This window comes from Oncorhynchus gorbuscha, linkage group LG02, assembly GCF_021184085.1.
Source record: "Oncorhynchus gorbuscha isolate QuinsamMale2020 ecotype Even-year linkage group LG02, OgorEven_v1.0, whole genome shotgun sequence".
In the NCBI taxonomy this organism is placed as follows: domain Eukaryota; kingdom Metazoa; phylum Chordata; class Actinopteri; order Salmoniformes; family Salmonidae; genus Oncorhynchus; species Oncorhynchus gorbuscha.
Window position 1 is genome coordinate 20,421,935 of NC_060174.1, and position 62,787 is coordinate 20,484,721.

Here is a 62,787-nt window from a genome sequence, read left to right on the forward strand (position 1 = left end):
ATTACAGTTCTTTAGATCACATTGATAGTATAGTCTCGAACGGAGCTCATCAAATTTATTCTCCAGTGATTGCACAGTCGCCAATAGAACTGAGGTTTGAGGCGGTTTATCCACTCGCTGCAGAACACATGTTATGGTTTTAGAAGACACCAAAACTGGCTTTATATCATCTACAGACACATCATTGTAGTGAACTGGGTAAGGCCAAAATGTAACACATTTCACAACTTTAATTAGTTATTTCTCAATAATTATTTGGAGTCAGATGTCAAATGCATGCCAAACATCCATTCCCCAAAGGACCTTTTTATGGGTTTCATTTCAGGAAGATCCAAAACATCATAAAAATATTTTGGCCATCCTGGCATAGAACCGCCCAATGCTACCCCATTTCAAATACTTAAATATTCCAGTGCGCGTGCGTGTGTGGTTACAATATTCCAGTGCACGTGCGTGTGTGCAGGCATGTTATGTGTTTACTACCCACTGGGCACAGACATCAGTTCAATGTTTAGTTTGATTTACATTGTGTCCCCAAAAAATGTCACTTAGTCATTGGATTAGGTTAAAAGTTAGGTGAAAAAAAATACGAATTGCCCTTGTGTTGATTCTTTTTTGTTTCAACCACTTTTTGACCAGTGGGTACATGTTTGCGTTTGTGAGTACACTGTACACTCTTAGGAAAAAGGGTTCCAAAAGGGTTTATACCTTGATTTATTTTTATTGAACCTTTATCTGACTAGGTATGTCAGTTAAGAACAAATTCTTATTTACAATGATGGCCTAGTTTTTCGGCTTTCCCCATAGGATAACCCTTTCTGGTTCCATGGGTAAAATCATTTTGGGTTCCATGGAGAACCCTCTGTGACAAGAGTTCTACATGGAACCCAAAAGGGTTCTGCTTGGAACCATAAGGGTTCTACCTGGAACCAAAAAGGGTTCTTCAAAGGGTTCGCCTATGGGGACAGCCGAAGAACCGTTTTAGGTTATCTTTTAAAGAGAGTACATATGTATGTGAATGTATATGTACGTGTTTGTTGGGGCTTCTTTTATTGTTCTTGGCGATCAGCCTTGTTGATCAATTCCATCACCACTCTTTCATTCCCCTTCCTCTTGTTGTACCACAGAGACAGTCTCCTTTATGGTCCTGAATGCTGCCTCCCCGGAGCTCCAGTTATGTAGCTGAGCTTGAATTACATGAAGTGATAATAAAGATGTTGTCACAGCTTTACTTTCTTTCTTCTGTCAAGGGAGGGTCCTGACCTATCTACAGAGCGAGGCCTTTGGTTGGCCCCTCTCCTCTTCAACTCCTTCACCTCTTGCTTCTCATCCTCTGGCTTGTGGATGCTGTTCATGTGCCCCGTAACCGCGCCAATACAGATGTGTCTCGCACCTCAGTTTGGACCAATCATAATTAAGGCTAGGACTTGTTCATGACTTGACCAGGAATAAATCTGGGTCTCAATTGTAGTATAACACTATGGTTTCCACTAGTTACCACAGCCACAAAGGCTAATTTTACATTTTACATTTAAGTCATTTAGCAGACGCTCTTATCCAGAGCGACTTAAAAAATTGCCTATAATGGCCTATATTGTAAAAATGTAAGGTTACGGTTAAGCACAACGTTAGCACTGTGGTTAATGTTAGGTTTAAGTTGAAAATCTAATTTTAAGAAGAGAAATTGTAGAAATAGTTGGCTTAACACTACATCATACGGAAAACACATGGATACTGTTACAAACAAACACGTCACAACTCCACTTTCTGTTTTCCAGAACCCCCCATGTTTTGCTGTTGTATCCGTGAATCTGACACACTACTGTAATCAGGTGGGGCTCAGGTACCTGTGGCATCATAATATTATGAACTATGTAAAATGTCAATGAACCACCAAGATTAGTATTATGAATTATGAATTAGTATTATGAACAAGAAAGATGTAAATAGTATCAATAATAAATGGATGGCAAAAAATATGATTATGATTATGAACGCTATCGTGGATGTTGTCCTACTTTCTTTTATACCTTAGAGAGGGGGGTGGAGGGAGGATAGTTCTGGGAAGAGCCTTGTGACTCAGACATATGGTGTGGTGGTTGTTTTGGACAGATGGAGCTAGACGAAGCATGTCAGGAGAGCAGTGCATCTCAGAGTGCAGCGTCCTCAGACTGCCTACATGTGCAGGTCCTGATGTTGGCCTAGTTAGACCTGCGTGTGTATAAGCTCAGGTCCAAAACACTCATCAACAGAAACAACAAGCAAAGCCATTTCCAAAGCCATTTAATGTGGATGAGTGATGTGATGTTGCTGTGTGGGTGGGTGACACAGAACTGCATTATGTGTACAGACTGGAGCCTCTGACTTGGGCTGGTTGTCTGTCACCAGGTCTACATGCGTGCTTCCACTCTGTACCATTAGGTTGTATTGGAGTGGTTGTGTTGACTTTAGACCAGATGCCCTCCATCTGGAGAGCCTTTTGGGATGATAGTTGCTCAGGGATGAGGTAAAGGAACCATACAATAGCTATAGTCTTACTGCACACATGGATGTAGAGGGTCCAAGATGCTGGTCATGGCTGGTGTTTTAGCAGGATACAGACATGGAAAGGGAGGAGATGGGTAGAGGATAGATGCAAATGGAAAACGGCTGACAGGTACATGTGTTATGTTTGAGGGGCTTTACAGCTGCTGTTTGACCACGGTGTGTGTGCAGGGGATGGCTACAGGAATTTGTATTGAATACTGTACTTTGCTAATGGTTTTGCACACAGGGAGCCATCAGAGCTCAGACGAGTTAATGACTCAGTAAAAGAAAAATCCACATATGTTAAAGGTTCTGAGGCAACTGAAGTAATGAGTTCCAAGGAAAGTGCATCTTATTGGGTCATTTTGTTTGTGAGTGAGTCTGTTTTGAGTTTAGTTTCTGACCCTTAACCACAGTAAAGAGAGACAAATGTGAAAGTTCACTCATGGAACTGAAGAGATAAGCTAAAGGTTTTGATATCCTGCCTAGATTTACATTTAGTCATTTAGCAGATACTCTTATTCAGAGTCACATTCCTTAGTTGAATGGTTCCTGCTGTGTAGTAAGCCTATCATACCAAGGCTAACAGGTCATTTTGAATAGTTCTAAACTCTTGGAGAAGTGAGAAATGTACCATTTAATCTCTTATGAGCAGTACTATTTCACTCTCTGCTGGTTTAGGTAGGTGGTTGGACTATCCACAAGATCAGGGGGTGTATTAATTAGTGAACACTTAGCAAACCTTAGCAAAATGTTTTGCACAGACAAGTTTGGGTAGTCCTTCTCTATTTCAGCCCATTTGCTTCCTTTTTGTGTCTAGTGAATAAGACTTAATTGCTTTCCAATAGCCTTTCACCAAAATTGTTTTTGCTGTCTCAATGTAGTTTAGTTTTCAAGATGGGTCTTCTGTTCAGAAATTATCATTAGTAATAAACTTACATAGGTAGCCATAATTTGTCACCATTTTTTGTCACCAGTTTAAACACATTGGGAATGGGACACTAATGCTGAGATGCATGGTCCTGTGTAGCTCAGTTTAGAGCAACATGCCAGGGTAGTGGGTTGATCCCGGGACCACCCATACGTAGAATGTATGCAGACATGACTGTAAGTTGCTTTGGATAAAAGCGTCTGCTAAATGGCATATATTATTATTATATTAGATGTGAAGTGTTTGGAATTTAAGACACTGTTCATCTGAATATAAACCACTAGAGGGTAGCACAGTATTATAAATCACAAGATATACTTGTACTCTTAACATTGAGTTCCTGTCTAAGTCAGTGTAACAAACTCCAAAGATGTCCCCAGCAGAGAGAGGTACTAACACTCACAACCCATTGTGGCTACAGACTATGGTGAATTAGGACGACGTTGCTGCTAGAAACTGATATTCATTTTTAATCGTTTTTAAATCAATGGTTCAGGTTTGGATTTGTGACGGGTAAGCTGATCCTAGATCTGTACGTAAGGGCAAGGTCTGGTTAAAGTAATAGACTTGGCCATAGGGGCCAGAGAGGAAAGCACTCTGAGACACCGATGGATTACAGAATTACAATAAGTATTGCTGTTCATGGATTTTAAAATCCAAATGATGACAAAAGAGAATGTGACTAATGTTGATTGAGGACTTGGTTGTCAATTCTGTACAATACCAAAGCCAGGAAATGGCTTATGAGTGCTGAGGCTCAGATGACTGTGGGGTGTGCATGTGCTCTATGTTATGTATCCCTCTGAGACTCCCCACATTACCATAACATACTGACCCTTATCCTACTGTAGCACACTGAGTAATTAGCCCTATATCCTCTCACTCCTGGACCTATGTGTTTTCTCTTCCAGATATTTTATTTATATAGACATATATGGAACTAATCATGAAAAGACTAGTCTACGTGTGTCTTCAGTAAGGTGTCAGTTTTGACTGTCAAGAGTAAAACAGGGGTCTGGGTTGTGCTGTTTTGGAGAGTAATCCAGGACTTCACCGTGCTTCCACACCTGCATTGCTTGCTGTTTGGGGTTTTAGGCTGGGTTTCTGTACAGCACTTTGAGATATCAGCTGATGTAAGAAGGGCAATATAAATACATTTGATTTGATTGTGATTCAGTGGACACACTGACATCTTATTCAGCTCTGGAGATGCTGGCTGGGGCAGGACAGAGAAAAAAGACAGGGCGGATAAACTCATCTGAATATCAAAGCTATGTTGTGCTGAACTGGCTTCTAAGAGAATGGAAATGAGGCGGGGAGAAAAATGTGTTCCAATGGAAAAGCAGACAACAAGTTCTTTCTACTGCTTTGGTCTCCCGGAATGCCTATGATGATCTCAGAGCTGAATACAATGAAAGCTGCAGTGTATTGTCATTTCATCTTTGCAAACTCTAAATCTGTCATTTCTTTACCTTAAACATGCCTTCTTACTATGAATCAAGCAACATTATTTTCCTTCAGTTTTATGTTGCTACATTGTGAGTTTGATTGAATTACAATGATTTGGACAGTGATTCATTCTGATGACCTCCTCTCTTAACTGCTCTCTGCACACTTCAGTCGAAGTGTTGATTACTCACGCAGTGACCTGTGTCCATGTACCCAATCGACCTATGTTTCAACAGCTCACGGTGCACTTAGCATGGCAATATTGTCATGCATTGTTCCTGGGCTCTTAAGTGTTACCCAGATAACTTCAGCAATACAACTCACTGTGTGTGTCAGAGCCCAACTTTGTCGGGATCAGTGTCCTGTCCATGGGACAGTTGAGCTAATGTGGGCTAATGCGATAAGCATGAGGTTGTAAGTAACAAGAACATTTCCTACGACATAGACACATCTGATATTGGAAAAAATATTAAATTCTTGTTATTCTAACTGCACTGTCCAATTTACAGTAGCCATTACAGTGAAAGAATGCCATGCTATTGTTTGAGAGTGCACAATTTTGAACAAGTTATTAATAAACATTAGGCACATTTGGGCAGTCTAAAATGTTTAACGGAATTGCAATGGTTCATTGGATCAGTCTAAAACTTTGCACATACACTGCTGCCATCTAGTGGCCAAAATCCAGGTGAAAATTAAAAAAAAGGGGTGTATCCTTAAGAGGTATTAAAACCTCTTTGGGATAGGCATGCCGCTAGTGACCCACCTTGACGACATCCGGTGAAATTGCAGAGAGCGAAATTCAAAATACAAAATTCGTAATATTAAACATTCCTGAAAATACAAGTGTCTTACATCATTTCAAAGCTTAACTTCTTGTTAATCCAGCCGCTTTGTCAGATTTCTAAATCAAATCAAATCTAATTTTATTTGTCACATACACGTGGTTAGCAGATGTTAATGCGAGTATAGCGAAATGCTTGTGCTTCTAGTTCCGACAATGCAGTAATAACCAACAAGTAATCGAACTAACAATTCCAAAACTACTGTCTTATACTATATAATAATAATATATGCCATTCAGCAGACACTTTTATCCAAAGCGACTTACAGTCATGTGTGCATACATTCTACGTATGGGTGGTCCCGGGGATCGAACCTACTACCTAGGCGTTACAAGCGCCATGCTCTACCAACTGAGCTACAGAAGGACCACCAGTGTAAGGGGATAAAGAATATGTACATAAAGATATATGAATGAGTGATGGTACAGAGCAGCATAGGCAAGATACAGTAGATGGTATCGAGTACAGTATATACATATGAGATGAGTATGTAAACAAAGTGGCATAACCCTAACCCTAACCCTAACCCTAACCCTAACCCTACATGTATTACATAAGGATGCAGTAGATGATATAGAGTACAGTATATATGTATACATATGAGATGAATAATGTAGGGTATGTAAACATTATATTAGGTAGCATTGTTTAAAGTGGCCAGTGATATATTTTACATCATTTCCCATCAATTCCCATTATTAAAGTGGCTGGAGTTGAGTCAGTGTGTTGGCAGCAGCCACTCAATGTTAGTGGTGGCTGTTTAACAGTCTGATGGCCTTGAGATAGAAGCTGTTTTTCAGTCTCTCGGTCCCAGCTTTGATGCACCTGTACTGACCGCGCCTTCTGGATGATAGCGGGGTGAACAGGCAGTGACTCAGGTGGTTGTTGTCCTTGATGATCTTTATGGCCATCCTGTAACATCGGGTGGTGTAGGTTTCCTGGAGGGCATGTAGTTTGCCCCCGGTGATGCGTTGTGCAGACCTCACTACCCTCTGGAGAGCCTTATGGTTGTAGGCGGAGCAGTTGCCGTACCAGGCGGTGATACAGCCTGCCAGGATGCTCTCGATTGTGCAGCTGTAGAAGTTTGTGAGTGCTTTTAGTGACAAGCCAAATTTCTTCAGCCTCCTGAGGTTGAAGAGGCGCTGCTGTGCCTTCTTCACGATGCTGTCTGTGTGAGTGGACCAATTCAGTTTGTCTGTGATGTGTATGCCGAGGAACTTAAAACTTACTACCCTCTCCACTACTGTTCCATCGATGTGGATAGGGGGGTGTTCCCTCTGCTGTTTCCTGAAGTCCACAATCATCTCCTTAGTTTTGTTGACGTTGAGTGTGAGGTTATTTTCCTGCCACCACACTCCGAGGGCCCTCACCTCCTCCCTCTAGGCCGTCTCGTCGTTGTTGGTAATCAAACCTACCACTGTTGTGTCGTCCGCAAACTTGATGAGTGAGTTGGAGGTGTGCGTGGCCACGCAGTCGTGGGTGAACAGGGAGTACAGGAGAGGGCTCAGAACGCACCCTTGTGGGGCCCCAGTGTTGAGGATCAGTGGGGTGGAGATGTTGTTGCCTACCCTCACCACCTGGGGGCGGCCCGTCAGGAAGTCCAGTACCCAGTTGCACAGGGTGGGGTCGAGACCCAGGGTCTCGAGCTTGATGACGAGTTGGGTACTATGGTGTTGAATGTCGAGCTGTAGTCGATGAACAGCATTCTCACATAGGTATTCCTCTTGTCCAGATGGGTTAGGGCAGTGTGCAGTGTGGTTGAGATTGCATCGTCTGTGGACCTTGGAGTGGGTCTAGGGTGTCAGGTAGAGTGGAGGTGATATGGTCCTTGACTAGTCTCTCAAAGCACTTCATGATAACGGAAGTGAGTGCTACGGGGCGGTAGTCGTTTAGCTCAGTTACCTTAGCTTTCTTGGGAACAGGAACGATGGTGGCCCTCTTGAAGCATGTGGGAACAGCTGACTGGTATAGGGATTGATTGAATATGTCCGTAAACACACCGGCCAGCTGGTCTGCGCATGCTCTGAGGGCGCGGCTGGGGATTCCGTCTGGGCCTGCAGCCTTGCGAGGGTTAACATGTTTAAATGTTTTACTCACCTCGGCTGCAGTGAAGGAGAGTCCGCATGTTTTCGTTGCAGGCCGTGTCAGTGGCACTGTATTGTCCTCAAAGCGGGCAAAAAAGTTATTTAGTCTGCCTGGGAGCAAGACATCCTGGTCCGTGACTGGGCTGGTTTTCTTCTTGTAGTCCGTGATTGCCTGTAGACCCTGCCACATACCTCTTGTGTCTGAGCCGTTGAATTGAGATTCTACTTTGTCTCTATACTGACGCTTAGCTTGTTTGATAGCCTTGCGGAGGGAATAGCTGCACTGTTTGTATTTGGTCATGTTACCAGTCACCTTGCCCTGATTAAAAGCAGTGGTTCGCGCTTTCAGTTTCACGCGAATCCTGCCATCAATTCACGGTTTCTGGTTACGGAATGTTTTAATCGTTGCTATGGGAACGACATCTTCAACGCACGTTCTAATGAACTCGCACACCGAATCAGCGTATTCGTCAATGTTGTTATCTGACGCAATACGAAACATATCCCAGTCCACGTGATGGAAGCAGTCTTGGAGTGTGGAATCAGCTTGGTCGGACCAGCGTTGGACAGACCTCAGCGTGGGAGCTACTTGTTTTAGTTTCTGTCTGTAGCCAGGGATCAGCAAAATTGAGTCATGGTCAGCTTTTCCGAAAGGAGGGCGGGGCAGGGCCTTATATGCATCGCGGAATTTAGAATAACAATGATCCAAGGTTTTCCCCACCCTGGTTGCGCAGTCGATATGCTGATACAATTTAGGGAGTCTTGTTTTCAGATTAAAAGGCTTTACGGCGAAAGCACACTATGCGATTATCTGAGGACAGCACCCCGCATACAAAGCATTACAAACATTTTCCAACCAAGCAGAGGCGTCACGAACGTCAGAAATAGCGATAAAATAAATAACTTACCTTTGAAGATCTTCCTCTAGTTGTAATCACAAGGGTCCCAGCTACATAACAAATGGTCCTTTTGTTTGATAAAGTCCTTCTTTATATCCCAAAAAAGTCAGTTTAGTTGGCGCGCTTACTCAGTAATCCACCGTTTTCCCTCGTTCAAAACGCATACAAATGAATCCCGAAAGTTACCAATAAACTTACCCTAATATGTAAATAAATGATTCAAATTTAAGACTGAGAATAGTATGTTCATTACCAAAGATAAATAACGAAGTTAACACTACAGCCAAAATGGGAGCCACTTAGAAAAACTACAAATTCTAGCTCATTTAAAAAAAAAACAAGCCTGAAACTCTTTCTAAAGACTGTTGACATCTACTGGAAGCCATATGAACTGCAATCTGGGAGGAATTCCATTCATATTCCCATAGACAGCCATTATAAAGAGTGGTGAGTTCAACAACAACAAAAATTCCCGGGTGGATTCTCCTCGGTTCTTTGCCTGCTATATCAGTTCTGTTATACTCACAGACATTATTTTAACAGTTTTGGAAACTTTGAGCGTTATCTATCCAATACTACCAATTATATGCATATCCTAGCTTCTGGGCTTTGGGCACCTCATTCATCCAAACCTCCAAATACTGCCCCCTATCCATAAGAATGACTCCAACCAAGTGTATGTAAACTTCTGCTAATAAGGATTAATTTAACACTGAAATGTGTGGAACACTGTTTAAAAAAAAGTTTTATTTAACTAGGCAAGCCAATTAAGAACAAATTCTTATTTACAATGACGGCCTTACAATGACGGCCTACCGGGGAACAGTGGGTTAACTGCCTTGTTCAGGGGCAGAACGACAGATTTTTAGAGCGTCAGGGATTCGATCCAGCAACCTTTCAGTTATTGGGCAAACGCTCTGCAGGCTCAACGCTCTAACCACTAGGCTACCTGCCGCCCCTGTTGATTTAACACTGGAGAATTTGCTGTGCACAAACATTCTGTTGGCCTGGTCTCACTCATGTCTCATCCATGTTACTACTCTAATGTATTATCCTTCCTTTTCAACACCAAGCCTTTGTGCCACTTGTGGCAGCCATTTATGAATGAATGTAATAAATTGATAAACATTGTAAATAGGTGTCAGGATTTGGCCAGGGTTGTTCCGGTTTTTGGTCACTAGATGCCCCCATTGTGCCTTTTCACCTTTTGTTTTCCCTTGATCCCCATTATTATTTGCACCTGTGCCTCGTTTCCCCTGATTGTATTTAAACCCTTTGTTTTCCTCAGTTCTGTGCTCTGTGTTTGTATGTTAGCACCCAGCCCTAGTACTCTGTGTACTCTTGTTGATCCCGGTGGACTCTCTTGAGGAATTCTGTTTTTTGTCCTTGTTTTTTTTTTAGTATCTTTTGAGGCTTTTTGTGCTATACCTTCCACCTTGTGGATTTACCTTTTTGTCTTGGAGGATTACCTTTGTTCTTATGGAATTCCTTTTGAGGTTGTGGAGTTACATGTTTTCCTGAAGAACTTCACTTTTTACTTCATTAAATACACCGTATCAAGTACTGCTGTGTCTGCCTCATCTTCTGGGTTCTGCCGACTATTCGTGGCTCAGTTGGTTAAGTGACTGTTTCTCACTCCGGAGACCCGGGTTCGTAACCGGGTCCTGACAATAGGCTGAGCAATTTATTTATACCCTGTCTCGTTGAACAGCCAGAGGCAAATGTAAGGGCAGATAACAGTACAGGGCATGACAGGATATGAGGATTCAGCAGTAAAATATAGACTGATACAGCTAACTCTCTTTATGGAGAAAGACTGCCTTCTTCCCAAACCTTTTACTGCCCTGTAGGGTGCCTACATGATGACGTGCTCTAATGATGGCGAGAGCAATACAGAGGGAGTCAGAGTTGAGTTATCCGTGTTATTGTAACCTCATGCAGTACCATGAACAAAGCTCTCACAGTATAATTCAAGTCAGAATAGAGAGGGCATGGAGGGTAAATGTTATTGATGAAAAGAGTGCTGGAGGCAAATCACTGGTCACGAGAGGCCAAACGGGGAACATGGAGGCGAAACAGACACAAGGGTCCTATTTTATGTTTTTTTCAGTGATCAACTGTGTTTTATGGACATGTTCCATGTTTACTCTTAATTTGAAATTATGACACATTTCCCATGGTCAAGAGCTGGGGTCCCTGACCTGCCTGTGCCTGGTCTCTTTCCCACATTGCTGCCTGTGAGTCAGACAGTACTGTAAACGTCTGGAGAGGACAACACAGAGAGGAATGTTTAGAATACGTCCTCAGTACCAAGACTCATTAGCTTATATTACAAAATAAAGGATACAGAAATGTCTGAGCTTCATGTATGTCCTGCACATAAATGCTTCGATAGTGAAAGGTTATGAAAATGTGACATGTGTGAGAGCCCACATGAAAAAATACTATAGTTTACTATAGTATAAATAGGGTAGTATTACCATAGTTAAAAAATTGTAGTGTTTTTGCAGACGTTATTATACTGTAGTATTTACTATAGTGTTTTGCTTATATTACTGTAGTATACTATACTGCCTTACCAAGCAAAAAGGCAGTAACTGCTCACTGCTCCTGCCTCTATTGTATTGTGTTTTTGAGAAAATGGGGGTCATGTTAGCAGTAACTGCATAAAGTTACTGTGAAACCAAGGTAAATAAAAGCCATTTTCTCAGTTCCACACTATGAGCAGTTACTGCCTTTTTGCTTGGTAGGGCAGTATAGTATTTACAGTTTACTATAGTATAAATACTGTAGTATTACTATAGTTAAACAGTAGTGTTTTTGCAGACTGTAGTATACTGTACTATTTACTATGGTGTTTTTGCAGATATTACTGTCAGAGACCGTGACGTGAACCAACTCAAACAACTGTAAACTAGGTGCAGTATCTTCACGAAGGATAGCAAGAGAAAGTAAGCAAATGCTATTGGTGTTCTAAAACAAATTGTACTTACAGTGAAATGCTTACTTACAAGCCCTTAACCAACAATGCAGTTTTAAGAAAAATGTGTGAAGAAAGTATTTACTAAAATAAACCGAAGTAAAAAAAGCAAAAAAGAAATAGAAAATAACAAATAATTAAAGAGCAACAATAAAATAACAGTAACGAGGCCATATACACGGGGTACCAGTACAGAGCCAATGTGCAGGGGAACAGGTTAGTCAAGGTAATCAAGGTAATATGTACATGCAGGTAAAGTGACTATGCTTAGATAATAAAAAGAGAGTAGCAGCATGGTAAAAATGGCGGAGGGGGTCAATGCAAATAGTCCGGATAGTCATTTGATTAGCTGGTCAGGAGTCTTATGGTTTCACATTGGCTACACTCACGCCCCTTTTGACCTCCTGCTTTTCCGCAGAAACCAGTGATCCGGGTCAACAGCATCAATGTAACAGCGTAGCTTCTGTCCCTCTCCTCACATGGACTCGAACGAGGGACCCTCTGCACACATCAACAACTGCCTCCCACGAAGCATCGTTACCCATCGCTCCACAATAGCCGCGGCCCTTGCAAAGCAAGGGGAACAACTACTTCAAGGTCTCAGAGTGAGTGATGGCACCTATAGAAACGCTATTAACGCACACCCCGCTAACTAGCTAGCCATTTCACATCGGTTACATGACAAATCTTTTCAGTCACCTAAGGGGGAATAGGCGTTGTCATGCCCTCTTCATGACTGTCTTGGTGTGTTTGGACCATGATAGTTTGTTGGTGATGTGGACACCGAGGAACTTGAAGCTCTCAATTTGCTCCAATACAGCCCCTCGAAGAGAATGGGGGAGTGCTTGGCCCTCCATTTCCTGTAGTCCATGATCATCTCCTTGTCTTGATCACGTTGAAGGAGAGGTTGTTATCCTGGCACCACACTGCCAGGCCTCTGACCTCTTCCCTATAGGCTGTCTCGTCGTTGTCGGTGTTCAGGCCTACCACTGTTGTGTCGTCGACAAACTTAATGATTGTGTTGGAGTTGTGCTTGGCCATGCAATGATGGGTGAACAGGGAGTACAGGAGTGTACTGAGCACGCACCCCTTAGGGGTCCCCGTGTTGAGGATCAGTGTGGCAAATGTGTTGTTACCTACCCTTACTACCTGGGGGCGGTCCGCCAGGAAGTCCAGGATGCAGTTTCAGAGGGAGGTGTTTAGTCCCAGGGTCCTTAGCTTAGTGATGAACTTTGAGGGCACTATGGTGTTGAATGCTGAGCTGTAGTTAATTAACAGAGTTCTCACATGGGTGTTCCTTTTGTCCAGGTGGGAAAGGGCAGTGTGGAGTGTGGAGTGCAATAGAGATTGCGTGATCTGTTGGGTGGTATGCAAATTGGAGTGGGTCTCGGGTTTATAGGATAACGGTGTTGATGTGAGCCATGACCAGCCTTTCAAACCACTTCATGGCTACAGACGTGAGTGCTAAGGGTTGGTAGTCATTTAGACAGGTTACCTTGGTGTTCTTGGGCACAGGGACTATGGCGGTCTGCTTGAAACATGTTGGTATTACAGACTCGGTCAGGGAGAGGTTGAAAATGTCAGTGAAGACACTTGCCAGTTGGTCAGCGCATGCTCGGAGTACACATCCTGGTAATCCTTCAGGCCCTGTGGCCTTGTGAATGTTGACCTGTTTAAAGGTCTTGCTCACAATGGCTACAGAGAGCGAGATCCCACAGTCGTCCGGAACAGCTCGTGCTCTCATGCATGCTACAGTATTGCTTGCCTCAAAGCACTCACAGAAGTAGTTTTGCTCATCTGATAGGCTCATGTCACTGGGCAGCTCGTGGCTGTGCTTCCCTTTGTAGTCCGTAATAGTTTGCAGAGCTTATCGGAGCTGTTGTAGTAGGATTCAATCTTAGACCTGTATTGATGCTTTGACTATTTGATGGTTCGTCGGAGGGCATAGAGGGATCTTTTATAAGTGTCCGAGTTAGAGTCCCACACCTTGAAAGTGTCAGCTGTACCGTTTAGCTCAGTGCGGATGTTGCCTGTAATCCATGGCTTCTGGTTGGGGTATGTCCACACGGTCACTGGAGGGACAACGTCACAGATGCACATCGATGCACTTATGAAGCCAGTGACTACTTGGGTATCGTCTGCTCCTTAACATTTACATTTTTGGTCTTTAAGAGCATCTTATCTACGCTAAAAATACTTTGAGACTACAATGTTCATTGTAGCAGTGTTACAGTCCAAGCCCTGTTTTCTCCCTCAGTAATACACTCTGCCCTCACTTTACTGTGACTCTGTAGCTTTAAATCCAGCTATATCTTACCTCTATTCCCCAGTTGACCAGCGTTTTGGGTAGCTTTTTACCTTAAAAGGACATGCCTAGTTGAGCTGTGGTTTCCTGTGGGAGGCCTTTCCTCTCTCCGCCTGTGGAACTGAGAGCCTGGACCTGCCCATCCTCCCCTGTCCCTCTCTCTCTCGTTCTCCCTTTCCCAAGGAAAGTCCTGGCTACTCCACTCTGCTCCTCCCTCATACACCCCCCCCCCACACACACACACACACTCCTCCCACACACACACCCCACACACACACACACACACACTCCCCACACACACACACTCCCCCCCCACAGACACACACACACATTCTGGTCTGTTTCCTGTTCTACGCAGAGTAGAGCACAGTCCCCACAGAGCCAGATGTACTGTACACAGCGGGTGTGTGGCCCTACGTGCCGGCTCTCTTTCTGTCTTCACTGTCCCTTCCTGTCCAGGCTGACCTGGCCCCTTACTTAGAGGTTAAATATACTTTAAGGCGTTCCTCATCTCTCTCATGATGCTTTACATGTTTCACTAAAGAACCCAAAAGTCAGAGCCCAATGATTCAAATGCCTTAAGAAGGATACTGTAGATATTTCCAAACCCTTTGACTGCCCATTGCAACTACACAATAATGAGAGGCTGGGTGGGGATGGGTGGAAGAGACAGTGAGAAATGAAGAGACATATAGCGCTGAAGGTACTGAAGAACCTCAGGATAAATCAACATTTAAAGATTATTTTGTCATTTTTGTAAGGAAAAAATGTTGTGAACTAAACCTTTATAAAATCAAGCGGACAGCACTGTATGGGTGAAGAGGGGGGGGGGGTTGCACTTCAAGGACTAGGTGCTCATTGAAACATTAAATCATCCTTAGTCCATAACATCCTCTGTGAAGGGCATCCTCCTGATTCCTCCTCAGACCAGACAATAGTCAATTACTCAGTCATCTCATGTCCATATAAATTATACTGTCACATGTTGAGGAAAGCTCCTGATCTACTGACTACTGTGGAGAATTGCCACGGGTCTTGGTGTGTCATCAGTCACTCGTCCTTAGGTTGGATATGAGCACTTAATCATCCCTGTTAAGGAAATAGGTCTTGCAGCATCACAAGCGTATCGTGACAGAAACACAGCCTACTGAACACAGTAATCAGAACTCATACAATAACTACTGTATTCATCTGGGTAATATTAATAATTGGCAGAGATTCTCTCTCTCTCTCTCTCTCTCTCTCTCTCTCTCTCTCTCTCTCTCTCTCTCTCTCTCTCTCTCTCTCTCTCTCTCTCTCTCTCTCTCTCTCTCTCTCTCTCTCTCTCTCTCTCTCTCTCTCTCTCTCTCTCTCTCTCTCTCTCTCTCTCTCTCTCTCTCTCTCTCTCTCTCTCTCTCTCTCTCTCTCTCTCTCTCTCTCTCTCTCTCTCTCTCTCTCTCTCTCTCTCTCTCTCTCTGCTTTTTTGGCATGGGAAACATGTTTATACTGCCAAAGCAAGTAAAATGGATAAACAAAAGTGAAATAAACATTCTCTCTCTCTCCAGTGATATCAATGCTTCACGGGTGAGTGATCAGATTACTGTTTGTGTGCCTCCTGGTCATTATAGGCCCATCTAAACTTGTGCAATAGGTTTCTGTCACCAACATGCCTCAGGACAATTCTCAATGAACTATCTGGATTATTGTCTGCTGATCAGAACAAATCAAGAATTGTGGACATGATGTGGGGTTCTGTAGCTCAGTTGGTAGAGCATGGCGCTTGTAACGCCAGGGTAGTGGGTTCGATCCCCGGGACCACCCATACGTAGAATGTATGCACACATGACTGTAAGTCGCTTTGGATAAAAGCGTCTGCTAAATGGCATATATTATTATTATTATATATTATGTGAACATTGGAGACCGTGGGGGGGGGCGCCAACCCAGACAGGAAGGTCACGTCAGTGACTCAACCCACTCAGGTGACGCACCCCTCCCAGGGACGGCATGGAGCGGCACCAGTAAGCCAGTGACTCAGCCCCTGTAATAGGGTTAGAGGCAGAGAATCCCAGTGGAGAGAGGGAAACCGGCCAGGCAGAGACAGTAAGGACGGATCGTTTCTCCAGAGCCTTTCCGTTCACCTTCACACTCCTGGGCCAGACTAAACTTAATCCTAGGACCTACTGAAGAGATGAGCTTTCAATAAAGACTTAAAGGTTGAGACATAGTCTGCGTCTCTCACATGCATAGGCAGACCATTCAATAAAAATTGAGCTCTATAGGAGAAAGCCATGCCTCCAGCTGTTTGCTTAGAAATTCTAGGGAGAGTAAGGAGGTGATGGTGAGATGTTGATTTGGGATCCTATAGTTGTCACACGATGACATGCACAGGAACAGGCTTTGTCCTCGAAAGAGAGGTGAACAAAGGTTGAGTCACACAGGTGTGTGTGTATGCTGGTGAACATTTGTGTCAGTGTATGCGTATATGTGTTTGTGTTATTCTGCAAGTGTACCATGGTACATGACATGGTACATCCTCTTGCTCTAGTGCTCAAGGGGAAATTCATCGGTGAGCTCATGTCTGATTGGCTGAAAGGGATCCAAACATAAGTGCATTGACAGGTGGAGGGGGGGGGGGTGCATGACATAATTCCAGCAGGTGTGTGTGTGTGTTATAGAGGAGGACAACATCATGGCTAGTAACAGAGACCAGGTGGTTTACTGTCCAGGATGAGTCATAGTCAGAGAGTCAGGGAGAGGAGGGTTTACAAGGAGATGAATGGAAGGTGTAGTTCAGGCCTACTTTAATTTCTATGCCTGGGAGAGAATGAGAGCCATGACTCCATGGTTTTGTGTTCAACATTATGATACGGAAGAAGACCGAAAAAGCATGACTGTTTTAAAAATTGAGAGAAGTGTAACTACATTGTCATTAATTGTTTAAATAGTGGAAATGAACATGTTCATATAGGTTTATCAGTCATAAAATCGTATGGTTATGGTAGGAGTAGGATTCCTTTCCTCGAGAGAGAGAAAAAGATCAGCAGATAAAATGATGAAAACAAATGTACGTCTAAGAGTTGTTTAGAGCCGTGCAGATTCCTAATCAATGTCAGAATGAATATCCATCAATTCCATCACAACTCTCCCCCCTTTCCTGCACACGCACCCAATTACTTACGTCAGACCAGTAGAATTCATGGTTATGAATCAAAACCATACACTAGTACCAGCTTTTCAAACTCAGTTGGCATAATATTTCATATTGGTCTAACATCTTTTGAATCATTTCTGTGGTTTCTCTTCTGAAACAGAAGGCGGGCCTGGAACTGTGGGACAGCATATTAAAAGCACTAAATTATGCTCCAGAGTTTCTGCCACAGAGGCTGAGAGAGGGAACATGGTGAAATATTCATAAGTATTTCTGATCTCTGGATCCAGAGTGTTCTGAGGCCCCATCAACCTACATTGCCTTCAGAAAGTATTCACACCCTATGACTTTTTCCACATTTTGTTGTGTTACAGCCCGAATTCAAAATGGATTGCATTTGTCATTACACAATACCCCATTGGATTACACAATAGCCCATAATGTCAAAGTGGAATTATGTTTCTCGAAATGTTTACAAATCAAGAAAAAAATGTAAGCTGAAATGTCTTGAGTCAATAAGTATTCAAACCCTTTTTTATGGCAAGCCTAAATAAGTTCAGGAAAAAGATGTGCTTAACAAGTCACATAATAAGCACGGACACACTGTGTGCAACAATAAGTTTGTTCTGAAGTGTCTGTTCTATATTTGAGAGATATAAGAACGATCAGGAAACACTTATTATATATTTAACTCCTTATTTTTGGCACTAAATAGTCTCCATATGTGCTTCCATAACTTGTTCAACTGGTACGGGGGACCTTCAAACGAGTCTTGTGAGGCCTGTGGGCGTCCTAGAGCAAAACAATCAGTTACATGTTCGTGAGAGTCTCACCTTTCCACAGAGGGGTCATAATAGTTCGGAAGCTACAGGCGATTTTGTGAGCAGACCGTTTTTCGGGATGTTCCATGGTCTAACAAACACCTTTATAGCTCTGTCATCTTTCACCGCATATGTGGAAGAGCGACATGGGCATATGAGGTGGATTGAGATGCATCCAATGCACAAAAAAAAACAGATCTCTAGATTAAACTGACAGATTTTTATGGGGATTTTTGTATTATGCTAATTAATCGACCAGACGTTCAATTATCTGTAAAGTCCCTCAGTTGAGCAGTGAATTTCAAACACAGATTCAACCACAAAGGTTTTCTAATGCCTCGCAAATAAGGGCACCAATTGGTGGATGGCAACAACAAACAAAAAACAGACATTGAATATGCCTTTGAGCATGGTGAAGTCATTAATTACACTTTGAATGGTGTATTAATACACCCAGTCACCACAAAGATACAGGCATCCTTTCTAACTCAGTTGCCGGAGAGGAAGCGAACCGCTCAGGGATTTCACCATGAGGCCAATGGTGACTTTAATAAACATTTACAGAGCTTAATGACTGTGAAAGGAGAAAACTGAGGATGGATCAATAACATTGTAGTTACCCCACAACCCTAACCTAATTGACAGAGTGAAAAAGGAAGCCTGTACAGAATAAAAGTATTCCAAAACATTCATCCTTTTTGCAAAACGGCACTAAAGTTATACAGAAAAAATGTGGCAAAGCAATTAACTTTTTGTCATGAACACAAAGTGTTATGTTTGGGGCAAATCCAATACAACACATTACCGAGTACCACTCCCCATATTATCAAGCATAGCGGTGGTGGCATCATGTTATGGGTATGCTTGTAATCTTTGGGGAGCTTTTCAGGATAAAAAGAAAAGGAATGGAGCTTGGAATGGAGGAGTGGAGCACAAACAAAATCCTAGAGGAGGCCCTGGTTCAGTCTTCTTTCCACCAGACACTGGGAGATGAATACACCTTTCAGCAGGACAATAACCTAAAACAAGGCCAAATCTACAATGGAGTTGCTTACCAAGAAGACAGTGAATGTTCTTGAGTGGCTGAGTTACAGTTTTGACTTAAATATATGGCAAGACCTGTGAATGGTTGAATAGCATTGATCAACAACCAGAATAATAGGATAATGTTTCACAATCCAGGTGTGGAAATCTCTTAGAGACTTACCCAGAGAGACTCACAGCTGTAAATGCTGCCAAACGTGCTTCTACAAAGTATTGACTAAGTGGTCTAAAAACTTATGTAAATGAGATATTTCTCTATTTAATTTTCACTAAATTTGCCAAAATTTCTAAAAACATGTTTTCACTTTCTCATTATTGGGTAGACGGGTGAGAGAGAAAAAAATAGATTTAATTCATTTTGAATTCAACCTGTAACACAGCAAAATATGGAATAAGTCAAGGGGTATGAATAATTTCAGAAGGCACTGTATTTGGTACCAGCTCCATACAGTCCATCCAATTGCCTGTCTGAATTCAGGCCTATTCCTACAGAGACAGACAGGGAAGGTACAGAGGAAGCCAGTTGTAACACATATTTGAATAGCTATGATATGTGATCCTTCTAGTTCTCAATCCACATTCAGAAATGGGCTCCGTAGTCAGGAAATTCCAGTGGCATCCATCCATGCAGAAATGCAATGTGAGCTAAACAGCAGTGCATTGTCTTATTCTCAAGAGGAGAAAAGGCCAAAACAAAGAAGCATTAAAACACTAAATGTCAGGAATTGTGAAAAACCGAGTTTAAATGGCTAAGGTGTAAACTTCCAACTTCAACTGTAAATATTCCCTTGGATAAATTCTGAATTCCTTATGGATTTGGAATCCTCACGTCTCATTCCTTATTGGATGAGATTCGTTATGACAAGACCCTCTGAGTATAAGTACTTGTTTACTTAGTGGGGAGGTACCTTAAAAGTGCTTACATGAAACGACTCGTTCCCTATAAATCAATTGTATTATCATATCAGCCTATCATCAAATGCTCTTTGCCAGATATCAAACGATGATTTTTTATGGATTTGAACTACTTATTCCTCTATGATAAAGCCGTTAGCCTGGGTTGACAGGCAGGCTGGACGGCACATGCTGTGACATTTTTCACTTCATCCCCAGTGAGCTTTTCTGGGCCAACTCCCTTCACACAGCCCAGAGGAAATATGAACGATTGATATTTGGCACCTTTTCACCTCAGTGTCAGCCATGTCAAAGCAGCTGATGTGTCTGTAAACAATACCGCTCCATGAATGAGGTGAGTTGGGGCAAGTAGGATGCCTTTGGCACACCTGAAAGTGAAAACACTTTCTTGTAAATCAGATCAGGTTCCTCACTGGAATCTGGTTGGCATGTGTCAAGATGCAAAGTCAATCGATAAAAGGCTGTTGTTGTAGTGGTTTACCACAGCTAGTCAGCGGGCAATGTCCTTTATTGAGACAGTTTTAGTGCAGCTGGTATGCTACTAAACTGTGAAGACAGACAGGCTGTGGGTCCAGGTTTAGGGAGGGGGGCACTCCTACCTCCTGCACATCTTTCCACTCCCTATAAGACAAAACCTCTCCACAGTTCTCTGCGACTCAAACTCAAATGTCAGGTGTTCAGAAATCAAAGCAAAACGGTATCTTTCAGAGGTTGGTGTTTGGTAGCAGAATGCTGAATTATTCAATATGTTTAATACTCCAGTACAGTAGATGTATGTCAATCAATAATAAGAATCATATTTATTTGTGTATATCTTCCTATTTCAATGGCAGACATTATTCTCCATTCTCTCCCATCAACAGGACATCTGATCCCCTCATCCAAACCTCAAAACCTTGGCATTCCAACTAATATCAGCTGGTGAGGGGAAACTTCATCAATGTAAACTCATTACCTGTCCTCTGTTGTATGTGGAGCTGCTAAGCATCCTTTATTAGTGACTTGGGCGGACTGTCCAACAACAGACCACAGACGTCTTCACCAAGCAATCACAACTTGTTCTCTCTCTATGGCTCACCCATAACAGAGCCAACCCTATTCTTGAGCAGGACAAGAGGTGTGTTAAGCGTCACATGCCAACTCTTCCATCCACAGGGTTAAATGTTGAATTAGGCCCTGTGTTTCTCTCTCCTGTCTGATCTGTCTTTTTTTCTGTGAAAACATAGCAACCCAAATAAGGAGATTGGCTGAGAGCTGCTGTGTAAGTGAGTGTTTACAGCGGTCCAAGCCATTCCTTAGAAAGGCCTCGTATGAGTGGTTTGATTGGGTGGTGGGGTGGGTGGATGTCTGGTGAGGGGGGCAGAGTGGTGCGTGGAGGGATGGAGGGAGGAAGGGAGAGGGAAGCATCAGAGACTACACTCAGGTTTGGTTGGGAGTTTAAAGCATTGACAGCAGCCCTAGGCTCAAGTCTGCATCCCTCTGTGCTGCGCTTGCAGCCTCTTGTCTCGCACTCCATTGCGCTCCCTCTTTCTCTACCTCTGTCTGTTTCTCTAGCCCTTTGACTTGTGGACTCAGGATCTAGTAGTCACTCCATTACTGCATAGGACAGGCTCTATCTCAAACTACAGGGGTAACAACTTTCTCAGCTACATTTCTCTTCTCAGTGAGCACACTAACCAGGCACTATGGAGGCCATCAAGAAGAAGATGCAGATGCTGAAGCTGGACAAGGAGAACGCCATTGACCGTGCAGAGGAGGCTGAGACCGACAAGAAGGCAGCAGAGGACAAGTGCAAGCAGGTGAGTTGAGAAAGAGACATGCAGATGAATCTATGAAACATCACTCAGTTGACACAGTAAAATGGCACTTAGCTACAGAAGGATAAAATGCAGGATTTAATCAAAAGCTATGTTCATAAAGGGATATCACAAGAGATAAATTCAAACCATGTACGGGCTCTGAAGTCTCATACTGCTCTACACTCTGTAAGCCAATCTAAACATTTGTTCCATACCAGATGTATTTCGGGGAAAATTGTGTGTAATTAATCCAATGCAAATAGGTTTGATTAAAGTGTAGACCCAAATCAAAGATTGACAGTGTTAGCAAATGTATTGTTAGGGAATTGTAATAAAAGATGTGAGACCAAGTCAATCAAAGTTAATGAAAGAATCAAAGTGGACCCAGTGTGCATATGCCTGTAATGTCTGCAGCTGACCAGAGCACAGCTCAGTGGAAGTGTTTAGGTTAAATCAACAAATGAAAGATGATGTTGACCTATGAGGAAAGATTCCTTACCAACAGCCCACAGCAGCCTTGGGAGGGAAAGAGGACCGGGTGACAACTCCTTCAATGGACAACACACAGTACCACTGGGTCTTGACAAGAGCAATAAAACACAGCTAAAACGGAGTATAACCTCCGAATATGGCTTTAGTTACATAGTCCAAAGATGAATGATGATCCGAGTACTTTATCCCCCAGGCTTGGACTAAACTGATGCCAACTGAAAAAAATATTTAAAAAAGGACAAATAGGTGCTGGATGCAGCATCGTCTTGATGGTCTGTTGGCAAGGCTCACCCCAAATCAGGATAAGCCCAGTGGTGGTCGGGGTCCTACAATTCCACAGAGATGGACCCAGGCCCCAGATCCTATTCACCCCGAGTTTGGAGGTTCGTGACGGGGCTCTGGAGAGGTATAGCTGTAGCAGAGTACCACTGGTAGACCAAGGGCATCTGTACGGGAGTCCATCCAAGTGCCTGACATGCGTCTCCATTGCCTGAGAGAACACAGTCAACCAAGGATATCAGCTGTATTTTTAGACAATAGGAGATGGCCGTGTGGAATTATCAGGGATTATCAGCACTTCAGAGCCCCAAAGGCACAGGGGGAACTCTGATTACTACTTAGCCCCCAGTGTGTGCAGGCTCTGCATGCTAGCTAGCGCTTTATTGTTCTGACAAAAACTGAAATCCACTGTCAACACCCTGAGGGAAGTTACCATGCACATTGTAGATTTCTCTCATCCCTGTTGCTTTGAGCAGATGATCAATCCAGCTGCAGAGTTATAACTTTATAGGCATTCATTTATTTAATGTTTTACCATCAAATCATAGAGGTGTAACATTGGGGCTGCTAAATAGGTCCCCTGAATATCAAGATGGATTCTGGGTAGACACATCGGTCCTATAAATCCATAGGCTAAAGTACAGGTAGGGAATAGGCAAAAGGCATTGTTAGTGAGGCAGGCAAAAACTCATACACGGGAGGAGTAAATCGCAGGAAAAACAATACCTCCGTGATGGGGTGCAAAGAACTGAACTAAATAGTGTGTTAATGAAATACAAGTGTGCGAACGTGAATAGAATTGAGGTGATTGGAATCTGGAAAGTGAGCTGCATTCAGGGGATCTGTTTCTTTGGTGCAGGTAAAGGCTCGAACTTACCGGTAGGTAGTTGGCGAGGGCTCCTTGTCCAAGCACAGACGGGATAGGAAAGAACGTAATCTCGGACGTCAGCTGTTAAGGATGACCACCAGAACTTGCGTGTCAGTAGCTCCGTGGGCCGGGTGATTTTGGGATGGCCAGAACTCAGCGAGGTATGGCACCACTGCATTAGTTGGGGTCTGACGGATGCAGGAACATAGGTCTTTGCCTGCAGGAGTGTCGGGAGGTGCTGGTTCATGGCATAGGGCCTCCTGGACGGCTGCTTGGATTTCCCACTGTATGGGTCCCACAACACAAGATGGAGGCAGGATGGGCTCAGGAGCTGGGTTAGAGGAAGGGGTGTCAAGTAGACGGGATAAGGAATCAGCCTTCACATTTTTCTTGCTTGGCAGATACAGTAGGTGAAGTTGAAGATGAGTGCCCAGCGAGCCTGTCTGGGGTTGAGCCTCTTAGCACTTAAGTACTCCAAATTGCAGTGGGCGGTGAGGACAAGGAATGGGTGATGAGCTCCCTCTAACAAGTGGCACCACTCTTCAATGGCCAGCTTAATGGCGAGGAGCTCTCGGTTCCCAATATCATAGTTCCTCTCCGCGGGTGACAGTTTCTTGGAAAAGAAGCCACATGGGAGTAATTTGGGAGGTGTCCCGACCCGCTGAGAGAGAACCGTTCCCACGCCGACCTCCGATGCATCCACCTCCAGAACAAAAGGAAGGGTAGGATCTGGCTGCCGAAGGATGGGTGCACAGGTGAAGAGGCATTTCAAGGTCTCAAATGCAGTAAGGGGAGTGTCGGTCCATTGGAGGGTATGGCTTTTGACTGGTGAGAGCTGAGAGAGGAGTGGTTGTGCTGCTGCAGTTCCAGAATGAACCGGCAGTAGTAGTTGGAGAATCCTAGGAGACATTGTAGTTCCTTTACGGTGGTAGGTTTGGGCCAGTTAAGCACAGCCGTACCTTTGCCTTCGTCCATGTTGACCCCTCCTGGTGTCAGCACGAACCCTAGGAAGGTTACTGTGGTAATGTGAAAGGCACTCTTCTCAGCCTTACCGTAGCAATGGTGGTCCTGTAGCCGTTGGCTAAAGTACAGGCAGGGAATGGGCAAAAAGCGTCGTTAGTGATGCGATGGGCTGCAAAGAACTGACCTAAATAGTGTGTGATAATGACATACAGGTATGTGAACAGGTGATCAGAATTCAGGTGATTGGAATCTGGAGAGTGAGCTGCATTCAGGGGATCTAGGTGTTTGAGAGTGTGAGCTGGAAAATGGACTGGAAAGTGAGCTGCATTTGGGGGATTTACAGCTAGATGTGTAACTGAAGGACAGAACTGAACAAAGCATAAACATTCCTACCCATACCAACATATTTTCTTGTAGAAATTTGAAAACACAATCTCACATTTTATTAATTCATTAAAGAAGATAAACAAGAACGGCAACATATGATGGAAACTTGATACTAAAAACCTTACGTTGACTTTGATAAAACGGTGATATAATAAGAGTTATCATAATAGAAATATAAGAAAGCAAGATAAGTAGGCTAATATACTGAACGAAGAAACGACACCAATTTAGCGCTCAAGTTTGTGAGTGTGTGCATGCAGGAGAGCTTGTGTGTGTGTGTGTGTGTGTGTGTGTGTGTGTGTGTGTGTGTGTGTGTGTGTGTGTGTGTGTGTGTGTGTGTGTGTGTGTGTGTGTGTGTGTGTGTGTGTGTGTGTGTGTGTGTGTGTGTGTGTGTGTGTGTGTGTGTGTGTGTGTGTGTGTGTGTGTGTGTGTGTGTGAGTGAGAGAGAGAGAGAGAGAGAGCTAACTGTGTGAACTATTAACTAACAAACATCTGCCCTGCTCTAGCTGGAAGATGAGCTGCTGGGCCTGCAGAAGAACCTGAAGGGGACTGAAGACGAGCTGGACAAATACTCTGAGGCCCTCAAAGACGCCCAGGAGAAACTGGAACAGTCTGAGAAGACCGCCACAGACGTGAGTGGGCAGCAAAGCACCCTGGGTAGAGCCCCTATTACACACCCACTGGGTGGTGTTAGGAGGAAGGGGACTAGGAGGAGGTTGGGCGCGTGGGTTAAGTACACTACCAGTCAAAAGTTTTAGAACACCTACTCATTCAAGGGTTTTTCTTTATTTTTACTATTTTCTACATTGTAGAATAATAGTGAAGACATCAAAACTTTGAAATAACACATATGGAATCATGTATTAACCAAAAAAGTATTTGAGATTCTTAGCCACCCTTTACCTTGATGACAACTTTGTACACTCTTGGCATTCTCTCAACCAGCTTCACCTGGAATGCTTTTCCAACAGTCTTGAAGGAGTTCCTACACATGCTGAGCACTTTCTGGCTGCTTTTCCTTCACCCTGCGGTCCGACTCATCCCAAACCATCTCAATTTGTTTGAGGTCGGGGGATTGTGGTGGCCAGGTCATCTGACGCAGCACTCCATCACTCTCCGTCTTGGTAAAATAGCCCTTACACAGCCTGGAGGTGTGTTGGGTCATTGTCCTGTTGAAAAACAAATGATAGTCCCACTAAGCCCAAACCAGATGGGATGGCATATCGCTGCAGAATACTGTGGTAGCCATGCTGGTTAAGTGTTCCTTGAATACTAAATAAATCACAGACAGTGTCACCAGCAAATCACCCCCACACCATCACACATCCTCCTCCATGCTTTACGGTGGGAAATATACATGCAGAGATCATCTGTTCATCCACACCACATCTCATAAAGACATGACGGTTGGAACCAAAAATATCTCATTTGGACTCCAGCCCAAAGGACACATTTCCACCGGTCTAATGCCCATTGCCCGTGTTTCTTGGCCCAAGCAAGTCTCCTCTTCTTATTGGTGTCCCTTAGTAGTTGTTTCTTTGCAGCAATTCGACCATAGATGCCTGATTTGTAAACATTTCTAAAAACCTGTTTTCGCTTCGGCATTATGAGATATTGTGTGTAGATTGAGGATTAACAATATTTATGTAATCCATTTTAGAATAAGGCTGTAACGTAACAAAATGTGGAGAAAGTAAAGGGGTCTGAATACTTCCCAGATGCACTGTATATCATAGAAATCAAAAGATAATTCCACATAAAAATGTTATGGGATTTGCTGCATTGGTTTTGTTGGTAGGCCTACATTATGATCAAATAGCCAGAATAGTCAATTGGCTACTGTCTAAAACTGCAAGGGTACATCCTCAGTGTTCACCGTAAACACTCCCGGAAGTTTAAAAACACATTTAGCTCACAAGACATAAAATTTGCTCAGTGTTTAGCAGTCTTATGGCTTGGGGGTAGAAGCTGTTCAGGCTCCTGTTGGTTCCAGACTTTGCAGTACTGGTGCCACTTGACGTGCGGTAGCAGAGAACAGCCTGTCTTGGGTGGCTGGATTCTGACTATTTTTGGGGCCTTTCTCTGACACCATCAGGTATAGAGGTCCTGATGGCAGGGAGATCAGCCCCCCATTATGTATTGGGCCATACTCACCACCCTCTGTATGGCCTTACAGTTGCCGTACCAAGAGGTGATGCAGCCAGTCAAGATGCTCTCAATGGTGCAGCTGTAGAACTTGAGGGCTCATGCCAAATCCTTTCAGCCTCCTGAAGGTGAAGAGGTGCTATTGTGCCGTCTACACAACTGTGTTGGTGTGTGTGGACAATGTTAATTTGTTAGTGATGTGGACACCGAGGAACTCAATGCTATCGACCCGCTCCACTACAGCCCGATCGATGTGGATGGGGGCGTGCTCGCCCCTCCGTTTCCATTAGTCCGCGATCAGCTCCTTTACAATATTAAGCATTATTGGAATGGTTCCCACCTGTTGGGATGATTTATATATACATTAGATGACTGATAGGGGGCGATGTGTTGAAACCACCATGTTTCCATCTTGGCACTCTTCCACCGTTTAAAAAAATATTTTGGAAGTTATAGAAATTAATGTATTAATGTCTACATTTGTTTATGCATGTATTATATTACACACACCATTTTGTATACTTTTAAATAATATTATGTGAGCAAAAATGTTCTTAAAAGTAAAACATTTTTAGATTACTAATGCTACTGTCTCCAATACAACAACAACAATACTTAAATAGATGTAATTTTGTCCTTGAAACATTTGATTGAAATACTGCACAATTTTATTCATTCCCATAGAGTACCACAGTATGTGTTATAATAACCATAAAACTTAGAAGTCAAACAGAGAAATGGCTCCAATTGTTTTTTCCACCCATCATTTTGCCTTTAAGGGATTTTAGAAACACTTAAAATTAGGTCTTTGTTTTGTGTAGGCTTACCATGGTGTGACATTTTGATTTGGGCTCCCGAGTGGCGCAGCGGTCTAAGGCACTGCATCTCAGTGCTAGAGGCATCACTACAGACCCTGGTTTGATTCCAGGCTGTATCACAACCGGCTGTGATTGGGAGTCAATTGGCCCAGCGGTGCCCGGGATTGGGTAGGCTGTCATTGTAAATAAGAATTTGTTCTTAACTGACTTGCCTAGTTAAATTTAAAAAATGCAAATAGCTGTGTAAATCTCTCGGACAAGGTGACTTTTATCAATATATTTGCCTGTATTTACACCTCAAAAATGAAAAGCCAAATAGCTGCTAATGTGGCTATCATAAAGAAGTACAAACGCTATGATGATCTGGATGAGACTGATGAATTGAGGCAAAGGTAAGAATCTCTGGATTAACTATCTAATGTTAGCTAAATGTAGTAATGAATAAATTGGCAACATTTCTCTAAATGTACAATTCTGCGCAAGTTTTAAATTGACACAATACCTGTTAGCAAAGGTGTCAGCTAGAGATGACGTGCAGGAGCTTGCAGGGATTTGTAGTTTTACATGACGTCTACTTTGATGCTAATTAGCATTTTCGAATCTGAGAGTAAATAAGAGCCGAATATATTGATAAAAGTTATCTTGTCTGAGAGAGATTTACATAGTTATCAAAATGTCACGCCATAATAAGCCTACACAAAACATAGCCCTTATTTTTGTGTTCCTAAAATCCTCTATGGGTCAAATGTATGGTGGAAAACAATTGGAACCCTTTCCCTGTTTAATACCCATAAAACCACTAGGATTTAAGACACCTCCACTGTGGGGCTCTATAGAGGACTGCTCCTACTGGAGAGTGCCAATATGGCCAACCGGTGGCTTCAAAGCCTCTTAATGGCCAATGCATAGCATCAGCAATCAATGGTTTATATACATCATTGGTTGGGACCTGGGCCTTTGTGTTAAGAGGCCTACACCAAATTTGGTCAGCAATGTTCTTGGCTGCCCACCACATGCCATTGTTTTGAATGGTGATATCCATTCTACTTGTTCTAGTTATATGGCTGGTCCGTTGCCCCAGCGCCAGCTGTGAGTGTGCTTTGATCAGGCCTGTCTGTGTGGAGATCATAATGTGTATATCATTCTGGGCGCCTAGTCTTGAAAGATGAGCTCACCAACTCCCCATACACACTCAGCCACTATGTTCCGCCTAAACACAACCGCACTGGTTAACATACAGGAATGCTGGTAAACCCTGGATAGTAGATACTGTATGTATGGCTGGGTGGCTGCTTTGACTGTACTTACAAGCAGGTAGCCTAGTGGTTAGAGTGTTGGGCCAGTAACTGAAAGGTTGCTGGATCAAATCACTGAGCTGACAATGTAAAAAGCTGTTGTTCTGCCCTTGAACAAGGCAGTTAACCCACTGTTCCCTGGTAGGCCGTCATTGTAAATAAGAATTTGTTCTTAACTGACTTGCCTAGTTAAATAAAGGTTACATTTAAATACAGGCTTAGGCTTCATTTCAAAGAGGATCAAGTGTGTGCTCGTCATACTTTAGATGGATATTTTTTAAGTTGAGTATGAATAAGCCCATATTGTTGTTTTTCAATATCCACAATCTGATTATCTAATAAGATGATCTATTAAAATGTAGAAATTCACCAACTTTTCATAAGAGGAAAGGCTGTTTTTGATATTAGTTATGTGCTCTCTGAACGACTGTTCGTCAAAGAAAGGCAGTGTCTGTTTTGCCTGTGGCTAGAATGATGTTATCCTGCTGTCATTATGAGATATTATCTCTCATACCAGACCCACTTTTTCATTTTGCCAAACACAGTAGGCCTGGTGTCTGAGATCTGCAAGCAGACAGAAAGAATGAGCACCAATATTTATACAATAAACAATCTATACAAGAAAACAATTAGCAGTAACAATACAGGTCCTGTAACACTTTTTTAAATTCTCGAACGTAAGAGATGGAGGTTTGTAGATAAAACAACAAAGTCAGATTATCTGAGCCGTGTGTGCCCCAACTTCAACAAGGAGACCGTATTGTTTGGGATTCCGGATATCCCAGAGAAACTCTCGGGGAGAGAGAAAGACAGAGAGAGAGGAAGTGGCTGACCAGGCGCAGGAAGGCAGGACTGACATGGCAGCTCTGGGGAATTTAGGCCAGGCTTCCCATGAAAATATGCTCCTGAACACTCCGCCACATGTCATTTATTAGAGGCAACGGTCAACTCATTACACATCTGAATTAACACAGCCAAATCAGATGAGTAGGCAGAGAATAACTGGCCTATAAGCCAGACAACAGCTGATTGCTAATGTTAGCCTGTGTCTGTGAGGCATTGTAAATGGACAGTATTTTGAGGTTGCCCCTAGACACTGGTCTAAGGTACATTTTCCCAGCTAATGATTTAACATCAGGATTTTAGGGAGGTTAAGCTGGTCCTAGATCAGTGCCTAGGGGGAACTCCAACCTGAAGCGTGTGGTATTTCCTTTGTGTCTGTGGGGCATGGTAACCTTAAGAGAATGGGCTGTAGTGGATACGGGTTGAAAAGGGCTGTGGAGCAGCAGGGCAGAGCAGCAGTTCTGGAATGTCAGGAATGCAGCTAAAGCAAACAGATAGGCCCACACTCCGGTGTCTAATGAAATAAATGCTTTTCCGGTGGGGAATTCACATAGGCACTCACAGAGCTGAAGCTGTACCGACCACATTTCCACAAGACACTCACCCGAGACAACATAAATCAAAACCTGCTGATTCCATCTGCTTGCTGGAGTATAGACAACTGAATCATGTGAATTGTTTTGTGTATTGCTACCCACACACATATTGATGAGGTATTCAACGATCAAGTTACAGTAACCAATACAAATAGGAGTCGCCAGAGCTACACGAAAACACCACAACATTTAGCCTAAAATCAAATGCTTTAGACTTTGATTTAACAACTGTTGATAAAACCTGGAATTTTTGTACACTGTAATAGATAATTAGAATGAACTGTTGTGAATATTGTTCAGAATAATCTCTTAAAGTTCAAGTATGAATTTTCCATATCAAACCAGAGAGAAGAGCTATTTATAGGCACTTAAGTGTCACATTTTAGCCTCATGTTTGCTGGACTGGATTTCCTGTTTTCCCTGTCTTTGGTGACTAAATTGAAGCCCTGAATTTGAAGAACATACATTATTTACTATGGCATTGGCAACTGTTAACGTACATAAGACTCTTTATAGGCTACAAAATGGATGGATTTCTTGCCATTGAAGCTGTTCATTGAAAGTCCCCTTTGCCTACACCCGCAAGAATCACGCAGAACGGGAACGCCCCGCCTATCCTAAAACCGTGACCTCATCTGAATCACACTTCTCTGTATTGGAGGAACTTTCCTCATCATTCCTTCCTTTTATTTATTTATTCTCTGCCGTTCAGAACTGGAACGCTTCGCTAATGCGTTCATACATATTTCATTCCAAAGTATATATTTGAATACTTTAAAAAAAAGTTACTCTTAGTCTGAACTAAATAACCACCTGGAAAACCTATTGTCTTGGTTTATACAACTTTTCTTATTGCACTGCACTTGAAGATTTATATTCTGCTTTTTCGGTCCATTCCAAAGACTGAGTACTATTATTATATCCTGTTTGAATAGACCAAAGCAACCTTTGCACAATATTACAATTTTCGAAACCAAAAGTATTTTTTAACGAATAGTACGAGAATGTCGGGTTTGAATTCTTTGGACGCTGTGAAAAGAAAAATCCAGTGTTTGCAACAGCAAGCCGACGATGCAGAAGACCGAGCCCAGGTTTTACAGAGAGAACTGGATGGGGAACGAGAACTTCGGGAGAAAGTGAGACAATCGAATACTTATCTTTTTCCTCTGTCTACTCCTTTTAAAAACTTCGCTTATCTGTCCTTCTCCTCATGACCACGTCTGCCAAAATGTTACGTTCTGTAATAGTGTGGAAGATACACGTTAATGAATTGATCTGCCGGTAATGAAGACACAATGGTCTCCAAAAAATGCTGAATTGCTAAAGGTCCTAGCGCGTGCCCATTAATCATCAGATGTGTGCTACAGTAGGAATCATCCATCTTTGTCTTAGACAATCCACTATTGATATATTTTCAAGACCTAAATATATGGTCCTTTCCTCTCTTTGGACATTTCCTTTTCATTATAAAGGAGTACGCTGTAACTAGGCTTAATAATAAGGCCCGATTTAGGTTTGTATGAGTCTAATGCTGGAACAAGATGTTAGTATAGAAAATTGGTAAATCTGGAGGGCCAGCACAAACTTAAGTTTCTTTTAAAATAGCTGTATGGTTCAAAAAGTATTTCAAATGCTGTAGCTTTTGAAATATGTCTGAATCATCAAAACATATTTACAATAGAATCATTAAATGGCTACTTGTGGGGGGCCTAATAAGAGTAGAGAGATTGAGCTGTCAGGTCTTGATTGGGAAAGCAGCAAGAGGTGAGGTAATGAGAGGATCTGGCTAAAGGAGGGGGTTCCCCTTCATTTCAGTGCAATCCATCAAAGGAAGCAAAAGAAAGAGGGATGTGAAATGGATGTTTGATGGATAGCATTGTCCTCCACGAGAGGCCCAGGATGTAAATGTGTGCGAATGGCTTCTTGGTAGTTGTTGTCAGATATAGGCCTTGTAGAGAGGCAGCTTTCAGTGACATATGGTGATGCATATAGAAGAGACAGAACCTCAGGGCTCATTGGACATGAGTACTGACTCATGATTGGACAGCAGGGAGGCCATAGTGGGTCTGTGAGAAGCTTAAAAAACAGGCATGGTGGGGGATGCATTTTCATTTCATCCCCTGAACTGAACCCAAGTCTGCAACCTGGCTGCTATTACATTCACAGTTTCTTCAGTCACAGACTCAGACCTTACATCATGTCAGTCTTCTCAGCCTCAAATCATTTGAAATGTACCTCTTAAAGGGATAGTTTGGGATTTTGTCAATGAAGCCATTTCTCTACTTCCCCAGAGTCAGATAAACTCGTGAATACCATTTTTATGTCTCTCAAGCATGAAAAAAGTTAAAGGAAGTTTCACGAACCAATGATAACTAACATTAGCGCTATGACTGGAAGAACACAGTCAGCTGGTACAGCAGATATATAGAAGCTAATGGCTAGGAGTTAAAAAGGCTTCTGGAGTTTGTAATTCACAAAGGTTTCCAGTCATTGCGCTATCGCAAACGCCAAAATACCAAACTATTCCTTCAAGCTCAAGCCATTAGTCTGTGTTCAAGGATGAAAAGACTTGAAGTGGTTGAGTCTTGAGTAAGCACTTGTGTGGCTAACCTCAAGGGTGTATGGGCCCATGTGTGAATAATTGAGGCAAACCAGGGTGATTTCTTGGCACAACAAACTCTTTCATTGGAACAAGCTGCACAAAAGAGGGAACATTGTTATCTTTCTTGAGGTAATGAATCTTCTTTTGAATAGTTTAAACATGGAGACTATTGGCCTAAAATGAATGCCTTGATGTTATTTTGGAGTGAAGTGGCATTCTTGTCTTGCAAGGCGTAACTTAACTTCACACAACACCCTCTGCCTTTGTTGAACCACCATGGAATGATTATCAAGAAATACTTGACGTTGTAAAAAACAATCTCAGGTAAAGCCCCACACATACAGACCAATTATACAATATATATTTATTTAGACTTTTGTTGCTTTCTTAGTATTCAGGCCCACTGGACAGGGGTGGTAAAGGTGAGAGTCTCTAAGAGGAGACTCAGGGGATGGATGGGAGGGAGATGAACTGATAAGCAACCTTGGTTGCTGGGTGGGATGGGAAGGGAAGGGGTGGGAAGCATGCGTGCTTTCTTCAGGATGGGAAGCATGGTTTCCGGGTGGGGAGGGAGGATGAGGGCGAGTGGATGGGGACTAAGGGGGGAATGGGTCAGGTTTATCTGTGTATGCATTTTGTTTGATTGTTTTTGTACTTGTAAACCCCCTCTGAAAAAGGAATGTCAAAACAAAATAAAAAGTTGGTCACAAAAACAAGATATGCTTCATTGAGGTTCTATATATTCATATCAACAGTTCTCACAGTATGTACAGTATTTAGATTAGGTTGGAGGTTCTAGGCCTACTTCAGATTATTATCCATATTCTATGTATGTAGAGGAGAGGGATGATATCTATCCCAAGCGGAGCTAGCTTCACTCCCAGACCCTTCCTGGAGGGACTGCCTCTGGCTCAATATAAACCATAGTGCTCCAAACCACGGAGCTAGGATCAGATGACCCTACCCCCAGTCCTAGCCTTAACCATTAGGGGGATGAAACAGTATCTGACCCAGTATCAGTGGTTAGACGCAGCTTCTCTCTACTCCCTGCCCCTGAGGAACAGGCCCAGGATACTGCCTGTCGGCTCCACTCCGACACTTCCTGTGCCGCAGCTTCAGCCCACATCAGCAGGAAGATAAGCAGATGCTGGACATTTCTCCCAGGCCTGGACTCTGTGATACAGACACATCCTGATTATCTGGGGAGTCTAAAAGAGAACCCAGTTGCTATATGAAGTTGGCTACTGACTTTGGTGCTGCAAATATTTCTTATCAAAAGACTTCTCTAGAATAATGTGATATTTATAATCACTTATTATAAAAGTGTAAAGAGCAGACCACACCCAGCTAGCGCATAACATTCTGAGAACCATATGAGCGTGGTTGTCCTATGGTTATTTAGCATAGAATCTTAACATAACTTTCTGGGAATGGTGCAGGATAGTTACATGGCTTTGGAACATTCTCAGCACATTTAAGGAACTTGACAAAAATGTATTTTCTTGGTATTTCATTACTTTAACAGGACGTTTCCTAAAAGTTCAAACATGGTTACATTTCATTTAAAATTTGGTCATGTTCTAGACCCTTAAGAAACAACGTTCGTCTGTCGGAATTTCCGTACTTCAGCATAACGTTTCCTACAGGTGTTCTCATGGTTGTATTTAAAGTCATGTTCTCAAATTGTTCCGAGAACGTTAAGAAAACTTTACATAAAAACCACAAGAGAACCTTAATAACATTCAGAGAACTTCTAAGAATACAAAAACATACATTCCGTTCTCAGAACGTTAAGACCATTGACATGAAAACTTTAGTAACGTTCAGAGAACGTTTTAAGAATAATGTATACAATCCATTCTCCGCATCGACAAAACTCTCTCTCCTCTATCTTGTTAAGTGTGTTCAGGTGTGTTGGCCACACCTGATCTTAATGAGTGCTTGTTTCCTTTGAATGTTCACTTCCGACCTCAGAACATAAAAATATATTTTTATTTTACCCCCTTTTTCTTCCCAATTTCGTGATATCCAAATATGATCTTGTCACTTCGCTGCAACTCCCCAACCCGCTTGGGAGAAGCAAAGGTCGAGTCATGCGTTCTCCGAAACATGGCCCACCAAACCGCGCTCCTTAACATCTGCCAGCTGCGCCAATGTGTTGGAGGAAACGGCATTCAACTGACGACCGAGGTCAGCCTGCAGGCGCCCGGCACACTACAAGGAGTTGTTAGAGCACGATGAGCCAAGTAAAGACCCCCCGGCCAAACCCTGCGATGCAGTGCCTTAGACCACTGCGTCACTCGGAAGGCCCCAAAACCATTCAGTTTTACTGGTCAGGATACTTATGGCTTTGTTCCCAGAACCAATGGGAAACCAAAAACGGACGTTCCCACAACTTCCAAGGAAACAAATGTGCTAGCTGGGCAGTCTATCCCTCTCACCAAGTTTTAAATAACATTTGTTTGCTTAGATCTGTATGTTTTTGACAGCCACGTAAATATACCGTAGTGAATACCAAATAGGTCTAGATTTGTTGACTGGCCTGTCTGGTAATTAGCCACTGGTTTCCTGCCACAAATAGCACCATGATGCATTGCATGCTACGGAAAGAATGACTTCTTGGTTCCACTGAAGAAGAAAAAAAGATCTAACTTTGGACTTTCCCCATGGGAGTATCACGACTATTCAAATTTAAGTTTAACAGTAATACATTTTGGCATTCATTGGGCACAGGGCCCTCCCTTGGAACTTGAAAGTACAGTATTTGAGGGAGTGGATGTTGGCTTGTACTTAGTGTTGACCAGGGATCCCACTGCCACGCATAGTGACAGGCCTAAGCTTGTCCACTGCTTTAGACCAGCATAATATATAAACCAGTAAATAGTTTCACAGGCAGAATGTTTACTTTACCTGCTGGTACTTAACTCTCCAGTCTAAGACCCAATTGAGCTTTCACTTTCTTATTTGCATACCGGCACTACTTCCTGGTGTTGGCTAGCAACCGAGACCCTGCTGAAGCACAGGGCTTTTGTTTTGCACATGTTCTCAGACCCATAAACAAATCAGTGAGCCATCCCTTCTCTGAAGCTGGCTTAAGTCAGGATGAGGAACAGGACAGGGTCTGAATGTGGCTGAAATACGATGGAGTTGACCACTCTGTTCATTTAGCGTACTATTTGCATTGAAAAGGCTTGTGGCACTGCATTAGAAGCACGTGGCTGATGTTTAATATCCTGCCTTTACATATCTCCTCCTGAAATGCCTAGTTATATGAGGCTGTCTTTGTATGTCAAGTCTCTGTTAACAGATGGGATCACAACAGGACTGGACCAGCACTATAACACAGCTCCAGCCTGGAACACTTCCATAGAAACCCAATCCTTATGCTCTTCATTACCCCACTGTCCTCAAATGAAGCAATAATTAGATTCCTGATGTGCAGTAGCCCTCGCTCCCTCTCAATGCTTATGACTCTTCAGGATGAGAGTGACAACAGGCATGTGTTTTCTAATGAATGCATGTCTCACTCTCACCTCCTTCGTTCTTTGTAACTCAATTCATAAGAGAATGGCGTTAGTGACGCCACGGTCTTGGGTTCGATTCCCGCTGGGGCCATCAATACGAAAATGTATTCAGTCACTGTTGTAAGTCCCTTTGGATAAAAAAATTACACGCTAAATGGTATATCCCTGTCATCTTTGGCTCAGCATTTACATAATCACAGCCAATGAAAAGGCTCTGGTCGCGTGGCCACAGGGAGGGAGATAGAACTTTGTCCAGAGCAGGGGACAAAGTGAGCGATTCAGCGAGTTAGCGCTCCAGATGCTGGTGGAATATCAAGCGTATTGTAGTGAGCTGCTGGCGCTTGATAAGGATGCTGTGGCAGTGGTTATTAGTGTCAGTGGGGCTTCGTTGTGTCATGAGCTGCCAGCTTGACTCAAACGGCGTCAATAAAACAGAACACAGTCAGCTGGTACAGCAGATATATAGAAGCTAATGGAGTTAAAAAAGCTTCTGAAGTTTGTAATTTACACGTTGAAATTTCAGATCTGATTTTCCCTTCCAAAAAAAGGAATCGACCCCAACAAAAATGTCCATTAATTATTATCCACACAATAATAAAGATCCTACATTTGTCACTACTGATACGCTTTTCATTCTATACACTATTGTTGATGTATTTAATGCCATGACATAATAATAGACATTCCATTAGCATAACTTTAGTCTGTTGAGTTTCTCACTAGACATCTTCTATCTTCCATTCATAATTGGATCCTCTTATTTATATGTGAGAGAGGAAGCACTAACAGAGCACCTCCTTAGCTTGGTGTCTTTCCTTTTCCTAGCATTTTTTTCCTATGTGTGTGTGTGTGTGTGTGTGTGTGTGTGTGTGTGTGTGTGTGTGTGTGTGTGTGTGTGTGTGTGTGTGTGTGTGTGTGTGTGTGTGTGGTGTGTGTGCGCGCGCTCTCTAACATCGTCTTGGCACTGCACCACAAACATTCTCTCGAGTATGTTTTACCATATAAGGTGTGTGTCTCAGGCAGCCAGAGAATGCTATTTGACTACGGAAGGGCATGGCTAGGGAAAAGGAGAGAGAGGGAGGGAGAGAAAGGGAGAGAGAAAGAGAGAGAAAGAGAAAGCACTCTCCTCTGACCCTGAACTGACTGTGAGAGAAAGAGGGGAGGGAGGAAGGTCAGGATGTAGTGTGGATTGGTTTCCTGTCCGTTTTCTACCATTTTCCCCTTTAAGCCAAGGGCAGGCCTGTGGGTGCTGTATTGAACTGTGTGAGGAGTAGTAGTAGTAAGACCTGAGTCAGAGTTGGCTGGAGAGCTTCCATTGTATTTGTCTGAAATCTGTGTTTCTATATTAGGCCTACTCCCTGGGAGGTGGATATGCTTATGGACTGAGAGAGGGAATAAAGGTTTGATTTTCTGTTGACTTGACCTTTTACTGCAGTGGGCTAAATCAGGGTCACAGAGTGTTTCTTGTTAGTCTTAAACAAATCTATTTTGAATGTATACACCTTACATATATGGTTATTGACTTAAACAAATTAAGGCAACTGTACCATGTCAGATATAGAGTTGAAATGTATTACATTTTGAGTTTACATCCCAAGATTACACTTTATATACTTGACAGAAGACTGAAATATAACAAAACCGTTTGACATAGAAACACCGGACTTTCTGTTTAATTACAAAATTTTGAAAAATATTAATATAATTTCACCCATGAGGCCACTAGAGGGCGATTTGGTAATTTTACTATAGGAAAGGGATCATGAAGAGGATATGGGCTCTTTGTGTACTCCCCTGTCGTTGGATCCTGACACTTGGTTATGAGTGACCGAGGATGTCTTTACCCCCCCATATGAAGGCTTCCATTACATTAGCATTTACATTTGAGTCATTTAGCAGACACTCTTATACAGAGTAACTTACAGCTCATTAGTGCATTCATCTTAAAATAACTAGGTGGGACAATCTCATCACAGTCATAGTAAGTCCATTTTTCCTCAATAAAGTAGCTATCAGCAAAGTCCGAGGTAGTAAGGGGAGGAAAGGAAGTCAAGATCGAATGTTAGTTCACAAAAGGCATTTTTGCAGTGTGCGGAGAAGCGGTTGATATGGGAGAACTTGAAGGTTGAACACCAGGTGGGCAGTAGCGTTCTGGATAAGTTGTAGGGGTTTAATGGAACAAGCGGGGAGCCCAGCCAATTGCAAGTTGCAGTAGCTCAGGCGGGAGATGACAAGTGCCTGGATTACGACCTGCGCCACTTCCTGTGTGAGCTAGGATCGTACTCTTTGGATGTTGTAGAGCATGAACCTGCATGAGCGAGTCACTGTTTTGATGTTTGCAAAGAACGACAGGGTGTTGTCCATGGTGACTGTTCCACTGGATGTCATAAGGTGAATGCACCAATTTGTAAGTCGCTCTGGATAAGAGCGTCTGCTAAATGACTTAAATGTAATTTAAATGTAATGTAAATGTTACGCCAAGGTTCTCTGCATTCTGGAAGGGGGACCATTGTGGAGTTGTCAATCTGGAAGTAGAGGTCTTTGAGCGGGTTGGTCTTCTCCGGAATGAAGAGCAGCACCTTCTTGTCAAGGTTGAGCTTGAGGTGGGGGGCTGACATCTAAGCTGAGATATCTACCAAGCACGCAGAGATGAGTGTCGCCACCTGTGTGTCGGAAGGTAGAAGGAGAAAAGTAGTTGAGTGTCATCTGCATAGCAATGATAGGAGACCATGTGAGGGTACCATCCAGGGAACATCCTCTTAGCAGGATGTGCTTCTTTCTAGTACAACACGTTACTGTGTCAGTGTGATCCTGATATGTGTAACATTTGACCTCATCCCCCTCTCTTCTCCCAGGCGGAGGGTGATGTGGCGGGTCTGAACCGCAGGATCCAGCTGGTGGAGGAAGAGTTGGACCGGGCCCAGGAGAGGCTGGCCACTGCGCTGCAGAAACTGGAGGAGGCAGAGAAGGCTGCGGATGAGAGCGAGAGGTCAGTACCAGCCAGCCACAGAAACGGACGTATTTATAATCTTTCACCTTTTAATCTTTATATTTACAGTGCATTCGGAAAGTATTCAGACCCCTTGACTTTTTCCACATTTCGTTACGTTACAGCCATATTCTGAAATGGATTAAATAAATATTTTTCCTCTTCAATCTACACACAATACCCCTTAATGACAAAGCAAAAACAGGTTTTTAGACATTTTTGCAAATGTATTAAAAATTAAAAATAGAAATACCTTATTTACATAGGCACTTTGCTATGAGACTTGTAATTGAGCTTAAGTGTATCCTCTTTCCATTGATCATCCTTCAGATGTTTTTACAACTAGAGTGGAGTCCATCTGTGGGAAATTTAATTGATTGGACATGATTTGGAAAGAGACACACCTGTGTATATATAAGGTCCCATAGTAGAATATTCCTGAAGGACAAAATCTATACAGCACTCCACAATCAGGCCTTTATAGTAGAGTGCCCAGACAGAAACCACTCCCAAAAGGCAGATGACAGCCCGCTAGGAGTTTTCCAAAAGGCACTTAAAGGCTCTATGACCATGAGAAACAAGAATCTCTGGTCTGATGAAGCCTGAATGCCAAGTGTCATGTCTGGAGGAAACCTGGCATCGTCCCTACGGTGAAACATGGTTGTGGCAGCGTCATGCTGTGGGAATGTTTTTCAGCAGCAGAGACTGGGATACTAGTCAGGATCGAGAGAAAGATGAACGGCGCAAAGTACAGAGAGATCTTTGATGAAAACCTGCTCCAGAGCACTCAGGACCTAAGACTGTGACACCAACCCTATGCACAAAGCCAAGACCATGCAGGAGTGGCTTTGGGACAAGTCTCTGAATGTCCTTGAGTGGCCCAGCCAGAGCCCGGACTTGAACCCGATCGAACATCTCTGGAGAGACCTGAAAAGAGCTCTACAGGAACACTCCCCAGCCAATCTGCAGAGAAGAAGGGGAGAAAGTCACCAAATACAGGTGTGCCAAGCTTGTAGTGTCAAACCCAAGAAGACTTGAGACTGTAATCTCTGCCAAAGGTGCTTCAACAAAGTACTGAGTAAAGGGTCTGGAAACGTATGTAAATGTGATATTCCAGTTTGTTATTTTTAATACATTTGCTAAAATGTCTAAAAACCTGTTTTTGCTTTGTCAAGGCTGTCATTGTAAATAAGAATTTGTTCTTCACTGACTTGCCTAGTTAAATAAATTATGGGGTATTGTGTGTAGTTTGAGGGGAGAAAAAAAACTACTTCATTTGTTTTCGAATAAGACTGTAATGTAACAAAATGTGGAAACAGTCAAGGGGTCTGAATACTTTCCAAATGCACTGTGTATGCCATTTTCCATTCGATAGTACCAGGCACATGTGGCTTGCTTTGACATTTTTTATTTATTGTTATAGGTTTTGATGCCATGTCCATTGCTAGCAAATGACCAGCCCCTTCAATAGCGTACTGAAAGCAATATTTCCGGAAAGCCATCTTGAATGTGTAAAACCATTCAATGTGCCTCCATATTGGGTGGGCTGTGTAAATGATACTTGAAATTGATTGTATCTTGAGTGTTGCTGACATTACTGTGTGTCCTGTCCTATCAGAGGCATGAAGGTGATCGAGAACCGGGCCTCCAAGGACGAGGAGAAGATGGAGATGCAGGAGATGCAGCTAAAGGAGGCCAAACACATCGCTGAGGAGGCCGACCGCAAATACGAGGAGGTGAGACTTCACATGGTCCCATAGAGTTTGTTCTGTCTGGGGTATAATCCATTCATAGAAGTATCCCTTAACATACTCATACTGTTCCACTAACATGTTTATCTCTCTGCCTTAGGTGGCCCGTAAGCTGGTAATCCTTGAGGGAGAACTGGAGAGAGCTGAGGAGAGGGCCGAGGTCTCAGAACTGTAAGTGCAGCACACGCCCCCTACACTAAAATAAGAGGGTAAACAAAGGTTCTTGAAATGAACATGTGAAGATCCTTCCAGTATTGTGTATCTAAGTATTGAGATGCCAATGCGAAGTACTTTTCTTCCTTTATTCCCCGGTAGTAAATGCAGTGATCTGGAGGAGGAGTTGAAAAATGTCACCAACAACCTAAAATCCCTAGAAGCCTCATCTGAGAAGGTCAGTGTGCATACTTTTACATCATACAAGTAAATACAGACAACTACTGATGAGTGCAAACTCCGTTTAAGTGCAGTGTAGATCACCAGTCCCAATTCAAATACATCATTAAAAAAAAAACTTATTCTGGATATCTGCATGTTTTGGGTAAGTGCATCCACTTAAGTCAGTCCCAAATCATTAGTTGACATGGCAGACATGAAAGCGGAGTTATTTCTAGTATAATCACTACTTGACACACTTTTATCTTCAAAGACATCTGAACAAAGATCCTGGTGTCACCTGACAAATTGGATGTTGATTTCATTCTGATAATGTTGATGGAACAGGAAGGTGTAATAGCCCTGGACCAAAACAGACCTTTCTCTGCATTCCTACCTAGCCAGCTTAGTGCCAGTCACGCCACATGAATCTCCCTCAGCCACTCAAGCAGTTGCCCGGTGCTGATTAAATCACTGCCCTTCTCATGGTTGGCATCACAGCACGATGTGTTCCTTATACCCATGCTAACACACAGCCAGTTTATCAAACCTGAAGAGTTGTATTTAGGGTTGCAAAGCTTCCTGTAATTTACAAAAGTTAGTAATTTTGGTAATTAGTAATTATCAGAAAATATGTATCGGAATTTTGGTAATTTATACTTGAATAATTTAAAACATGTTTTATTCATATAGTATTCATTTTTTTATCTGTCCACATTGTTCATGAGTTTCTTATTAGATAGACCATATGGTTCAAGAGAAAATGGCCAAATTAATGAAAAAACTATCTAATCAACACTGGCATTATTTTCAATTAATTCTGTAACTCTTCCAACTATTGACATTTTTCACAACTGTCACTAGTTTGACGCCAAAAAATTAGCAAATACATATTGACATAGTAAAATAAATAACGGTTTGTAAAAATGAAGGATAGTTCATGTTGAAACCCTCCTATTAAACACCAATGGTATTCAAGAAGTTGATGGTTTACATTTAGGATAATGTTTTACAGCTTTGTCATTCAATTTTTTATTTTAAAATCATGTTATTTAATTATTTAATATATTTGACATGTGATGAGGCCATACAGAGCTTAGAGATTATTACAGACACCTGTGATAATCTTAAGTACCCAAAAGGGCCACTAAATGTTTGTGATAAAAACATTGAAATATACCAAAATGTTGGTAGTTTATTTAAAAACTTAAAGTTTCCAGTAATATACCCTCCCTTTGCAACCCTAGTTGTATTACAGCGAAGCATGGTTGACAAACAGTGCCGCAAGATCATCGCTGTCTATGCACTTTCATGTCTGTCTGTTTCTGTCTCTGAGATGAATGGTCTGACATGTTCAAGATTTCAGAGCTTACCTGGAACAGACTTTGTCGTTGTTTTTTGACAGTACTCAGAAAAAGAGGACAAGTATGAGGAGGAGATCAAGGTTCTTAGTGACAAGCTGAAGGAGGTAAGCAGCTGCTGGCATCTTATTGGATTCTTAGTTCATACAGTAGTAAGCCAATTTGCTCCATGTCAAAACGGCATCCTGTTCTGACACCCTCCTCCCTGTGTGTCCCTCAGGCTGAGACTCGTGCAGAGTTTGCAGAGAGGACAGTGGCCAAACTGGAAAAGTTCATTGATGACCTGGAAGGTATGAGTGCTAAAAACGCTGTTGCAAACTGCTCTATGGCATTTCGATAGAAGAGAACGTAAACGTACCTTAGTGCGGAGAGAAAGTTCCTGTAAATTAGACATATTTTATTGCAGAAGATTAAACTATATATTTTGAAAATAACCGTTTTATCATTGTTCTCAGTTGCATCTCAGACTTATAAAGCTGAGTTGCTCAAATAAGAACATTCCATGTCAGTAAATTAGTAAAGATGTCGAGCTTGTTCCGTATTCCCCATTGTATGCCTTTTCCTTGGTCAAGAGGTCTGGATATTTAATCCTCTCCCTGAGCAATGAAACAACATCTTATTATGCACAGTTAGACATTGACATGGTCCCAGCTAAAAATAAAAAAATTCAACTAGTTGGAAATATTTCTCTAGAAAAAAGGGTACCCTGCCAAACGTATGGAAACTTCTCCGACAAGCTAATACAACACACTGCCTTGATCTCCAGTGTAAAGAAATATGTAGGCCCATTTTCTACTAACCAAAGAGCACCTATTTTGGTGTCTGATGTCTGCACTAAGAACAGAGTGCTCAAATTCCTTTAAGATCAGCATTTTTGGTCCTAGAGCCACATGAAATGGGTTTACCAGTATGAAGTCCGTTTATGGAAACCTTGATATAGGCTTAAATGCTTTAAATGCCTGTCCTCTCTTTCTCTTCCCTCTCTTTTTGCCACCATTTCCTTTTTGATTCCCTGTCCTGTCCTCTACCTCTCTCGGCTGCTGATTTCCTTGTGCCTTACCTGTGCTACTTCCTGCTGCCCTTTGACCTCCAGATGAACTTTACACTCAGAAGCTGAAGTACAAGGCTATCAGCGAGGAGCTGGATCATGCCCTCAATGACATGACCTCCTTGTAGACATTTCTTTCTGCCGGCCTCCTGCTTCCTCCAGGATGTCTGTCCCTCCAGGGTGTCTGTCCCTCCAGGGTGTCTGTCCTCTCACCCTTCCCACTTTAGGCTATTGTGTCCTGGGGTTAGCCTCCTGAAATACCCTTTCTCCTTTTCTCTGTGCCTTCTGTCCATCTCACTGTGTAATGAAACCCATTAAAAGCTAACTATCTCAACTATCCTTCTTTAATTAAATAGTTTTGATATTACAATCTTTATAATAGGACAAACAACTGTTTTAAGAAGGTGAGAATTTATGGAGTGTGGCATTCATTCACACTGAGTGTCCCTCACATCCTTTTTACATAACATTTGTCACGCAACTCCATTCATTACTGTCATCAGTTTTATAAATGCAAATCTGCCTTTTGTTTTGGGTAGTGTTCTTTAGTGTGGTTGTGTTTTGCATATTGAACAACTTAACACAATCACAGCAGTTACAGTATGTAATATCAATCAAATGTATTTAGAAAGCCCTTTTTTACAAATGCAGATGTAGAAGCACAGTGGATAGGAAGCAGCAGTTGTACATCCTGTATAGGAATGGCTTTGGATTCTGTGTAGAATATTGTTTACCAAACCTAAGGAGAATTAATTCATATTAATCAACTGTATGATGGTCCTGTCATGTGTGGTTTCATTCTATATGTCTTCAATATGTCTTTATTTTATTTATTTTTTAGAAAAATTAGCAGGTGCCAAAGAAGAGAACCTGGGAATGCATCAAGTCCTGGATCAAACACTGCAAGAGCTCAACAGCTTATAAAGATGAGGAGGAAGATGGAGAGGATAAAAGTCTTGCAACATTCCATAAATATTACATTTCATTCCACATTTTGAGCTGTAAAGTCTTATTCCCAGCGAAAGGGGTTTAACTTAACTTGTACCCTTTGTTTTTTAAACCAATGAATAGAAAGATAGAAAAAAACAACTCATATTTGACATGTGCACTCAAAAGAATGTTTTGAAATAGGTTGTGTTATATGTATGGCCTTCATTTATGTATGATTAATGAGCTCCACCGAGAGTTATTTTGCAAACAGTTGACAGGAATCAGCTTTTACCAACTGACATTGTAATTTAGTGCATGCACAATGTATGTGAACATATCCACAGGTTGGACTGTGCCTTTTAAAAATGAGCCAATATTCTACCTTTGGTTTATATGTGTGTGTTAACATGGTCATTGACACTAGAGGAAGACTCATGGAAACGATGGTGAACATGTCTGTGGTGCTACTGGTGGTGCTAAAATACTGTGACTATCATTCAGGTGGAGGGATTGCCAAAGTGAATTTTAAAAAATCATTTTTTATGTGAAGAGAGTATTCTATACAAATCTTTCAAGGAACTACAACTCCTCTTCTGACCTAACCTATTATCTGTATGGTCTTAAAGTGCCACCATATGCTGACATGCAGCTTCATAGCACCTCCTTTCCACTATGGCCTGACATGCCTGCCACTATCCCAGCTCTGCATTTGGCTGCCTAGCCTAGGTGTAAAATCATAATCCTGGTATTATATTGTGGTGGTAGCATATTTAAAAGTTAAACCAAAAAAAGCACCACTGGGGCCTCAATCAAGGTAATAAAATATGGATACTTATTGTATATAGTAGAATAATGTTAGTTATTGATGTATTGATCCAGTTTTACAAAACTTTCAGTCAGGGGAACTCTCGAAACCAAAGAATACACAAACCACAGAAGGTGAACCGTCAAAAGGTTTTATTGTTGTCTGTGAAGGTAATCAATCAAGGCTTCTCATCCTTATTTGACTGAGTCTGTGTTGAAATGATTCATTCACTTTTCCAGCTTTCAGTCTAATAAATTTTTACACAACCTGGCTCAAGAGATTATTTAGTAAGAAAAATAGAAATGTCAAACACAGAGACAAACCACTTCAGCATACAGTATATTGTACCTATTCATTACAAAAAGGCATATTGTTTCTGAACAATATTGTAATCTGTTTATATCATAAGGACAAAACACTGCCAATCAGCTCAGCTGAATAATCCCCATTCCATATAATGTAATAATTTACAAAACATCCATGGTCCACAATTTACGACTATCACAGTTGAAAGCTCACTACTGAAGTCTCACTCAGCGTTGCTTTCTTCTGAAGGAGCAGCCTGTATAGGGGTGAGAAAGGGACTGGTAAAGTCAAAAATCAGTAGATATCCGATAGAGCACTGATATGGGCCTATGCTACTGTATAAGTTCTTGAGCAATGTGATTGTGCAACAGTCTTCTTACCCTCAGTGAGGCGGCATTTCCCCCCTCTGGGCTGGCACAGGACGAAGGAGCAGCCACCACAGGGCACCACTCTCTGGGCATGACTGAACACTGTGGTGATCCTGTAGCAGCCTGGAATAAAGTTTAAAACAAATATGTTTTTCTGTAACCTTAATAATCCTTTGTAAATGCTTTATTTATTTTCATGCTTTATTTTTTTTGTGTTGTAAATTATTATAATTCTTATAGATCGGGAAATTGGAAAGCTAATTTAATAATAGTGTGAACACTACATGTAAATAGTTTGGGCAGTTGATGTAAACTACATCCTTAATACTCACCAGGGCATTTTACATCCATGAAGTAGGAGTTGGGACTCTGAACCAACCTCTTCTTCTTGTGTCTTTGCCTCTCAGCCTCCAAAGTAGGGTGCATTAGGTCCTTAGTGAGCTGCAATATGGATTAATGTATAAAAATATTTGTTTTCACAGCTCACACCATTAGAACCATTAAAAATATATAAAACCATGTGAAGGGGGAAATAAGTCAAGGGCACCCTCTCATGTCTGATACAAGAACCGCAGCTTAACTATTTCTGAGGCTTGCCCAGGCTGTTCCCAGAACAGGCACTATTTTATATTTGCTAAATGGTCTTGTTTTAAACCAAATCATAGTCTTCATAACTTATTGCTGAAATTGACTGAATCATTAGCCAGTACTGAGCGATTAACCGACATATTTTCTGGTTATTTGCAACGTCGGTCAATTACTTGAATTCATTTAGTCCGGTTTTAGTGGGTGGCCGTATATAATGCGAAGGTCTTAGCAATCCAAAGGTTGCGAGTTCAAATCTCATCACGGACAACTTGACATTTTTTAATGTACAACTACTTACTACTTTTTTAGCTACTTTATAACTACTTAACATGTCTGCTATCCCTACCCCTTTAAACATGACTCCTAAACTTAACCTTAAGCCTAACGTTAGCCACCTAGCTAGAATTCATAACAGAAAAATACGAAATTCTTTGAAACCAAGATCCCACCGGCTGACTGTTACTGCCTAAGCAGAGAAAATATTATTATGATATTAAAACGAATAAGCTCATTTAATAAAAAGTAATATACACACCGGAAATATTGTATTTCATTGTAATTTCTTATTTTATATTGATATCTACCTCACGTGGAACTGAGAGACAAAGCAGCATTTTCAATGTTTTGACAAATTAATGTTTACTACTTGACTTTGGAATTTCCATTACAAAGCACTAAAATCATTGTAATGCTATTATTTCATATTGCATTTCATGTGATTTTTTTTTTTAAAGGATCAAAACCGAAAACCATGATTATTTTTTTTATAATCGAACTGAAACCGAAGCAACCTCAAAGTACTAATAGCGCAGCACTATTAGCTACTAACTTCAATGTTCATGGTCAAAACAAGACCACCAATAAACATGTACACGTTGTACAGTATTTGACTGGCTATTCCAAAGAATTGCTCGCATGAGCAAAGAAAAACCACTTACCGACATTGCTTGTCTTGGTTATTGTTATTTCACTCACTGGCACTGTACTTTCAACTTTGATTAGAATATTACAGCACTCCTTTGCAGACTGATATCGTTGTTAAGATGAGAAGATAATGGTGGGATCACATTTTCATGGGTGGGACATTGACTTCAAGAGCACAATCAGCTGACGTTACCCTTTTGATTGACAGCGGGTAATTCACGGATACAGAGCAGTCAAGAGTGAAATGTTGTTTGTCCAATCACTGGTCCAGTAAATCGAGTAAAGCAGTAACGTATCTCTTTGCACAACTGTCGGGCGGGATTTCCGCAATTGCTAATAATATGGCGAAGACTTACGATTACTTGTTTAAACTACTGTTAATCGGCGATTCTGGCGTCGGAAAGACGTGTGTGTTGTTCAGGTTTTCAGAAGATGCCTTTAACTCAACATTTATCTCCACAATAGGTATGTGAATTTCGTTAGTTTTCTGGTTAGAAAAGTTATACCGGATGACGGGTAGCTAGTTAGCAGCAATAATAGTGTGCGCCCATCCTGTCATGCTAACGCTAGTTAGCTAAAGTTAGCTGGCTAGCTAGCTTATTTGGTTAGCATTCAGGACTAGCTTGCTAGTTAACTTAACCGGCTTTTCAAACTGCTCGCTTGGCAATAAAACCAGCACTTCAGCATCCCCAACATTCCTCAAATTGATAATTTTATGAGATTTTAGCAGGCGACGTCACCTGACTCCTTAGCTAACTAACGTTAGCTGTCAAGTGAGCAAGAACAAGCTTACTGACTCATTAGATAGCTTAGCTAGCTAACGTTAGATAACAGTGAAGTTCACTTCCCAGCAAGCAACACATGAACGAGTTTGCTAGTTCAAACCAGTCACTGTAACATTACAGAAAGGTACGTTTTAGTAGCTACATGTTGGGGAGGTCTTCCCTGAAGTTATGCAGCCATTTACATTAGACAAGCCATCGCTCAAATCGAAGTTGTGCACTTCCTGTGTGTGGCCTGCAGCATCATCTAAAAAGATGGGCCTCTGGACATGATATAATCCAAATAATTACTAGCTAGCCTTCAAGCAAATGTTGAATCCAGTCTGGTTTTGCCACTTGTGCATAAACAGTGCTGTAGGCCTACAAAATACATTCAACTCAAATGGTTGTTTCAATGATCCTTTTGTCGTTTGGAGCTCTGTGGTTAGACAATAGTGAAATCACATTTTAAGTGGGTAGAAGTGCAATAATTGTCTCACTTTTTCTATTCCTGTTTCAGGTATTGACTTTAAAATTAGAACTGTAGAACTAGATGGTAAGAAGATCAAGCTACAGATATGGTAAGACAGCCCTTTGACTTCACAGAATGTCTCTGAAATTATGTCTTGAAAAAGTGCACCTTGGGAATGATCACAATTGGCCTATAATTCTACAAGTGGGTTAAAATCAGGGATGGGAATGAAAGGATCTCATTGTGTTGTTCTCTCCCAGGGACACAGCTGGCCAGGAGCGGTTTCGAACAATCACAACGGCATACTACAGAGGAGCCATGGTCAGTCGCTTTGCTTTACTATGCCCCTCTCACAAATTTTGCAAATGTACTACAAAGCACATATACCTACATGAGAATCAGTAAGATACTTGAATAAGAGTAAAGATACCTTTTTAAAAAGACAATGACTCAAGTGAAAGTCACCCAGTGAAATACTACTTTGATAAAAGTCTAAAAGTATTTGGTTTTAAATGTACTTAAGTATCAAAAGTAAAAGTATTAATACTTTCGAATTCCTTAATTAAGTAAACCAGATGGCTTGATTTTATTTTATTTTTTAAAATTTATGGATAGCCTGGACACATTTCAACACTCAGACATAATTTACAAACAAAGCATTTGTGTTAAGTGAATCTGCCAGATCAGAGGCAGTAGGGATGACCAGGGATGTTCTCTTGATAAGTGTGTGAATTAGAATATTTTCCTAAGCATTCAAAATGTAGCTAGTACTTTTGCGTGCCAGGGAAAATGTAAGGAGTAAAAAGTACATTACTTTCTTTTGGAATGTAGTGGAGTAAAAGTTGTCAAGTATAAAGTACAGTTGCTCCAAAAAACGACTTAAGCAATACTTTAAAGTATTTTTACTTTAAAGTATATCAACTACCGTTGATGAGAATGTAGTTTAGATAAGAAAATAAATCCATATTCAGAGACATTAATGGCGATCAATTTGTGTTAGGCCTAGATTGTACACTAGTTTGAGTCCCTTTTTTATTATTTTTATTGAGCACTACATACCTGAGATCATTCATGGGAGGTTTAAAATCGCACTGGATTCCTGTTCAGGCCCATCGTAACAATTAGCTTTTTACTGAGGTGTACAAGTCTTACGTTTAACAGGATGTTAGTATCTGACATTCATTGTTAAAGTGGTTGTTGTTTACCAAGTCTCTGTTTTTCTCCCCAGGGCATCATGTTGGTCTATGACATCACCAATGAGAAGTCGTTTGACAACATCAAAAACTGGATAAGGAATATAGAGGAGGTAATTCAGAAATTATAGTAGTTTAGTTCCTGGATGCTTATTTGCTGAAACAGCATTTTATGTCACGTGGTGCCTAAGATCAGCCCTTAGCCGTGGTAGTGTTTCCACTACAGTCAAAAATATTTCACTTTAAAGATGCTAGAACAGTCCATATTTACTTTTTCCCTGCAAACAACAAGTAATTACCAGAAAAAACAGACCCCATAAGTAAAATAGTTTATCAATTTACCTAGTCAGCTTGTTATGTGTTCTATGCTAGATAAATATTTATCTCAAGGTGCATTCGAGTTGCGATTGCCATAAGGAGGGAAACATGCATTCTGACAAGCAGTCAATGCACAACAATTCATAATGCAATCAATGGGTAAACAGGAGTTAAGGTTTTTAGTTGAGCAAGAGTAGTGGCAGCCAGGGAAAGTGTTGGGGGAAAGAATTGTGACATGCAGTGGTTTCCGTGAGAAGTACGATATTATCACCGATACAATAACTATTGCTAATCGAAGCTGATTTTATTGTGATTTGACATTCCAAACGTATTGCTCACCATATGTCTGCTGCAGAGGGACAAGGGACAGCCGTGAAAAAACACGGTTTGATCAGTCATGGAAGTGCTGAAAATAAATTGTCTCCCTATTTAAAAAGATAGAGAACAAGCTATGAAGGAATAATACTGGAGTTTTGGTGCAGGTACATCCAACTAGCGCAGAAATAGTATCACTACGTTGTCAAAACTATACAATATATTGTGAAATATAATATCAAGATATGTAACTATCAATTATTTTCATCCTCCACTAATATCTAATAATATTGACCATGCATAGGCTATATGCATGGTTCAATATGTTAAAATAATTGTAACACCATATTTTTAGCGATATGTTATTGGGATCATTCCTGGAGGTGGAAATTATATTTGAGATGGTGTCAGCATGATTTTATTTCCATTCATTTTGGAGTAGAATGTCCTTTAAAAAACGTCACCAGAGCTGAGCTTCTCGGTAACTCTACATAAAAAATTATCAAATGAGGACCCCGGACCCCATTAACCCCCACTGCTACAATTAACCCCCACTGCTACAAAACACTGCCATGGTATTGGCCATCATAAACTGGGTGGTTCGATCCCTGAATGCTGATTGGCTGACAGCCGTGGTATATCAGACCATATACCACGGGTATGACAAAACATTTATTTTTACTACTCTAATTACGTTGGTAAACGGTTTATAATAACAATACGCCACCTCGGGGGGTTTATGGTATATGGCCAATACCTGCTAAATATTCAGACCCTTTGCTGTGAGACTCAAATGACATCAGGTGCATCCTGTTTCCATTGATCATCCTTGATTGGAGTTCATCTGTGGTAAATTCAATTGATTTGACATGATTTGGTAAGGCACACACCTGTCTATATAAGGTCCCACAGTTGACAGTGCATGTCAGAGCAAAAACCAAGCCGTGAGGTCGAAGGAATTTCCTGTAGAACTCCAAGACAGGATTGTGTCAAGGCACAGATCTGGGGAAGGGTACCAAAAAATGTCTGCAGCATTGAAGGTCCCCAAGAACACAGTGGCCTCCATCATTCTTAAATGGAAGAAGTTTGGAACCACCAAGACTCTTCCTAGAGCTGGCCGTCCGGCCAAACTGAGCAATAGGGGGAGAAGTGCCTTGGTCAGGGAAGTGACCAAGAACCCGATGGTCACTCTAACAGAGCTCCAGAGTTTCTCTGTGGAGATGGGAGAACCTTCCAGAAGGACAACCATCTCTGCAGCTCTCCACCAATCAGGCCTTTTATGTAGTGGCCAGGCAGAAGCCACTCTTCAGTAAAAGGAACCTAAAGGAATCTGACCATGAGAAACGCTGTTCTCTGGTCTGATGAAACTATTTGGCCTGAATGCCAAGCATCACATCTGGAGGAAACCTGGCACCATCCCTACAGTGAAGCATGGTGGTGGCAGCATCATGATGTGGGGATGTTTTCAGCGGCAGGGACTGGGAGACGAGTCGGGATCAAGTAAAAGATAAACTGAGCATTCAGGAACTTAGATTGGGGGCAAAGGTTCAACTTCGAACAGGACAACTACCCTAAGCAGACAGCTAAGACCACGCAGGAGTGGTTTCGGGACTAGTCTCAATGTCCTTTAGTGGCCCAGACTTGAACCTGATCTAACATCTCTGGAGAAACCTGAAAATAGCTGTTCAGCAATGCTCCCCATCCAACCTGACAGAGCTTGAGAGCACCAGCAGAGAATAATGGGAGAAACTCCCCAAATTTAGGTGTGCCAAGCTTGTAGCGTCGTACCCAAGAAGACTCGAGGCAGTAATTTCCGCCGAAGGTGCTTCAACAAAGTTTCTGAGTAAAGAGTCTGAATACTTACGTAAATGTGATATTTCCGTTTATTTTAATTAAATTGCTAAAATGTCTAAACCTGTTCTTGTTTTGTCATTATGGGGTCTTGTGTGTAGATTGAGGGGAATAAAAAAAAGTATTTTAGAATAAGGCTGTAACATAAGAGAATGTGTACAAAGTCAAGGGGTCTGAATTAGAGGTTGACCGATTAATCTTAATGGCCCGATTTTAATTGGGGCCGATTTCAAGTTTTCATAACAATTGGTAATCAGCATTTTTGGACACCGATCATGGCCGATTACATTGCACTCCACAAGGAGACTGCGTGGAAGGCTGACTACCTGTTATGCGAATGCAGCAAGGAGCCAAAGTAAGGCACTAGCTAGCATTAAACATATCTTATAAAAAATGATCTTAACATAATCACTAGTTAACTACACATGGATGATGATATTACTAGTTTATCTAGCTTGTCTTGCATATAATCGATGTGGTGCCTGTTAATTTATCATTGAATCATAGCCTACTTCGCCAAACGGGTGATTTAACAAGTGCATTTGTGAAAAAAGCACTATCGTTGCACCAATGTGTACCTAACCATAAACGCCTTTCTTAAAATCAATACACAAGTATATATTTTTAAACCTGAATATTTAGTTAATATTGCCTGCTAAAATAATGACTTAACTAGAGAAATTGTGTCGCTTCTCTTGAGTTCTGTGCAACAGATTCAGGGTATATGCAGCAGTTTGGGCCTTCTGGCTCGTTGCAAACTGTGTGAAGACTGTTTCTTCCCAACAAAGACTTCCAACCTCTCCAAACTGGGGATGAGTCAACTAAAGCGCATTTGCGAAAAAAGCACAATTGTTGCACGGATGGACCTAACCATAAACCTCAATGCCTTTCTTAAAATCAATACACAGAAGTATTTTTTTTTACCTGCATATTTAGTTAAAAGAAATCCAGGTTAACAGGCAATATTAAACTAGGGAAATTGTCATTTCTCTTGCGTTCATTGCTTGCAGTCAGGGTATATGCAACAGTGTGGGCCGCCTGGCTCATTACGAACTAATTTGCCAGAATTTTATGTAATTATGACATAACATTGAAGGTTGTGCAATGTAACAGGAATATTTAGACTTATGGATGCCACCCGTTAGATAAAATACGGAACGGTTCCATATTTCACTGAAAGAATTAAACCTCTTGTTCTCGAGATGCTAGTTTCCGGATTCGACCATATTAATGACCTACGGCTCCTATTTCTGTGTGTTATTCTGTTATAATTAAGTCTATGATTTGATAGAGCAGTCTGAGCGGTGGTAGGCAGCAGCAGGCTCGTAAGCATTCATTCAAACAGCACTTGCGTGCGTTTGCCAGTAGCTCTTCACTGTGCTTCAAGCATTGCGCTGTTTATGACTTCAAGCCTATCAACTCACAAGAATAGGCTGGTGTAACCGATGTGAAATGGCTAGCTAGTCAGCGGGGTGCGCGCTAATAGCATTTCAATCGGTGACGTCACTCGCTCTGAGACAGTGAAGTAGTTGCTCCCCTTGCTCTGCTTTTGTGGGGTGATGGGTAACGATGCTTCGAGGATGTCTGTTGTCGATGTGTTCCTGGTTCAAGCCCAGGTTGGGGCGAGGAGAGTGACGGAAGCTTTACTGTTACACTGGCAATACTAAAGTGCCTATAAGAACATCCAATAGTCAAATGTATGTGAAATACAAATGGTATAGAGATAAATAGTCCCATAATTCCTATAACTACAACCTAAAACAACATACCATGGAATATTAAAGACTCATGTTAAAAGGAACCACCAGCTTTCATATGTTCTGAGCAAGGAACTTAAACGTAGCTTTTTTTGCATGGCACATATTGCACTTTTACTTTCTTCTCCAACGTTTTGTTTTTGCATTATTTAAACCAAATTGAACATGTTTCATTATTTATTTGAGGCTATATTGATTTTATTAATATATTAAGTTAAAATAAGTGTTCGTTCAGTATTGTTGTAATTGTCATCATTACAAAAAAAAATAATAATAATAAATTTCACTTCTTGCGGCGACCCATCCGAGATCGTGACTACGGCACAAGCTCATTACCATAACGCAAAATGCAAAAAAATATTCTTAGAAATATTTAACCTCCACACATTAACAAGTCCAATAGCTCAAATGAAAGATAAACACCTTGTTCATCTACCCAGCAAGTCAGATTTCTAAAATGTTTTACGGCGAAAACATAGCACATATTTATATTAGACCACCACCGAAACAAAAGACGAGGCAGCCATTTTGTCCCAGAAAATATAAAATTATAAAAGCAGGATTAAAAAATAAATCATTCACTAACCTTTTGAAAATCTTCATCAGATGACAGTAATAATACATGTTACACAATACTTTTTTTTTCAATAATATGCCATTTATATCCATAAATCTCTGTTTACAATGACGACATTTCAAAAAATGCTACTCAAATGTCCGGAGAAATGATGATAGCTCCGACAGATAACGTCAGATAACAAGCAATAAACATGACTAAATATACATGTTCTACATATAGTTACAAAGATACACTTCTTCTTAATGCAACTGCTGTATTACATTTATTTTTAACGTTACAGAATTCGGTCACTGGCTATACAATAAGACGGCGCTCAGATATTAGCAGTATGTCTCCTCTACGTTTGGAGTCCACGGAAACCCAAAATAACCACATAAATATTCCCTTGCCTTTGATGTTCTTCGATCAGAAGACGTAGAAGGAGTCATACTTACCCAATACATCGTTTGGTTTCACGTTGTGTGTCTCTGTATTAGCATATGCTAACAGCTTCAGCTGAAATGCACCCAAAATGACTTCTGGTCCCGCACTCTTGCGCATCAAAACTTCAAATTTACATACTATATGTCGACTAAACTGGTCAAACTATGTGCAGAATCGAGCTTTATGATGTTAACATGTAAAACAATGATCAGCGCGAACAGACAAACCGCCTTCAATTGCTGTTACTTGGAAAAGAATGTGCCCCAAATCGGCCGCGCGCAATAGTGCATTATTTATATTTGAGTATTTGAGAGTGACACCAACATTTTCACCCGCCAAACGACGAGGGCTCGCGGGATTCTCACAATGAACGCGCCATTTGAAAGCAGGGATCGCGCTGAACACATACATACTGTTCCCAGATCGGTAGCTGCCTGGGAAGGGTGGGGGTGATGACGTCAAAGTTGACCCAACTTTTCTCTTGACAAGAAAGAGTTTGGGAGAAAGGCTGCCCTGAGAGTTCTGCTTTACATACAGACATAATTTAAACGGTTTTAGAAACTTTAGAGGTTTCTATTCAATAATAATTATTATATGCATATATTAGCAATTTTGGGAAAAAAATATTTTCAGTTTACTATGGGCAAGCACTTCCTCCAAAGGGCGCAGTATTGAGGCCTATTCTTAAGAGGTTAACTCTGCCGATTTTAATCAGTATCGGCTTTTTTTTGGTCCTCCAATCTGTTTCGGCGTTGAAAAATCATAAATCGGTCGACCCTAGGCTTGAATACTTTCCGAATGCACGGTATATCTTTGAAGTCTGTACGTTTTTCTGAAAGTGATCATGCAATGTAATTGCTAACCTTCTGTCTTCCTGTCCAGCATGCCTCTGCTGACGTGGAGAAGATGGTTCTGGGAAACAAGTGTGACGTCAATGACAAGCGACAGGTGTCCAAAGACAGAGGGGAGCAGGTGGGTGATCATCACTGATCAGGAAATTAAAAATATCAAACTACCTGACTGATATCAAACTTACTATACAGTAGATGTTTTGTGCTACTGTCCATGTTTGCTGAGTGACAGTTGTCCAAAGACGGACGTGAGAAGGTGGGGGATCAGTAAATGTTATGTAGGCTATTATCAATAATTATAATCAATGACTCACATCTTGAGTATTTACAGATGTAGACTTGTGATTGAGCTACTGTCAATGTTCGCTGAGTATATTTTGTGCGTCCCTTTTTACTGACCTTTGGCAGTTGTCGTTGGAGTACGGTATCAAGTTTATGGAGACCAGTGCAAAGGCCAATATCAACGTGGAGAATGTGAGTTCACTAATTCTCAGCAGTTAAAAAACAACAATGGCTGTACAGTAATTGTTCTGTTAGGTTGAAAGAGACTGCACATTGTTTTGTCTATTTGATCTTAATTTGTCCTGTCTTTTTCTTTCCCCCTTGAAATTTCAGGCATTTATGACCCTTGCCAGAGACATCAAGGCGAAAATGGACAAGAAACTGGTAAGTGTGTGTGTATTATGTGCAAATCTATTTTCGATGCGGTATTGTGTCTGTGTGTTCTGACTGTGTGTGTGTGTTCCAGGAGGGCAACAATCCTCAGGGCAGCAGTCATGGTGTGAAGATCACAGAACAGCCCAAGAAGAGCAGTTTCTTCCGCTGCACCCTCCTGTGAGGACAACGATCTTACCATTGTCCACAGCTGGACAGAACTGGACTTGCTCAGAGCTTTCCTCTTTCGCCCTGTTCTCATTCCTGATATCCCAGGCCTCTTTGGGCTTTGTTTTTTTCTGCTTCACCATGTGCCCCCAGTTTACAAACGGTAGCCTTCATTGGTCAGGTGTATCAATCAGTGTTGTTGGATGGGCGTTAGATTGAGATCTCTATACCAGGCACTCTTCTGTACCATCATGCTCTTATATCGTATCTCGTAATTACACTTGGGTTTCTGCTCACCCTCTCCTCTCTCTGTTCTCTGCAACGGTTGTCACAGATACTGTATGTTGCTCTGTGGTCGTACTGCTGCCAAAGTTGATACTTAGTGAGGTTTTGTCTCAACATGGATTGACCTTATCCTTAAAAGCAGTGGCTTAATTCCATGATAAGAATAGTTAACCATCATACATCTTCTGTGAGATTGTTGACTTCTGCGTCATCTAGCTACTATGGAGATTTATTCCAAATGTGTCATCTATGCATCTTGTTTTTCCTTGATCAAATTAGTGATTATCTGTATTCTACCTTAAATCCCCTTTTGCCATCCAACAAATAGACCAGAAAGCCACTTATTTCCTTAAGATAATATAATACAGTTCTGAAGTGTTAGTCTTAATGTTAACAGTAAAGACATACCATCTTAACGACATACCTGAACATTTTCATCTGTGTTCAGTATTTACCATTATGCAGTTCAGATTATTTTTATGCACAAGGTTTGCAAACTGTGTGTTAGAACAATTTTATGTGCCGGCAACTGCACATTGAGTTGAACCCTGTTTTACTGTGTACTCTTGCACTTTAGTAGTGAAATTGGCTGCACATCTTGCAATTTGCAAAAGTATGTCTTATTCCAGTCCCTTGTATAGGAATATCAGTATTCATTAGAACTATTACATTCCAGAATTGTTCCAGAGGCTAGAAGTTAAAATCATCTGTTCCACAATAACATCAGTCTAGTTAGGAAATGAATTGCAATCTAACAAATGAATACGTTTACCATATTTTTAGTTTTGGCATCCAGAATGTGTTTAATCTTATACCACTCCACCCCCAAAAATTGTGAGCACCTCATTGCCCCAAATATTCATGTTATGTATGATGTAGAGACCACTGAAATAGAGATATAGTCCTTACGGTGGTAATTGCTTGATGTCATGTTTTAACTTCTTAAGCACCCTTTTCAAATTCCAGCCTCTCAGCCTATTCTGTTTTTTTAACTGGTTGTTTTAATTGTGAAACTGTAATACCATGTAGGTTTGTGTGGCCTTTGACTTTTGTAAGCTGTTTTCACGCTTGTCAGTATTTGTGACAGAACATTTTGACTATTGCGCCAAAGTAGGCTGCCTATAAGAACTCAATTGAATAATGTCAACCTACTGTATGGTGAAACAAATGCCATGAATATTAATTTCCAGGTTTATTACCATGTTCTTTTTTCTGTTGATTTATCAATATGCTGTGACATTCCAGAACCATTCCTGCTGCTTCTTTAGGGAAAAGGCTACAAGGACACTCCTGACCTGCTAACTGATATTTAATTGAAGAATTGGTTCAAATTAGGTTAGGCTTAATCAAATGTATTTATTTATAAATCATTTTTTTACCTAAGCAGATGTCAAAGTGCTTAAATAGAAACCCAGCCTAAAACTGCAAACAATACAGATGTGGAAGTGTGGTGGCTATGAAAAACACCCTAGAAATATCAGAAAACTAGAGAGGAACCAGGCTCTGTGGGATGTCCAGTACTCTTCTGGCTGGGCGGAGATTATATGAATGCATGGCCGTTAAGGTAAGGGTCTGTTTCAGATTCTGGTTAGTCATTTTGATGGTCACTAGTGTCCTTATCGCCGCTCCCCTTCTTTAGTCAAGAGCGGTATCTGTTAGTCCTAATTTAACGCCAAGGCCCAAATGTTGGTTTTTGATGTGCCAGTATTAAGACCACAATCTATTTGAGTGTTTTGAGTTGAAGGTATTTGCATTGCGTACTGTATTTGAAGCAAGACATCGGCATACCACTGTAGTGACATGGCAATGGACTAAAATGTTACAAGCAAGAGAACGTGTAGTCAGAGTGGAAAAAAACCATCCAAGTATGAAAGTGCCCTTGTAGAAAGCCTGCTCTTGATTATGCACTTTTCAATAATTCTCCATTGTCATGAAAGACCAAATGATTTATGATGAATGAGTTGCGATATTCTACAGTACAGATTCTATCCTCAAGACTTAATTTAAGTCGCCTTCAGTGTGTCGATGTTAAATGGATGTCTGGAGGAAAGTGACTTCATATTGGATTTAGCATTTTGTTTTTGTTCTCGTCTATCCTTCCCTCGGAGCTTGCCCCTGTCCATCGCAACAGAAGTGGCTTATTTTCACCTGATACTTGATATAATGGGCTTTGGAACTATTCATCATGAGACTGTTGGACCTCTTGAGGCTTTTAATATTTGACTTGAAGAAGAGCTTCTCTTTGAGATTAGAAATGTGCAAAGGATCATTCTTGTATAGCTTTCTGTTCTACTTTTTTTTGTCGTCTTGAACTTGCTTTTCTCAACGCAAATCTATAGGGAATGGAGCACATGTTAAATCATAGCAAAGGAACAACAGTGACTTCCCCATGAATTATCACAAATGGTTTCTCTAGTTGTGACAATGAAGTAAATTGCCATTGGAATTGAATTATTTTATATGTTCTCTCGTGTAAGTGTTTTACACGAGAGGACATAAAATAATTCAATTCCAATGGGTGGGGCACAGTCAGTTGTATCTTTTAGGACCTTTACAAAGGTCTGTCAAATGTTTCAGAATACCAGTTATTATGAAGGTTTCTTTTCCTTCTGGTGGAACTATTTGTACATATTTCAGTTTATAAATTACTTTTCTTTGAACATATAATTAGCATTCCATGTTCAAGACTATTTGGATTTCATAGTTGATTATGGGTTAAATGGAGGAGAAAAATCACATTTTGAGAACAATTGTAAATAAGAAATACATTTTACTGTTACCTACTTTCATAAATCTTGTTGAATTGATCTACATGTTTGTAGATGTGTCCTTTTGATTTATTAAAATGAGATTATTTTAACTTGCCACATTTTTTTGTCAGACATTTTCGAATGAATCTTAATCAAATGTTATCAATGTATATTGAATAGGCCTAATCCTATATGGAATTCATATTAACACTTTTTAAAAACAAAATAGCTTAATAAAGCTGTAATACCAAGGACAGAACCACGAGATATTTCACTGGATATTTAAATGTGAAGTGTCCACTTGCCGTTTCCACTCGCTACCAAATATGGTAGTAAGAGGAAGCTTACTGGCGGGCAATGGGAGAAGATGGAAAAGAGATGGATTTTGGCTGACATTCTGCAAATTTTCTCATTGATTAAACATTTGATCTCAATACAGTTTTCTGTTCCCAAAACTAGGGCATAATGCTAGGGAATTAAACACAATGTGCACCCCTTGGGGTCATGATAACAAATTGAGAAACACTGGGGGAGTTAAGGTTAGGAGTTGGGTAAGAGGGTTAGGGGAGGAAGGGTTAGCTAACATGCTAAGTAATTTCATAGTAGCTAAAAAAGTAGTATGTAGTTGCTAATCAGCTAAATTTGTCCTTGATGAGATTCGAAATTGCAAACTTTGGGCTGCTAAATGTTTGCTAGGTAACTAACGTTAGCTACGCTTGGGTTTAGTGTTAGAAGCTAGGTTAACCTCTTGAGTGTAGGGGGCAGTATTTTGATGTTTGGATGAAAAATGTACCCAAATGAAACTGCCTATTTCTCAGGCCTAGAATATGCATATAATTGTCAGATTAGGATAGAAAACACTAAAGTTTCCAAAACTGTCAACATATTGTCTGTGAGTATAACATAACTGATATTGCAGGCGGAAACCTGAGGAAAATCCAACCCGGAAGTGCTGTTTTTCCTGAAAACTCTGTTCCATTGCATGCCTTCCCTCCATTTAAAGGGATATAAACCAGATTCCTTTCCCTATGGCTTCCACATGGTGTGAACAGTCTTTAGACAGTTTCAGCCTTTTATTTTCAAAAATTAGCGAGAAAGATCACATCGCGTCACTGGATGGCTGGGTGCCAGCAGCGTTTTGCATGCGCCAACAGAGTGGAGCAGACATTTTTTCTTTCTCTCCTATTGAATAAGAAACAGTCCGATTGAAATATTATCGATTATACATTGTAAAAACAACCTGAGGATTGATTATAAAAAAGGTTTGACATGTTTCTACGAACTTTACGGATACTATTTGGAATTTGTCTGCCCCGTCGTGACCGCTCGAGCCTATGGATTTCTGAACATAACGCGCCAACCAAATGGAGGTTTTTGGATTTAAAAATAATCTTTATGAAACAAGGAAAATACATCCGAAGAGCATCAAAGTTAAGCGATTAATTTGATTGCTTTTCTGACTTTTGTGACCAATCTACTTTGCTGCTAGCTGTTTGTAATGTTTTGTCTGCTGAGAGAGATGTCCTTATATAAACGCTTGGTATGCTTTCGCTGAAAAGCTTTTTTGAAATCTGACACGCCAGGTGGATTATCAACAAGCTAAACTGTGTTTTGCTATATTGCACTTGTGATTATGAAAATTAAATATTTTTAGTCATTTAATTTGGCGCTCTGTAATTCAGCGGATGTTGACGAAAATGATCCCGCTAACGGGATGGGTGCATCTAGAAGTTGAAGGGTTAGTTAACATGCTAAGTAGTTAAACAGTTGTCAGTAGTTGCTAAACTGCTAAAGTTGTCTGTGATGAGATTCAAACATGCAAACTTTGGGTTGATAGACATTCATGTTATATGCCCACCCATTTACCCTGCCCAACCACCCTCCTTTTGTTTTTGTATTAAGTAACCTTCTGCCTTGTATAAATGGGTATGCCTATTTGTTGCTGTATCAGGTTTTTGCCTCCGTTAAAATAATATTTGCATACGGATACCAGAGTAAAATGTAATGATTTTCATATCCTATCAATATCGCTTTCAATGTGGTATGTACGTACAGTCGTGGCCAAAAGTTTTGAAAATGACACAAATATTAATTTCCACAAAGTTTGCTGCTTCAGTGTCTTTAGATATTTTTGTCAGATGTTACTATGGATACTGAAGTATAATTACAAGCATTTCATACGTGTCAAAGGCTTTTATTGACAATTACATGAAGTTGATGCAGAGTCAATATTTGCAGTGTTGACCCTTTTTTTTTCAAGACTTCTGCAATCCCTGGCATGCTGTCAATTAAATTCTGGGCCACATCCTGACTGATGACAGCCCATTCTTGCATTATCAATGCTTAGAGTTTGTCCCTGATGTTTTTCCTGGAGAGAAGTGGCTTCTTTGCTGCCCTTCTTGACACTAGGCCATCCTCCAAAAGTCT

At 41.3% G+C, this 62,787-nt stretch overlaps 3 protein-coding genes across 7 annotated transcripts; 2 read left to right on the forward strand and 1 right to left on the reverse strand.

The window, feature by feature from the left end:
* The first annotated feature begins 21,332 nt into the window (after window positions 1–21,332).
* tpm4a (tropomyosin 4a) lies at window positions 21,333–46,066 on the forward strand. 4 transcript variants are annotated; one of them, XM_046304119.1, is made up of 9 exons: window positions 21,333–21,728; window positions 25,224–25,349; window positions 39,396–39,529; window positions 41,148–41,265; window positions 41,381–41,451; window positions 41,596–41,671; window positions 43,058–43,120; window positions 43,234–43,303; window positions 44,107–44,399. In XM_046304119.1, the coding sequence occupies exons 1-9, from the start codon at window positions 21,615–21,617 to the stop codon at window positions 44,187–44,189; spliced, it is 855 nt and encodes a 284-aa protein (XP_046160075.1). In that variant the 5' UTR covers window positions 21,333–21,614; the 3' UTR covers window positions 44,190–44,399. The 4 variants fall into 4 exon arrangements, with proteins under 4 accessions (XP_046160075.1, XP_046160062.1, XP_046160082.1 ...); XM_046304106.1 differs by lacking the exon at window positions 44,107–44,399 and adding an exon at window positions 44,903–46,066 and having other exon boundaries at window positions 21,339–21,728; XM_046304126.1 differs by lacking the exons at window positions 21,333–21,728; window positions 25,224–25,349 and adding an exon at window positions 31,055–31,550 and having other exon boundaries at window positions 44,107–44,348.
* LOC123998914 (40S ribosomal protein S27-like) lies at window positions 45,934–48,184 on the reverse strand. Of its 2 annotated transcripts, XM_046304159.1 has the most exons (4): window positions 47,997–48,170; window positions 46,803–46,911; window positions 46,483–46,593; window positions 45,934–46,358 (listed from the first exon to the last, which is right to left on the reverse strand). In XM_046304159.1, the coding sequence occupies exons 1-4, from the start codon at window positions 48,000–48,002 to the stop codon at window positions 46,330–46,332; spliced, it is 255 nt and encodes an 84-aa protein (XP_046160115.1). In that variant the 5' UTR covers window positions 48,003–48,170; the 3' UTR covers window positions 45,934–46,329. The 2 variants fall into 2 exon arrangements, with proteins under 2 accessions (XP_046160115.1, XP_046160105.1); XM_046304149.1 differs by lacking the exon at window positions 45,934–46,358 and having other exon boundaries at window positions 46,430–46,593; window positions 47,997–48,184.
* Window positions 48,185–48,195: 11 nt separating this feature from the next.
* LOC123998909 (ras-related protein Rab-8A-like) lies at window positions 48,196–60,475 on the forward strand. The gene is made up of 8 exons (XM_046304136.1): window positions 48,196–48,447; window positions 49,264–49,324; window positions 49,476–49,536; window positions 50,444–50,521; window positions 56,535–56,624; window positions 56,912–56,977; window positions 57,119–57,169; window positions 57,252–60,475. Exons 1-8 carry the CDS (start codon window positions 48,324–48,326, stop codon window positions 57,339–57,341), a joined length of 621 nt encoding a protein of 206 aa, XP_046160092.1. The 5' UTR covers window positions 48,196–48,323; the 3' UTR covers window positions 57,342–60,475.
* Window positions 60,476–62,787: the final 2,312 nt, after the last annotated feature.

Excerpts from the sequence above, each read along its gene's own strand:
- tpm4a (XM_046304119.1), top strand. The coding sequence starts at position 21,615 with ATGGAGGCCATCAAGAAGAAGATGCAGATGCTGAAGCTGGACAAGGAG. Across the intron at positions 41,266-41,380 it reads CCGACCGCAAATACGAGGAG|GTGGCCCGTAAGCTGGTAAT; the intron begins GTGAGACTTCAC and ends TCTCTGCCTTAG. Across the intron at positions 41,452-41,595 it reads AGGGCCGAGGTCTCAGAACT|TAAATGCAGTGATCTGGAGG; the intron begins GTAAGTGCAGCA and ends ATTCCCCGGTAG.
- LOC123998914 (XM_046304149.1), bottom strand. Across the intron at positions 46,594-46,802 it reads CATGGATGTAAAATGCCCTG|GCTGCTACAGGATCACCACA; the intron begins GTGAGTATTAAG and ends ACTTTATTCCAG.
- LOC123998909 (XM_046304136.1), top strand. The coding sequence starts at position 48,324 with ATGGCGAAGACTTACGATTACTTGTTTAAACTACTGTTAATCGGCGAT. Across the intron at positions 49,537-50,443 it reads CATACTACAGAGGAGCCATG|GGCATCATGTTGGTCTATGA; the intron begins GTCAGTCGCTTT and ends TTTTCTCCCCAG. Across the intron at positions 56,978-57,118 it reads CCAATATCAACGTGGAGAAT|GCATTTATGACCCTTGCCAG; the intron begins GTGAGTTCACTA and ends TTGAAATTTCAG.